Below are 72,089 nucleotides of genomic sequence, written 5' to 3' on the forward strand. Positions count from 1 at the left end.
TAACATATGGGTATATTAATGCACCCCTTGAAAAATTTGGGAGGGGTACCTTGGCCCACCCCTTAAATTTTGGAAATTGACCAATTTAAACATTGGGTATTATAGTACAGGACCCTAATATGTATCATGATAAATTTGGGCGGTCCACCTTGTTTCCTTCTAGGGGTAAAAAATTGCCAAAATATAAACGTAAGCAATACGTTGTACCACGTGTTTGGTTTTCGACCTAATTTATCTCCTTGGATGAGGTCCTATTACCTTATATGATTATATGGTCATGTATAGTGGTCCATTATCTATCATAAGACATGGGTACATTGGTGCACCTCTTTAAATTTTTGGGAAGGGTACCTTGGCCCACCCCTTAAATTTTGGAAATTGCCCAATTTAAACATTGGGTATTATAGTACAGGACCCTAATATGTATTATGATACATTTGGATGGTCCACCTCGTTCCCTTCTAAGGGTATCAAATTACCAAAATATAAACGTAAGCAATACGTAGTACCACGTGTTTGGTTTCGACATAAGTTATCCCCTTGGATGAGGTCCTATTACCTTATATAGTTATATGGTCATGTATAGTGGTCCATTATCTATCATAAGACATGGGTACATTGGTGCACCCTTTAAATTTTTGGGAAGGGTACCTTGGCCCACCCCTTAAATTTTGGAAATTGCCCAATTTAAACATTAGGTATTATACTACAGGACCCTAATATGTATCATGATAAATTTGGGTGGTCCACCTCGTTCCCTTCTAGGGGTTCAAAATTGCCAAAAATATAAACGTAAGCAATACGTAGTACCACGTGTTTGGTTTTTGGTCGATTTTATCGCCTTTGATGAGGTGTTATTATCCTATATAGTTATATGGTCATGTATAGGGGTCCATTACCTTTCATAAGATATGGGTATATTTGTGCACTCCTTTAAAAATTTGGGAGGGGTACCTTGGCCCACCCCTTAAATTTTGGAAATTGCACAATTTAAACATTTGGTATTATAGTACCGGACCCTAACATGTATTATGATAAATTTGGGTGGTCCACCTCGTTCCCTTTTAGGGGTACAAAATTGCCAAAATATAAACGTAAGCAATACGTTGTACCACGTGTTTGGTTTTGACCTAAGTTATCCCCTTGGATGAGATCCTATTACCTTATATGGTTATATGTATAGGGGTCTATTCCCTATCATAAGACATAGGTACATTTGTGCACTCCTTTAAAATTTTGGGAGGGGTACCTTGGCCCACCCCTTCAATTTGGAAATTGCTCATTTTATATATTTGGTATTATAGTACTGGACCCTAATATGTATCATGATAAATTTGGGTGGTCCACCTCGTTCCCTTTTAGGGGTACAAAATTGTCAAATTTTAGTACAACCACGTGTTTGTTTTGGCTCAATTTATCCCCTTGGATGAGGTCCTATTACCTTATGTGATTATATGGTTATGTATATTGGTCCTTTCCCTATTATAAGACATGGGTATATTGATGCACCCCGGGAGGGGTACTTTGGCCCACCTCTTTATTTTGGAAATTGCCCAATTTAAACATTTGGTATAATAGTATAAGACCCTAATATATATTATGATAAATTTGGGTGGTCCATCTCGTTCCCTTTCATGGGTACGAAATTGCCAAATTTTAGTACAACCACGTGTTTCGTTTTTCACCTAATTTATTCCCTTGGATGAGGTCCTATTACCTAATATGATTATATGGTCATGTATAGGGGTCCATTTTCTATCATAAGACATAGGTACATTGATGCACCCCGGGAGGGGTACCATAGCCAATCCCTTAAATTTTGGAATTTTTTTAATTTAAGCATTCGCTATCATAGTACATGACCTCAATATGTATCATGATAAATTTGGGTGGTCCACCTTGTTCCCTTTCATGAGTAAAAAAATGCCAAAATATAAACATAAGCAATATGTTGTATCACGTGTTTGGTTTTTGGCCCAATTTATCCCGTTTGATGCGGTTCTATTACCGTATATGGTCATATGGTCATGTATATAGGTTCATTTCCTATCATAAGACATGAGTATATTGATGCACCCTTTAAAAATTTGGGAGGGGTATCTTGACTCATCCACTCAGTTTTAGAAATTGTTTTAATATAAGCATTTGGTATCTTCGTACAGGTCTTCAATATGTACCACTATAAATTTGGATGGTCCACATCGTTCCCTTTCATGGGTAAAGAACTACCAAAAATCAAATTTTGGAGGTTATTGACCCCTATTTAGCACGTTATATGGTTTATTACCTTTATATGTTTATGTTCTCTTTTAAATTTGGGAACTATAAAATAACATAATTTGGTAAACGTTTTCTAGGACCCATTGTAGATGTTGATGTTCCTCTTATGGCCAAATATTCAAAATTTAAATGTTATTGACCGGCTTTATTATTGAATAACTACAGGATTTATTACTTTTTCATAAGACACAGGTGTATTTGTGTACCAATCTTAAATTTCGGGAGGGGTGCATTTCTTATTGTCATATCAATAATTGGTAATTGTTCTTAAAATTGGATAGTATTTCATTCATTGGGTAAATCATTATGATCACGTGATCAGTTATTGACCTATGATGGGATTAGGAGTCCAGGACATTGGTACATTTAAACTTTGTAGGATAATTTGAGAATGCGTCATTGGTATTGATTATTACAGCCAAATATAAACGTAAGCAATACGATGTACCACGTGATTGACCTTGATGAGGTAGTGTACAGGGATACATAGCTAACCTTATTGAATCTTATGACTCATAGTCTTAAGGGAATACATGCTACAACACTGGCAAAGTTATTGTTGATGCAATTTGATTGGTTGATCACTATCTTTCGTGCAATCTGATTGGCTGATCACTATCTTTCGTGCAATCTGATTGGCTGATCACTATTTTTCGTGCAATCTGATTGGTTGCTGATTTTCAAATCTTTGCTGCATTCAGTTTTAAGTTTTGTTTAACATTTAAAAATCTTGGTTTCGTTCAACATTTTGCAGTCACTGATAAATATGATCAAAACCGTTTATTTGTTAATCGAATAGTTAAAAACCGGATAAAGTTTGACGGTTAACCGTGAAACGTAAATTTTTTTAGTTTGAAAATTTTTTTGTTTGAAAGTTTTTGTTTGAAAACTCTTGTTTCAAATTTGTGTTTGAATTTTTTTTGTTTCAGAATTTTGTTTGAAATTTGTTTCAAAATTTTTTGTTTGAAAATTTTTTTGTTTGAAATTTTTTGTTGCAAAATTTTGTTTAAAAGTTTTTGTTCGAAATTTTTGTTTTGAAATTTTTCGTTTCCAAATTTTTTTGTTTAAATTTTTTTTGTTTCGAATTTTTTCGTTTCAAAATTTTGTTTGAATTTTTCGTTTCCAATTTTTTTCGTTTCAAAAATATTGTTTTGACATTTTTAAAAGTTTGTGCACTCATTCTGTCGCTTTTTGTGGACGTCTGTGTTCAATCGGTCCTCATACCGTGAGTTGAATGCGAATGGAGATAAGGCGAAGGTCAGTTGTTGGTGTGGGTATATCCAACATACTACCTGGCTGTGGCAGTTCACTTACACCGTCAACTTGCGTAAGGACACAGTGAACATAGGACCTCTACAGAGCGTCATAAGGGCGTGTATGCTGTACGAGTTCAAACTGGTCAAACGCCGCTGCAGCGGGGGAGATATGCCAGTCCTTTTGTAAGGGTGTCGTGACTACGCGGATAATGTAGCGGTTGTTTAACAAGTGTAAGGATGGGGTGACGAAACACTCAAAGACGCACCACGTGCCTTAAGACAAAAATGAAGATCTTCAGAAAGCAATTGAAGCGAACAGTGGCCAGACATGAGGAACTGGGACTACAATTCAGTTTGAGTGGAGAAACCACTCTGCAGCACCTCCATCAATATGGAAAGCAATACAGGTTGGATCGATGGTTCCACATGATTTGACTCCGGGCCAGAAGGCAACGTCAACAGACACTTACAATGGGCTCGCATGGTCGTTTTCTTATCTGGTGGAGTTTGAGTTACTTTAATAAATTTGCTCCAAATTATATCCTTTTTACCTTCCCGTAAAACTCATGTTAAACGATTTCAAGTCGTACGGAGACTGAGAACCAGCATGTACTGTATCAAAAGGAGAGAATTAGCTGTGTTGAACGGAAAACGAATGAGAAGATGTTAGAAATATTAGCAGTAGGAGTAAAAAAAGAAGATTTTAGATATTGTTAAGAGGAGGAAGGGGAACTGATTGGGATATTAGTTGAGGAGGAACTGTATTATGAGGGACGTGCTAGAGGGTATGGTGGAAGGAAAGAGAGGGAAGGAGCAAAGGAGACTGTAGTTGAGGAAAGGCATTAAAACAGAAAATTGTTCGTCGAAGCTTCTTAGTTGCAGCAAACTCCAAGTTATTTGAAGTGTTATTTAGAAAATTCTTTAAAAAAAAAAATGTTCTCGCATCGGGTCAGATGTGACCAGGAGACTGGGTTTACTTTCCAAAACTGTGTATAGATGTCAGGAACATCCCACATTAAAGTGTACATATTACATATTAAAAGAATGTTCACATTAAGAAAATGGTAACATGCATTTCTTGGGTTTTTGGGGAGAACCTGTGTGCCCCCAATGCATTGATTGGAATTTCGTTTCACAGCTCACGTGTTTCACCCATGTTTCGTCACCAGTAACGATGCGATCGAGTAAAGAGTCACCATCCTTATTGTAGGCGTCCAAAAAGTGCAACGCTGCAGCCATTCGCTGATTTTTGTGGTCCTCTGTCAAGATTTTTGGAATCCATCTTGCACAAAACTTGTGGTAACCAAGCTTTTCGCTGATGATTTCGTGCAACAAACTTCGCGAAATTTGTGGAAAACTCAAAGAAAGTTCCGTTATTGTGAACTTTCGATTTTCACGGACTTTAACATCGACTTTTTCGACAAGTTCGGCAGTCACTTTGCTGGGTCTCCCACTTCGATCTTCGTCGTGAACATTGGTTCGGCCATTTTTAAATCTTATGACCCACTGTCGCACTCCACCTTCAGTGATAATGTTGTCCCCATACACTTCACACAGCTGCCGATAGATTTCTATCGGTTTACAGTTTTTTGCTGTCAGAAACCTTATTACTGCACGCACCTCGCAGCTCGCGGGATTTTCAATTAACGCAGACATTTCAAACCGTCACAGTATCTTAACGGAGCACAGCACGAACCTCTCACTAGCACGGCTAGATGCCGACTGAGCTGCGCAACGCTCTGACCCCAAGATGGCCGCGCTAGCCCCGCCCCTAGCGGACACAGACGAAAACGTAATCTACTTTCTGGATAGCCCTCGTATATGTACCACACTTAGCTATTTTCTACTTTACAGCAACTGTCAAACGATGTTATTTTCGTCTCGTTAACTTACTTGTTTTCAAACGCTTCCTGATAAATTTGAAGGTCTGATAACATACGAAGAAGAGACTTCAAAAGCGTTCTATCTACAGTGTCTCCTTGTCTCTCCTTCTCAATTAACATTAGAAGACCTTCCACTGTCCGTGTCTGCACTAACTGATTTAGGATAATGTGATGTCTGAAAAGATCCAAACCCATGTCCCTGCAAAGAACAATGAAAAAATTACACTATGCTCAGAAGTTACCACAAGAAAATCGATTCATCAAAATAATCTCAAGCTGTCGTCCGGAATTATTCCTCTGGATCGTTTCGGCAAGGACAGCTGTTAACAGTAACAGAACCAAAAGCCGAAATTCGGCGTGTTTCTTGATGACAGTATCATTGGAATACATTTCGACACCATAACTTGCAAAGATCGTTACAAATTGCAAATGATGTTGAGCAACTGTCAAATAAAGAATCGTAGTAACTACACAGCAAAAAACTGAGGTGTTAAAACAACAAAAAATGACTGCCACTCCAGGGTGTTACTTGTGTGTTAATTTAACCAAAAACATCGCCTTCCGAGCATATCAGAAGTAAGTAGTAATTGTCAGTGAAAATTTGAATTGGACTTTATTGTTTGCAATGAGCAAAGCTTTACGCTGTACATTTCACATTTATGCCAAGTAATGAATAACATAATATATTTTGCTGTAATCAGTCACGAAAATAGTTTTGTAAGCCTATGAATTGTCTGACAACAGTTACATGAAGAGAGGTGCTGCCATTTCTAGCACATAAGTTTTTATATTCTAGCACATAAGAAAAACATATAAGAACAACCGATAGCAAAACATCTACTCATGTAACTATTGTCAGACAATTGATAGGCTTACAAAACTATTTTCGTGACCGATTACAGAAAACATAATGTTACTTGTTACTTGGCAAAAATGCCAAATATATTGCGTAAAGGTTTGTTTATAGCAAACAATAAAATCCAATGCAAATTCTCACTGACAATTACTTTGGTATTTCTGATATGCTCGGAAGGCGATGTTCTTGGTGTTAACACACAAGTAACACCCTAAAGTGGTAGTCATTCTGTGTTGTTTTAACACTTCATTCTTTGCTGTGTATGCATAGCAGTTTTGTTACAAAACCAACTTTTCCTTCCTCTCTAATTCTCTTTTCACTTCATTATCGGTTTCGGTTCTAGAACCAGGGGCGATTTTCTCAGAAAAAAAATGAATTTTGATTTCGGAGCCGGAAACCACTTTCTCGGAAAATCAGTTTCAGTACGGAGTCCAAAACAGTTTCTTTATCAGAAAGTCTCTTTATGTTCCGTCTATGTAATCGTCTTTTCGGGCAAATGGATTCGGGAACCTAAATCCAGGAGAACACATCGGTTCCGTTACCGCTAACAACCGTGAACAAAAATGAACAGAAATCTTGTACAACTCACTTATGCCTATCAGTTCTGTTACTGTTAGCCACTCGGCAAAAGAATCATATGTCAATACCAGTAACAAATCATGGACTTGGTGTACAACTGACCTGTGAAGAATGGCAAATATTATGTTCACGAATCGACCAAATGAACGATTATTTTCATGATGAGCTAAATGTGACCATAGTCAAATCATTAGGCTCAAATCATGAAGTGGTGCTGCGTACAGTCCTCGAAGAGAAGATGGTGCTGCTAAGTAAAAAGAGTACATTCCATGTCCCTCGCAACATGGTGTATCTAACACAAACTGAATGGAACAAATTTATCAACGTATTTCAGTGTGTGAAACATGCAGTGGAAGTGTGCAACAAAACAAGTATATTCCTGAAAAAGTACTATTTTGAAAAATGTGTTATGCATATTGTACAACATGTATCTAGATATTGTGATGGTTGTCAACATCGTTCGTTGGTGCATACCTGTATTGATAAACAGTTTATTTGTGATCAAATGGACATTGAGTTTCCATCAATTGATATTGCAATAGACCTTAAAAGACTTCAATTGGAATTAAAATTATATGCTAAAGAAAAACTAGTGCAAGAAGTTCAAAATACATTGTATCGACAATATCCAGAACCACTATCTGGTATGGATGTATGTGGAGTGTAATAAAATGATCCATTTTAATGAATTGTGTTTTTTCATTTCAAGTACAACCCCATGCTCTGACGTGTACTATTGCACCACAATGTTGCCAGAGGTTTTTGTTCTGAACAGTTCCGGTTCTTTACTAATGAGTACACAAACTTTTAAAAATGTCAAAACAAAATTTTTGAAACGAAAAAAATTGGAAACGAAAAATTCAAACAAAATTTTGAAACGAAAAAAATTCGAAACAAAAAAATTTTAAACAAAAAAATTTGGAAACGAAAAATTTCAAAACAAAAATTTCGAACAAAAACTTTTAAACAAAATTTTGCAACAAAAAATTTCAAACAAAAAATTTTCAAACAAAAAATTTTGAAACAAATTTCAAACAAAATTCTGAAACAAAAAAATTCAAACACAAATTTGAAACAAGAGTTTTCAAACAAAAACTTTCAAACAAAAAAATTTTCAAACTAAAAAAATTTACGTTTCACGGTTAACCGTCAAACTTTATCCGGTTTTTAACTATTCGATTAACAAATAAACGGTTTTGATCATATTTATCAGTGACTGCAAAATGTTGAACGAAACCAAGATTTTTAAATGTTAAACAAAACTTAAAACTGAATGCAGCAAAGATTTGAAAATCAGCAACCAAATCAGATTGAACGAAAAAATAGTGATCAGCCAATCAGATTGCACGAAAGATAGTGATCAGCCAATCAGATTGCACGAAAGATAGTGATCAACCAATCAAATTACATCAACAATAACTTTGCCAGTGTTGTAGCATGTATTCCCTTAAGACTATGAGTCATAAGATTCAATAAGGTTAGCTATGTATCCCTGTACACTACCTCATCAAGGTCAATCACGTGGTACATCGTATTGCTTACGTTTATATTTGGCTGTAATAATCAATACCAATGACGCATTCTCAAATTATCCTACAAAGTTTAAATGTACCAATGTCCTGGACTCCTAATCCCATCATAGGTCAATAACTGATCACGTGATCATAATGATTTACCCAATGAATGAAATACTATCCAATTTTAAGAACAATTACCAATTATTGATATGACAATAAGAAATGCACCCCTCCCGAAATTTAAGATTGGTACACAAATACACCTGTGTCTTATGAAAAAGTAATAAATCCTGTAGTTATTCAATAATAAAGCCGGTCAATAACATTTAAATTTTGAATATTTGGCCATAAGAGGAACATCAACATCTACAATGGGTCCTAGAAAACGTTTACCAAATTATGTTATTTTATAGTTCCCAAATTTAAAAGAGAACATAAACATATAAAGGTAATAAACCATATAACGTGCTAAATAGGGGTCAATAACCTCCAAAATTTGATTTTTGGTAGTTCTTTACCCATGAAAGGGAACGATGTGGACCATCCAAATTTATAGTGGTACATATTGAAGACCTGTACGAAGATACCAAATGCTTATATTAAAACAATTTCTAAAACTGAGTGGATGAGTCAAGATACCCCTCCCAAATTTTTAAAGGGTGCATCAATATACTCATGTCTTATGATAGGAAATGAACCTATATACATGACCATATGACCATATACGGTAATAGAACCGCATCAAACGGGATAAATTGGGCCAAAAACCAAACACGTGATACAACATATTGCTTATGTTTATATTTTGGCATTTTTTTACTCATGAAAGGGAACAAGGTGGACCACCCAAATTTATCATGATACATATTGAGGTCATGTACTATGATAGCGAATGCTTAAATTAAAAAAATTCCAAAATTTAAGGGATTGGCTATGGTACCCCTCCCGGGGTGCATCAATGTACCTATGTCTTATGATAGAAAATGGACCCCTATACATGACCATATAATCATATTAGGTAATAGGACCTCATCCAAGGGAATAAATTAGGTGAAAAACGAAACACGTGGTTGTACTAAAATTTGGCAATTTCGTACCCATGAAAGGGAACGAGATGGACCACCCAAATTTATCATAATATATATTAGGGTCTTATACTATTATACCAAATGTTTAAATTGGGCAATTTCCAAAATAAAGAGGTGGGCCAAAGTACCCCTCCCGGGGTGCATCAATATACCCATGTCTTATAATAGGGAATGGACCAATATACATAACCATATAATCACATAAGGTAATAGGACCTCATCCAAGGGGATAAATTGAGCCAAAACAAACACGTGGTTGTACTAAAATTTGACAATTTTGTACCCCTAAAAGGGAACGAGGTGGACCACCCAAATTTATCATGATACATATTAGGGTCCAGTACTATAATACCAAATATATAAAATGAGCAATTTCCAAATTGAAGGGGTGGGCCAAGGTACCCCTCCCAAAATTTTAAAGGAGTGCACAAATGTACCTATGTCTTATGATAGGGAATAGACCCCTATACATATAACCATATAAGGTAATAGGATCTCATCCAAGGGGATAACTTAGGTCAAAACCAAACACGTGGTACAACGTATTGCTTACGTTTATATTTTGGCAATTTTGTACCCCTAAAAGGGAACGAGGTGGACCACCCAAATTTATCATAATACATGTTAGGGTCCGGTACTATAATACCAAATGTTTAAATTGTGCAATTTCCAAAATTTAAGGGGTGGGCCAAGGTACCCCTCCCAAATTTTTAAAGGAGTGCACAAATATACCCATATCTTATGAAAGGTAATGGACCCCTATACATGACCATATAACTATATAGGATAATAACACCTCATCAAAGGCGATAAAATCGACCAAAAACCAAACACGTGGTACTACGTATTGCTTACGTTTATATTTTTGGCAATTTTGAACCCCTAGAAGGGAACGAGGTGGACCACCCAAATTTATCATGATACATATTAGGGTCCTGTAGTATAATACCTAATGTTTAAATTGGGCAATTTCCAAAATTTAAGGGGTGGGCCAAGGTACCCTTCCCAAAAATTTAAAGGGTGCACCAATGTACCCATGTCTTATGATAGATAATGGACCACTATACATGACCATATAACTATATAAGGTAATAGGACCTCATCCAAGGGGATAACTTATGTCGAAACCAAACACGTGGTACTACGTATTGCTTACGTTTATATTTTGGTAATTTGATACCCCTAGAAGGGAACGAGGTGGACCATCCAAATGTATCATAATACATATTAGGGTCCTGTACTATAATACCCAATGTTTAAATTGGGCAATTTCCAAAATTTAAGGGGTGGGCCAAGGTACCCTTCCCAAAAATTTAAAGAGGTGCACCAATGTACCCATGTCTTATGATAGATAATGGACCACTATACATGACCATATAATCATATAAGGTAATAGGACCTCATCCAAGGAGATAAATTAGGTCGAAAACCAAACACGTGGTACAACGTATTGCTTACGTTTATATTTTGGCAATTTTTTACCCCTAGAAGGAAACAAGGTGGACCGCCCAAATTTATCATGATACATATTAGGGTCCTGTACTATAATACCCAATGTTTAAATTGGTCAATTTCCAAAATTTAAGGGGTGGGCCAAGGTACCCCTCCCAAATTTTTCAAGGGGTGCATTAATATACCCATATGTTATGAAAGGTAATAGACCCCTGTATACGCCCATATAACTATATAGGGTAATAATACCTCATCAAAGGGGATAAATTAGGTCAAAAACCCCCGAAATTTGAATTTTTGGCAATTTTTTACCCATGAAAGGGAACGACATAGACACCCAATACTGATAGAGGTACATACTATGGTCCTAGTCTACCATACCCAATTTTTAGATTTGGCAATTTCCAAAATTTAAGGGGGGTGGTCCTAGGTACCCCTGCCAAAATTTAGGGGGTGGGCCAAGGTACCCCTGCCAAAATTTAGAGGGGGTGGTCCTAGGTACCCCTAGGTCATTGACCCCTGGCCAAGGTCATTGACCTTTGACCTATGACGTCACAAAAATTTTTGCTGACTCGGCGAGATATACGGGGGGCGTACTACTGCTTACCTACGGTTTCCTTTTTACTTATGGTTTTCTTCTTACTTATAATTTTCTTTTATTAAGCACGCTCATTTATATGTTCATTCTGATATGTTCTATCAGTGTTTACTTCGTTTACTTTTCTTTTATTATTATTTTTATGTAATGTTTTCTGACGTATGTCATTACAAAGTCGTAACCGATTTCTTTTGCCTTTCTGCTAATGATTATGTAGCAGGAGTTGACTTATTGCTTTTGTTGTAAGCGCCAAATGGTTACCTCAGCTTTAGCTATCTCTTATGTCAGCTATTATGAGTACTGTTGGAATTTCGGGTATTCTCATACCTCAATTATTCAAGCTATTAAATTTTAGTAAAGGTGTTTTAGCAACACAGAAGGAGAGAGAACCTGCCAACAGTAGTTCCTTAATTATTTTTTCTTTTTTCTTTCTTTTCTTTAACATGTAATTTTTAGTTTGTTTGTTGTGTTAGTGTGATTGCTTAATTCTTGATATAAAGTGAAAACCAACGTTCTTAGATCAATAAAATGTTAACTACATTTTTACTCTTTGATATTTAATAGCTCTAAATATATCCTAGGTCATATTAATCTAATAAGTTACATGAAGCTATACTGCTTATAGTAACAATTTAAGTTAACAGTGTGCGAGAAAAGGGCTTCCCCCATGCCTACTCGTATGATTAGGCGTGGTGCAGCCTCGCTTAGGTCAGGCGTTATTCGTTTGCTTTGTCATATGTTTCGCTTTGAGCATTTTCTCATTTTATATTTTTCCGAGTTCCTGTGTACGGTGGTCCTCATAAGATAGCGACTCCATTCTATCTCCATGCAAGGGTACTGAGAGGGGAAATTGTGGTGTCTTAGAGCGATCGGCAGCTCTGGAGCGCTACACTAATCCTCCCAAGAAGATGAAAGTGATCTCAGGTAATGAAGCAAATAATGCGAATTATTTAGTTGCCAATTGTACAACAAAGGACAATAAGCGAAAAGCAGGTAAAACTGGTCTATTTTCAAAAGCTGTGGCAAGTGGCATAACAAAAGGACAATAAAGTAATAAAGAGCAGGTTAAAAATGCAGGTCAATGCTTCCAGGCAGGAAAAATGCTTTCTTTGTCAAAAAGTGTAGCAGGTAGAAATCAAAGAAGAATAAAACAATAAACAAAGGAAAAAAGAGCAGATAAAAGGCCCTCCTGCGAAAGCTGTGCCTAGCGGCACAACAAAGAACACTAAGGCAACAAATTTAATCAATCTTTCTATTCTTCAGCGGTCAAGTCTATCTGGTGAAACGTAACTTAAAATCGTAAATTATTTTCTTCTAAACCCTCTCCACATTAAATTGACATGGTCTGATCTATTTCTGCTCCAGATGGGACATGTGTTACCCCATGCTTTGAATCCTTCAATAAAAGAAAAAAGTGAATCCAACTGTTTAATATTTCACGTACAAGCGGTTTAATATCGTAAGATATAATACCCATTCAATTAATCTAATTAAAGAGTTTGATTAAAGGATTTACATCAAGAGTATATGAACAAATGTTCCCTAACAATTTCCTTTACTTAGCAACACTGAAAATAACTATAAAACGGAACGAAATGTTAAGATAGTTACCATAAAATGTACGAAAACAATAGAAAATTAGCATAAAATAATATAAAATTGCCATAAATGGTATAAATTGCGCCCAAAAATATCGTAAAAGACTATAGTCCGAAAAACGGGATAAAATCCCTTAAAACAGATAATTAAATCATAGAATGTTAGCAACATTTTGGTGACCTTAGACAGCTACACTACTATTTGGTTCAAAAATCATTATGACACTGCGTGAAGTAGCCGTTAAATAATACATTTGATGCAGAACGGGCTATGTCCACTGTGTTGTCCGGAGCAGAACTAGTCGTTTGACAATACAGGAAAGTGTAGTCACATGGTCTCACAAGTTGTTTTGCGTGCTATTGGTGTGAATGATTGTACTGTAGTTACGAACGTTGTTCACATCACTTGGCGTCTGTACGACGATAGCTTGACGCTTGTACGAAGTCGATTGAATTTTTGCCGATGGATGCGGTGGTCCAAATAAAAACTCACACGCTGTCCATGCCTTAATCATATGATTGCTGTGAAGATCTCCTTCTTTTCTCAAGAATATTACTGCTGACCGATTATTTGGAGTCTTGGAAAAGTCTTTTCGAAAACATTCCGAAATTTTAACCCTGATTTTTATAGTGCAATGTACTGAGAAATTGGGACTGAGAAGCATCTAGGCGTGGACTGGCATTCGAGAGAAGTAAAAGCGTTAGGTAATTCCCTACAAAAAAGTACACTTATCAGTGACATGAAACAGGTATTTCTGAAGAAAATTTTGCACCAACGACGTCTCGGGGTTGTTTTCAAAATGGAATCAACGCACAATTTTCACGATCTTTCTAAACAGCATGTCATCACTGAAACGAGGGATGAAGGTTGCCAGCGTACCAGTTGACCCAGCACTAGCGAAGAAAAGTCGAATCATCGCATACAGAGAGAAAGAGAGAGAGAGAGAATTATATTTCTACATGCCTCTTGCATTGTTGTGTGTACCATTGTGAATAAAATATGCTCAAATTTACTTTTGTATTTAATTTATGGAGTTTCAGATACATCACTTGGGTGTGCTCGCATCAAAATGCACTTTGTCCAAAATGTTTTTAACAATAACTCGAATATTACTGAAAAACTGATTTTTGTAATCATGCCATCTCAACTTGTAGTACTTTAATCAACATATAACATTAATAACAGTTTACTGAAGTCTGTGACAGTTTCGGAGGTATTAGTTTTTCTGATTTCCTGATTTTTTTTTTTATTATAGACTTACCACTTTTTGCTTTGGAACTCCTCATGTCTTCATAGTATATAGGTCTGTATATTCTGGGTAAACGATACGTGTCCCCTAGATCGATGCTATTCAACTTTTTTTTTTTTTTTGAGTACCCCTAGACACAGTTCCCTATCCAATAGTGTACTCCTGAAGCTGTTTAAAAGAAATTAAATCTAAATGAACATACTAAACTTAATACACATATTGTGTTAATTAAAACGGAGGACAAATAGAGACCCAACAAAAGGGCAATCAGTGTGCCAATCTAAAGACTATTTACATGGGGATAAAGTGCACACCCGAAAAAATTAACATAGGAAATTTCAAAGCATATTGATGACATTCACTTCTACTGAGAAGGATTTTCCCCTCATTCTCCCTGATAATTCACACACTGAGGACAATATTAAAAGTTCAAAAACTAAAAGTAACTTTAGAACTACCCTGTTAATGAGGTGACTGAGCTCGTTTGCGGGATGCCAACCCCTCCATTCTTGGTCGAATCTTCGATAGTGCGAGAATCAGAACTGATTCTGGATTCAAGGGATTTCTGTGCTTCGTTTTTATTGATGCTGATGCAGAGAAATCCTGCTTAAAGGGACTCAGTGGCAGAGCGTTCACCTCCGGTGCTTGGGGTCGCTGGTTCGATGCCAGCTCGTGCCCTGTGGGCTTTGTGGTGGACAAACACCGTGCTCGTGGGTTTACTCGCGGTCCTACCGTTTCCTCTCACTTTCTTCATTCTACCATTGAAAATATAGATCCCCTTTTTACCGATTGGATTGCTCAGTGGTCGTGTTCCTGGAGCATCAAAACATTGAGAGAGAGAGAGAGAGATAACCCTACAAATGTGTTGATGGAAATGGAGGAAGTTGTGAAAATTCACTGTTACTAATTTCGTTGTAATCTTATCGAGCATAAATCGAAAAGTCACAAATTGAGAAGCTCTCGAATTTCATTTACAGTGAACTGTCATTAGCACTTACCTTTCTTACTACACCCCATGTTCAAGGCGTCGTTGCTGGAAGATAGAAGGGGGAGCGTCTCCTCCCCCAGAAGTGGAAGTGGAAGTGGAACTGTCATTAGACATTTCCCGTAGATTTTCTTTTGGTAATAGTATACATGAGACCGCACCTGTTTTCGTTGCTCCAGGATACTTCTTACCCTTGCATTACGTAGGAAAATGATGGTATTTCGTGTAAAAGTGGTAACAAAACACAGAGGAAACGCAGATCATGTTGTATTCACACTCCAATATGAAGTGTGAATACACCCTGATCTGCGTTTTTTCTGTGTTCTATTAGCACTTCTACACGAAAAACATCAATTTTCTACGTAATGCAAGAGTAAGAAGTATCCATGTGCAGAAGACATACGAAGAAATCTCCCCCCCCCCAGCACATACAGTCATACATGAAGTACAAGGGCCCTATAAGTACAAGGGCCCTATAAGTACAAGGGCAATAAAAGAAGAGAATAAAGAGCAAAAAGCATTAATTTTGACTCACCATCAAATAGTTGGGGGGTATATTCGGGCGACTTCCAGTAGAAAATTGTGAAACCGCGTTTCTAGGGGATACTTTTTCCGGAAAAGAAAGGAGGCCAGATGTCCTATGAAATGGTGTTTTTTATTTCCATATCTAGGAATGCTGTCCTTCGCGTCTCGCCACAACCGCTCGATATTTTGCGTATGAGCGCCAGTAACGGGATATACGAAATTCAGGGAATGATTCACAGTGAAGTGCTGAAATCCCACCTCAGCCAACCTATCATATGACTTCCAGCAGTCGCTATGAATGATTGTACCAGGTTTCACCCACTGCTGAAGAACGTTCAACAGCTCTTCAGCACTTCTGTCCTTCACGACACACATGAATACATTCCCTGAACCAACCTCATAACCTCCAAAAACCCAGGTGCCATCGATCACACGACCGCAGTGATTTTTACGTCTCCCGAACTTGGATTCATCTATCTGAACTGTTATTCCTGGTCCACCAAGTTTAGTAGAGTAATCCATAGCCCAGCACACGCAAACCTCACGGCAGAAATTAAACCAATCGACACATGTTTTTCTGCAGATCTTCAGATTCGTAATAGCATTCCTGATGTTTGGACGACTGTTCAAACACCAGTAACCCATAAGGCGCATCACCGTTAAAAAATCGAGTTTAGCTCTAGAAAAGAACGTTCCATTGAAAAGCGAGGAGGAAAAACTGCACCTCGTCTTCCTCCTCGAATTCCCAATGAAACGTGTTTTCCGACAGCTAAACACGTTCCTCTCCCTACTGAATAAAGCATCCCTACCACAACTAGGGCACAATTTACTTACCGGAAGAACGCCATGTTCTTGCAAAACGCCGATGCTGTCAGTCGCTTTATCTTTCACTGTCATTTCCACAATAGAATATTCGCTTAACTCACATGAAACGCAGCAGGGAGTAACCATGACTATCCCCGCCATTTTTCCTTCTTTCTCGTAGTACTGCACCACCCTGCCATCTACCGGAAGAACAACTACAGCTCCGTCAATGTGTGCAAACCCTTCAGTACACAATGGCATCTCGGCGGAGAACACACCTGTGGTTAGAGTTACAAGATATAATTGGACCTGCAAGGACTTATCCGCAATTTATAAGAACAGCTTTTTGGAGAAGTAATCTAAAATACCATGACAGAATGGTGCTTGCAACCTTCGGTTACGTCAACGGGGTACACCCTGACCTACTCATAGATGTACTGCGGGAACTGGGACCGCTAAGGAGAAACCCAGGGGCTGAAAGAAAGATAAGAGCCCTATATGACTATTGGGACGACGAAACCGAAGGCCAAAGCAGAAGATCAAGGTACTTCTCTTTCGACCTAACCATCGGGTGTGTGACCGACCTGAATGGCGTTCCGAAAAGAAGACCTCAGAACTCCTAATTCAACAAGTAAGTACAAAGAAATATTTTTCTCTTACGTAATTCTAAGCAAAAAACGAAACTTCGCGTTGCATTCAGCTCACAAAAACCTTTACACAATGACGCAAACCTGTACGGAAAAACCCCCAAAACCGCAAAGCAATCACGCTAGACCTGCTACTACTGCATACATCTCTCAAACATTTGCACATCACGAAACGCCTACTGTCAACACACGCAGAAGAACAACAAACAGGTAAGTTCTTTTTGATTTTCGTATCACTCGCGAAGTCAGTCAAAGTGGGTTTGTTACCCCCTTTTTAAGTTCGTAGATACTCAATGAATAATCCCTAAAAGTATGAGCGTCCAGCTCCTTCTGGAACTGATGCGGTCTCACGTATACTATATCCTTTCTTTTAACTTCAAAGGAAGACTGGAGAAAGAAAAAAATCTCCAACTATGACCATTCAATAAATATTGGAAATTTGCTTATTTTAGGATTACGTTTCCCGGAAACATCTTTGCGTACCCCCAGGGGTACGCGTATCCCAGGTTGAATAGCACTGCGCCTAGATTACTGTTTAGATTGCTCATCCGATATCTGCTTGGAGCATCAAAACGTTGAGAGAGAAAGATAATTGTGGAGTGTTTACAAATAATTCTAGGCAGGGGTAAACGTATATTATAGTGTCATTTTATTTATTTTTGGTAAAAGGAAAGAAAATTAATGCGAAATATTACATGTAAGTAACAAGCCCTAACGTATGTCCAGGTAATAGATTACAGTAAGTATATTCCTAGGAATATGTTTACAGTAATAGAAATTCTATTTGTTCAGGTTAAGTAAAAATTGCTAGAAATAATTGTTCAAAAGGTGCTGGCCAAGTTTTGACACATCACATTTTGGAAACTGTTCAGGTTAAATTTAATACTTTGCATAAAAAGACGTGTTTATAAAGAACGTTTGGTGCTTGTTTAGTTTTGGCACACCACATTTTGGAAAAATTTACAGGTGAAATTTAATACTTTGCATGTAAAGACATGTTTATAAGGAATACATTTCTACAGGCGACAGAAATAAATAGAAAATAATACAGCTATATCTTAGGATTAAAAGTGTCAAATCATTACAAATGCTTTGCTATGGATAAAGTAAATGAGTGCTTATGAAAGATGGCTGTGTTAGATCCTATTTTAAACCGGTAAGGTCTTTCTGGAGGGCATGCAGTTTTACTATACGGATCTATAGAATAAGTAGTAGTAGGAGGAGGAATAGAAATAGGTTAGAGGTAGTGCTGTCGAAATCGGTTTTTGGAAAAACCGGTTTTGTAAAAAAGTGAAATTTCATAAAACCGAAATTTCGGTTTCCAAAACAGCATTTTCGGTTTTCAGAAAACCGGTTTTCTCAAAAACCGCAAATTTCACATTTCGACAGCACTAATATCAAGTAATGACGAGAAAACAGCAAAGAATCTTTTCCTACTTCGGCTCACAGTTTTCAGATGGAGAGAAATTTCCCTCGGCGTAGGGATGCTCAAAATTTGCTGAGGGGAAGAGGGTATTTTTTCTTAAAATGTCTTAAAGTGTAGGGAAATTCTTGTTGAGTACACTTTTACAATTGGCAGAATAAAAAATTAAGTTGCAATTTCTCACAAAGAGGCACTGCTATCGTCATTGGGAAATACAAAGATACAGAATAAAACGTGATCGGTGTTTCCTTCACGTATAAACTATTGCAGGTGTCTGGGACTTGCGATAAGAAACCAGTCAGCACATGCAAAATCACAATATTCACATTTATCGGTAAGTGGCAACAAATCAACAATAAAATTGTATAGTGCGATCTAGATTTTCTTTCTTTCTTTTCTTTTTTTTGTTTTTAAAGAAAGGGAAATGGTGCTTTTTTGATAACAAAAGAAAGAGTGGCAGTACTATTTTTAAAAACAAGGGGAAAGAGTAATAATAATATAAAAGATCTCAGTATAAGTGGATGAGATTTCAATTTGAATTTCATGAGTTGTATGTGTTTTGATTTTAAAATAGGGATATACCTTATTTTCTATTTAGCTTAGTGTTGCCATACTACCCGATTTTAGCTGGTACCACCTGATTTTCAGGTTCTATATTCGTCCCCTGCTTAAACATATCTTAATCACGAAAAACGACCCGCTTTTTGGGGTTGGAGAAAAATCTAAGACGACTTAGTTGATAAAGTGTTGGTATATTCAACGTAAACCGCTACACCTCTGACAATCTCAATCGCGATTGAGTTAAATTTGGACTCGCGCTCAGGCTCGGGCTGTTGGCTATTTGAGCAGTGCGCGTGTGCAGGATCATTTGCTAATAAGAGATCTGCTCTAATGCACAATGGTTTTCTTTGTGTAGTTCATGTGTTTTTAAAGTAATGTATTGGAGGTTCTATACGAATGAATATTCGTTTGTAGATGTGACAAACATACTTGAATTATTCGTGCCTTCATAAGCTACAAGAACGCCGAACGACAAGTTCAAGTGTAACTTAAGATTATTATAGAAGCAAATTTACGGCTGCAGGGAAGCAAACTGGACCCCACCTGATTTTTATATACTTTGTAAATTACACCACGAGGAACACGAATCTGAAGGAATTTTGACATTCCGAATTTCAGAACTCGAGATATTCGAACATAAAGTGACGACGGAAGCAAACTGGACCACACCTTATTTTTATATACTTTGTAAATTAGACCACGAGGAACACGAATCTCAAGGAATTTTGACATTCCGAATTTCAGAACTCGAAATATTCGAACATAAAGTGACGATGAAAGCAAACTGGACCACACCTTATTTTTATATATTTTGTAAATTACACCACGAGAAACACGAACCTGAAGGAATTTTGACATTTCGAATGTCGCAACTCGAGATATTGAAACTTAAATTTTAATATAGACGCTATGTATCTATATGAAAAAAAAAAAACAATATTTTCTATATGAAACATATTATGTCCTGTGAGATATATAAAAGTAACCAAGAAAGTTCTGTCGCTTTTTGTGGAGGTGTGTGTTCAATTTGCCCTCACACCGTGAGTTGAATGCGAGTGGAGATAAGGCGAAGGTCAGTTGTTGGTGTGGGTATATTCAACATTCTACATGGTTGTGGCAGTTCAGTTACAATGTGAACTTGTGTAAGGACAGAGTGAATATGGAACCTCCACAAAGCGTCATAAGGGCGTGTATGCTGTACGACTTCAAACATGGGTCAAACGCCACTGCAGCGGGGCGGAAGATAACTCAGGCCTTTCGTGAGGGTCGTGATTACGCAGACAGTGCAAGGGTGGTTTAGCAAGTTTAAGGACGGTGACGAAACACTCACGAAAGACACACCACGTGCCGGAAGACCAACACATGTACAAAATGAAGATCTTCAGGTAACAATTGAGGCGAACAGTGGACAGACATGTGGGGAAACATTCAATGTGAGGGGAGAAACCATTCGGCAGCACCTTCATCAACTTGTGAAGCACTACAAGTTGGGTCTATGGGTCCCACATGATTTGACTCCGGGCCAGAAGGCTACAGGAGCAGACACCTGTGTTTCTTTGCTGTCTCGTCTGAGGAAGGAGACATTTCTAGACAGGATGTTGACATGTAATGAGAAGTGGGTCCTGTACGAAACCCCACGACGTCATCATCATTGGTTAAAATCCCATGAACCGGTTCCAAAACAGCTGAAACCAGCATTGAAGCAGAAAGTCCTCCTGTGTGTTTGGTGGACTGATCGCGACATCGTGCATCGGGAACTGCTACCGACTGGTCAGAGCAGAACATCAATGCAACTGTCTACTGTCAACAGTTGAGCCGTGTTCAAGAAAAACTCAAAACCCTGGATCCAGCACTTCTCAATCGCTAAGGGGTTGAACCGTTACGGGACAACGCTAAGCCCCACATGGCTGGAATGGCCCAGGACACCACCCTACGCCTTGGATAGGAAACACTATTACATCTGCCATATTCCCCGGACATTGCACCGTCGCATTATCACTTGTTCCATTCCTTGGACACTCTCCTTAGAGGACTCCAGTTCAACTCCGTAGTAGAGGTGCAAAATGCACTTGAAACTTCTCCGCTTCAGGGCAAACCAAGTTCTAACGCGAAGGAATCCATTCCCATCCCGAACGTTGGCAGAAGGACGTTGATACTGATTGGTATTATTTTTTATCTTCCAGGTACGTCTTAGGTGACATATTGATGCTCTAAGGTAATAGGTTAAAAAGCGACAGAACTTTCTTCGTTACTTTTATACATACTATATAAAACTACTGTATAAGTTCTAGTATCTCGAGTTCGGGAATTAGGAATGTCAAAATCCCTTCAGATTCGTGTCCCTCGCGGTCTACTTTACAAAATATATAAAAATCAGCAGGGGTGCAGTTTGCTTCCACGGTCCCATTATATTCGAATATCTCGATTTCCGACATTCGAAATGTCAAAATTCCTTCGGATTCGTATTCCTCGTAGTCTAATTTACAAAATGTGTGAAAATCAGATGGGGTCCAGTTTGCTTCCCTGCAGCCGAAAAGTACTAAAAGAGCATGCATTTTATGGGATATAAAGTGTTTTTCCACTATCCTCGTTTATGCGTATACCCACCGCTGCTGACGCGCCTGCTCAAAACAAACGCACACCCTCGCAGCTGCTCGCCCCCTTCGCGGATTCATAGAAACGCTAGCTTCCCTGTCGCCCTTCTGCTCTGACTCTGTTGAATAGCATTCGTGCTTTTTTTAATGGCCACCTAGCACAAGTTGATTCTTGTTTTGTCACTAGATTTTATGCCATATGTCCACACTATATTTCGAAAAATAATCACTGCCTAGTGTCACAACCTAGTACTTGGGGAGAGAAGCTGAATATTATTCTCTCTCTCTTTTTTTTTTTTTTTTTTTTTTCGATTTTTGTGTTGTCCGGCGATACAGCATTAATCCCATGACAAGTGCTAATGAATCTCGTATCATTGTCAAAACCCATTCACCATCCTCGCTTACGCATATACTCGCCATCGCATTTGTGCCTGCTATCTTCGGACGCACCCTGCTTAACCCTACCCGAACTTGATTAGATAGCATTCGCACTATTTTGTGGCCGCCTACCGCAGGTTGGTTTGTGTGTTTTGCACTATAGTTTTTATATAATACATCCGGGCACCGTATTTATACTCAAATCGTAAAAGAATAGTAATTAAAAAAAAACAACACTTCTGATGGCCCTCTTGAATTATATCTAGGCTAAGCGGTTTAATTTTATGTCGCCCAGTACAAATATTTTGAATTACAACAAGAAGGAAATTAGTGAAAGAAATATAACTTTTCAACAGTTATTTTAAGAATATGTTTAGTGACCACCTAGAGCAGGTTGCTTTGTGTTTTTTGTATTGTAGTTTTTATGTCATACATCCGGATGCCATATTTATACCCTAGTAGTAAAGAATTGCACTTTTTCAACAATCATTTGAGGTGTCCTCTTGAATTTTATCTATGGTAAATGGGGTTATATCCTGTCTAACGCAAATCTTTTGGAGAACAATAAGAACGAAACTCGTGAAAAAGTTCAATTTTCCAACAATGATATCAAGGTGTGTGCCAGAACTTCACGTGCACGGTCCAAACGTTATTTGGTTAACTTCTCTCTCGTCATTTTATGTGGGCATACTTACATTATTGAAAATTGACTTCTCTCAGCAGAAAATACATTCTTACTGCTTTAGAAAGTGTTCCTTAAGGGGCGGAGGTTGAGATTTACTTTAGGAGGGCTAAGTATACAGCGTGTGGATATATGGTATAAGAGCTACAGTGCATGAAACACACTGACTTGCCCACTAAAGAAGCGAATGCTTTCTAACCGAGATAGAGAAGATGGTGCGTCCGAAGGAAGCAGTCGCGTTAGCAACGGTGGGTATATATATATATATATATATATAAACGAGGATACTGGAAGAACATTTCATACGGCATAAAAATACATGCCTTGCATGTGCAGCTTTTATGGTTTGAAAAATTCCTTGAAATGCTAATGTTTAATCCTTTACAATGTCCTGTAATTAAAACTTGTGTTTCAATTTTCTCTGACATTTGCATTCCAAATTGCTCAGTTCGTCTGTTCCGGTATCCTGTTTTCGAACTCTGTCATTATTGATACTACGTTACTTCAGACCGCTAACTGGAAGAAGTCGGACTTTTTTCGAATACTACGAACATTGCTAGGTCACAACGTACAACAGTGCTTACTATTGTTCGTGTTTAGCAATACGTACTTATGTGCTTAGAAGTGTAGACTTTATATTACATATTCTTGCTCTTTACGCGTATTTCAGGTAAGATCCTCATATATTCCGATTTCTCATATGTTTCTTTTTCGAAATTATAATTCATATTTCTTCCGCACAATTTACGAAATTGTGTCCACATAAAACGGGATAGCACCTATTCGTTTTTAAATGTCGCTCTCTTCTGTCAGATTTCTTTCTTTAAATGAATCTCTGCAGTAAGATTAGAGGCACTATTCTGTTGTGGTGCATTGCTAAATAATTGCATACAGATTGGTGATATGCGTGCAAAATGAGGTGGCATGAAAAAGTTTATTGGAGCGAGAAAAACGCGCTATCGTTTTCTACGGTACAGAAGGTGGTGCAAATGAAGAATAGTCTTGTCTTTTTCTCTCTTCTTGTCTTAAATGATTTTGAGTTATCGACTTCCGGTATTTTTTTGAGTACCAAAAAATATCAAAATACCGAATGATACTAAAAACCTACTGAACTAGACCAAAATATATAGAAGTACTGATCAACTTTTGAATGATAGTTTTCATGATTTTTTCTTTGTTTATTTTCTCTCTTGTTTAACCGGAATTTTATAATTTATCTTTCTTTTCTACTTTATAAATAAGATAAAGTATATTACCTTGCATGAATAAATACATTTAATCAGAGTACGACTCGTGTTTTTTTTTTTTTTTTTTATGTTATGTATTCTCAACGTACGCTTGGTGTTGCATAAGGACACTAAACACCAAAACTCAAATTTTCTCTGTTGTATTACTGGTTTATACATGTAGACTGTGAAAACCGATTAACCGATTTCATACAAATTTTTCCACATTAAATGGATAAAAATTCTCAAGACATACCGTAATATTTCAGACTGATTTAATTTTTCTTTCCACACATTTTTGTCTTTACTTAAACACACATAACACTGACAGTTTCTTTTTACTGTTATTTTGCTTTCATTCTTGCCTATTTTCAGTTCCTGGTCATGTCTCCTTTCGGCATTAGCGGTTTTCAGTATTTTATGATATTGCTGTTTTTGTTGATTTTCTGGTAGCTTATGGTAATTCTTGGTTGTTTGTGTATTTGTATTGGTGTCCAGCGTCTCTTTTAGCAGCAAGGTCATATGAAATGTGGATCAGCAATCTAAAGTGGGATCCAAACCACATGAGAGAGCTCCCTTGTGGCTAAGCGGTTGGCGTACGCGCTTTTGGCGTGGGGGATCTGGGTTTGATCCCCGGCGGGAGCTCATGTGGTTCGGATTTCACGTTAAGCTGTAGGTTCACGCCTCATATATCCTTGCTGCTCAAAGGAACGCTACACTAGAAAATTCAAATCAAATCAACCAAATTAGTGTTTTCCTTCACGGGTTTTGATCGTAGTGAAAATTTTACTCTTCCTTAGAATTTTATGTGTATTCAGATGTAGTTGAAGTGAAAAGATTGCATTATGACTTCTCTTTCTTTTAAATTAGGTGAACAATGAGGCGAAGAGCAGGAGTTGCAGCGATACAAAAACATAAGTTGACACAAGAAAAGTACAAGGACAAGGGATCCGAGCTGCAGGAGAATCAAATAGAGCAGGTATAACTTAAGAATTAAAATAGTGTCATCACTGGGGCTCGAATTTTTGGTGTTCTACCAAGTCAGAATTTGGTGGAGGGTTGCTCAAACAATGCTTCGAAAACCACTGGATTTTGGGGGTTTCTTTCTCGAAATTTATGTCCACCATAAAGCCCCAAATTTCAAGTTTTCATTTGTTATCAGTTCATATTATACCGATGCAAGTCTCAGTTCTTTCTCGTTCCCAGTCACTATCAACGTTGATTTATTGCGCTTTTACATAAACTATAACAACGCTCACAATCTTGTTTAAGATATATCGCAACACAGTAGAATAATACGCGAACAGAAGCTCAGGAGTGCATAAGGTGGAAAAAATTAAAGTTCCCAGTCTCTCTTAGATTGTGGAAAATGTAAGTACTAACGCGACAATGTAAAACTTGCTGAAATCATGAAATTTTGCTACTCCCGACTAAAGCAAGTAAAATCACAAATTATCTTTGGTAAAATAGAAAAGAATGAGTTAAATGTTAGAAAAATCTCCTTCATACCAAATGTAACAATGGGGAGCAAATAACTTTATAGCTGGTGGAAACTATTTTATTTTGTATTTTTTAAACCTATAAGTTATCCGCACACATTATGCTCTTTAATGTCCCGTACATTCTCCACCCACAGTTCTAGATACTGTATAATAAAATCTATTCACATAAAAAGCAATATGAACATTTCAGAAAACATAGATACACAAAGCTTCATGTTACGTGTATAGTGCATGCGTTGCACCATGTATGTGAATTTGTGCGATGGAAATATTGTAAAGTTAATCATCTGCTGAAATTTAAAATAAATAAATAAATAAAAAAAAACAGTTCCAATTTAGTCCTCTTACTATATTCAAGTGTATTAAGGGGACAACGGGACTACAGCTTCTTCAAGATACAATTATCACAAGGTGGGGCAATTGAATATGTCATAGTCAATTTCCCCACCTATTGTGAAAATTTTGACAAAAATGATGACTTTCTCACAATGATCAGTCAGAGGCATACTCTGTGAACGATGCTGAGAAATTTGTTGCTGAAGAAGACGCTATTAAGGAATTGCATGAAATTCATGGTTACAAAATGTTTGTCGACTGCTTAACAAAGTTGAAGGTATAGTGCATTTCCAAGCAGTTGGTATAGTAGAACATACTACAAGCTGGAAAAGATGATCTGAAGGGATCAACAAAACTCAAACTGGAAAGTAGTTTGCCGAAAAATCCGTGACCTCTTAGAAGTTGGATCCTCGTAGAAGATCGATCTGGAGTTTTCCGTGAAAACAAAGTATGCTCTCTGGGTGACTGTAGATGTTGAACTCTCCTTCTCGCAGTATAAAGTACTCCTGGCAAACCGAGAAAGTCTGACATTTTCCAACATTGAGATTATGAAGTTGTAAAATTCAATTAACTTCTATTTCACTCTCCCAAGCGTTGAAATGTCAACCAATCGAAGGTGAAATTATGGTATTCATTTACATTTTTCGATATTTAATTAAAGACATATTGTTCAAATTACCAGCTATCTAGACGCGTAGAATTTGATACAGAAATATTAAAATTATGCTTAGGATGTAGTATAATTATTCATTAAGATAGTTTTCATTCCACTAAATTTGTACCAAAAACTGTGTTTTAGTCACCGTTTCATCCACTAGTTTCAGTACTTTTTCCCACCAAAAATTCTAGTCCTAGTCTTCACTTCGTACTCGTTTCCGTGATTATTGCCAATTTTGTATTATTATTATTATTATTTTTCGGATTATAAATAGGTAGGGTGATAGATGTACTGTAGATATTCTAAATTTCCAAGATGAAAGTAGAACAGCATGAAAGATAATTGGAGTACTAATTTTCGCCACTAAAAGTAACAATGCCAAAGGAAAGATAGAAAGCGGGAAATGCAACGATTACTATAGTAAAGACAGGAAAAGCAGTATTATTAAAGTCTACTAGCTGAATCTGCGCTCTCTACACAGCGCACCATTCGCATATGAGCATAAATCTCCTTCTCATTCCTCATGATAAAAAATCGGCAAGGGGTATCATAAAGGGGAGATTTTTTTCGATTATTTTTTCTCAATATGTCGCACCGTTTGCAAGATTTGAGCCTACTTCCGGTTGGAGTTTCTAATTCATATATGACCAGTGTTTTCTTTCATCTTGCATGCAGTATGTAACAAGCAAATACATTACATATAGAATTAATTATAATGTCAGTTATATATGGTGTTCATTGGGCAAAACACTCCAAAAATAAAGATTTATCTTAGACTCGAGAAATGGTCATCCTTCCTTTTTCATTATTATTTGACCATGAAACGAACACCTGAGACATATACAACCTCAACATACAACAATCTGCTGTTGGAATGTATAACGCATAGGATATGATGCCTTATTTTTTTTTTTTTTTTTTTTTAATTTCAACGCTTTCAGTGTACCCTAAAAAATGTAATAAAGAAATAATGGCCATGTTTTTTTTAAACATTCAATTAGAACTGGACAATCTACGCAAAAATTTCCAATCGATCAGTGAAAACGTCATATTTTTAGAGCCTGTAGTTTCCGAGATCTCATTGTCGAAAGGATTGACCACAAACATATAAACATAGTTTAAAAGAACTCGGAAGATGGAAGCACAATTTACATGCATTGATTTTAGAGAAAGCTTATTACAATACAAAGGCTTTGAACAATAATTTTATATCATAAACTTTATGAAAAAGTTATAGTTAACTAATTTAGACTATTTAAAGTACAAATACTTAAAATGTTTGTCTCTGTTAAACGTGAAATCACACATAGCCGTAAATGAAAGATTTGAAAGCTAAAGTTATAGGTTGGAACTCAGGCGCTTTTAATTGCTTTTGTAGCATTTTAATAGATAAATTCTTGTATAGATGTTTTGGAGATCTTTTTACATCCAATACGAACGACATGACGTTTTAAAAACTATTGTATAAAGTAATTACATTTAGAAATTGCAGTTTTTTTAAACTTTTTTATAGTACTTACTGTGACGTAAAATACACTGTTGTACGACACTTTGTCACCAAGCCGTAAAACATGACAGAACTATACCATCCAGAAACTAATTCTAACTAATAAAATTTGTAGTGAATATGAATTATATTAAGCACAAATCAAAGTAGAACCATACCTGTTGTAACTTGTTATGCAACATACAGCACGCTACAAAATATACAGTGCTGTCATGTGCAACGTATACCTCTTAATGCGACCATTAGTTGATAGATAATCCGCTTACTGGGACCAAAATATGTGACCTTACAAATCGAAATGCAATGTGTAATATATATTACATTACATACTCTCCGATAAACGCACTTTTACGTAGACATTTCTATTGTCAGGTCAGGAGGATTGTTTCCTACATCGAATCAAGCTAAGTCGAAGGTAGTTATTATAAGGTTCACCCATGTAGAATTGATGAAATGGACTCGCCAAACGAAGATAATTCTGAAAGAAGGCTGCAATTCTTCCAGTAGTCAAGTTGATGAAAGTCGAACAAGTTCTGCAATATATGTCATAAAATATTATGAAGTAGAAAGGCTAGAGTAATAGTAAAACTCATTTGCAAATGCTGTTACTTCGAGTGTTGTAGTAATAGTTTTGCGAAACTAGCCCTGATGGTAAAAACAAGTTCCTATCATTTCCCCTAGAGTTCTGTGTAACATGGAAGAACTATCTTTAGATTTTAAAGTGATATTCAAGTATAGATGTGATAGTTTTTGCAAAATAAATGTTTTTGCATGTGGATAAAACAGAATTTGCTGATATTGTTTCAAAGTAAGCCTAGAACAGTTCATCATTTATTATTATTATTATTATTATTATTATTATTGTTATTATTATTATTATTTATATTCAAGTGTGCAGGCGGGACATAGAGCCCGGTTCCTCTATTTACACCTAGCATTCTTTTCCTTTGCTTCAAGAGAGCTTGGTTTCTCCTTTATACCAGCGTTTGTGTGCAAAGATTTATATATACATATATTTGTCAGAGATGTGTATAAAATCAGAGAAGGCTTTAGTTTTCCCAAGTATATCGTCCTTTTTCTTTCACTTTTTCCTTCAGTTTTTCGTTATTATTGGTATTATTATTGGTATTACTGTTATTATTATTATTATTATTATTATTATTATTATTATTATTATTATTATTATTATTATTATACGTTAAATAGTTTGGTTTATGCCGATGTGGCCACACGTGTGGTTGTTTCACTATAAATGTGGTTATTGTTTCTGTTGTTTCGTTATTTTGTTGTTGTTCTTTCCGTTTCTTTATTATGTTAGTCCAGAGAGCTAAAAAAGTGGCTCTGGATTTCTTCAAGAGGAAGATACAACCTCAAAAGAACGAAGATCATACAAACGAACAACAGAAGAGAACCAAAACCACACCCCACAAAGGAAACCAAGAAGATACTCAATAGAAGAACTAATGGAGTTCTTAAAGAACTTCCAAAAGTGAAGAAACGCAAAACCCCCCCCAAAAAAACAAAGGTCCTTCTTAGGACCACCAAAACTTCAGAAAAGAGTTAAATTGAATATGCCAACCCCAAACAAAAACCATCGGTCCTTCTTAGGACCACCAAAATCTCAGGAAAGAGAAAAACTGAATATGCTAGACCCAAACCAAAACCAAGGGTCCTTCTCAGGACCACAAAAATCCCAGAAAAGAGTCAAACCAAACGTACCAAACCCTAACACATCTGTGAGACCCACAGAAAAACCCAACAATCAAATGAGAAAAAAGAAAAAAAAGCAGACCTAGAGACAAATACATGAAAAAGAAAGAATCACTCATACACAACCTCTCAAATAAAACTCTGGACCCAGACCAACTGGAAGTGCTGGAAAAAGAACTATCCTTCTGCCCAACTTATAAAACAAACACAATTGTCCTGAGAAAGGACTTGAAAAAATTCACACAAAAACTAAACAAACTCTACCAGACATCAATAAGAAAAGAAAGAGCCAGAACAGAACTTAAACAACAAACCCCGTTGTTAAAAAAGAAAGAGAACAAAGACCCAGACCTGACCATACACTGCATTCAGGAACACATAAGTCAGCTACAAGGAAAAATCCTCAAACTACTTCAAAACAGAAACAAATCAAACCTATCCCGACGCCACAGATACGCACTGTACCAACTTAAATCAAAAAAAGGGTATAATTATAAAACCCACTGATAAATCAGGAGGACTAGTAATAATGAACACAAAGGACTATGTAAAAGAAGCACTCCTACAATTGGAGAACAAAACCACGTTCAGAGAAATAAAACAATCAAAACAAGCAATCATCAAAATGATAGAAAACAGAGGGTCAAACCTACCGAGCTTCTACCTACTACCAAAAATACATAAACAACCAAGACCAGAAACGAATCTCCCCCCAGGGAGACCAATAGTATCAGCCTGCAACAGCCCCACCAAAAGCCTAGACAAATACTTAACACATTTTCTTATGGAACTCCTATCAACACTGCCGGAATGGCTAAAAGACACCACAGATTTTCTCCAGAGAATCAGAAAAATAAAGAAAACGAATCCCAAGAACCTCCTATACACCACAGTCATAAAAAAACTATACCCGAGCATAGAAAGCAAAAGAGGCATAGAACTTGTATCACACTATTACACTTCAAGATATGACTGACTAAGAAAAGAATGCGAAGGAGAAACCCTGGAGCCACCAGCCCCTGCTCTAGTAAAGAAGAGGACTGGAAATTCGGATGTACAACAACTACATCAGATTTGGTGACAAAATATTTCTCCAACGCAAAGGCACAGCCACGGGAGCCTCGGTGTCGGTGGCCTATGCGAACATCTATGTTCACATGGAGCTAACCCAGACAGAAACGGACCCCATAAAACCTTTACACGAATATAGATTTGTAGATGATATCATGGGAATATTCCCAGGCACCAAACAACAACTAGAAACATATATTGAAAACCTACAAAGAGACAAAGGAGGACTAGAATTCACCATGGAAACAGACCAAACTCGAATAAACTTCCTGGATGTAACAATAGTGAAAAGGCTATGCGGCCGTCTAGAGACAGACATCTACTACAAACCCACAAACAAACAAGAATTCTTGAGAGCAAACTCAGCACACCCCACAACACTGAAAAACTCACTAATAACAAGCCAAGGACTAAGACTAACAAGAATCATTAAAACAAACAAAAACTGAAAAACAGACTAAAACTACTAGGCAGAACTTTTATAACAAGAGGCTACAAAAAAGCGCTTATCAAAACTGAAATAGAGAACCTGCTAACAAAACAAAAAAATGAAAAGAAAAAACAGAGGACAGACAGACTAATATTCCCACTACTCTACTACCCGAACTATGAGAAAAAACTGAAAACAATTATCAAAGAATTCTGGGAAAGAGTAAAAACGGAATACAAAACAGAAGACTGGTGGCAAAACATGCCCCAAGGAACCCCAATGAAAGCATACAGAAGACCCAAGAGCCTAAAACAATACCTCACAAAAGCAACATATGACAAACCAATTTTTTAAAAAAAAGGAAACACTAAGAAACAAATAATCACACCGGAAAAACACAAAAAAAAAGAACAGAGACTAACACACAGAAAACAAGAAAACGCAGAACGAATGAAAGAAAAAAATAGAAACGAAAGAGAAAAGAAAACAGAACAAAATGAAAACGAAAAAGAAAAGAAGGGCAATAAAAAGGAAAGAGAAAGCAAAAGGGAAAGAAACAGAAAGTGGAAAAGGAAAAACGAAAAGAGGATCCCAGAAAACAAAAAAATCAGGAAAACAGAGAACGAAAATACTGGAAAAACCATGGAAAAAAGAAAAAAAGGAAAACCAAACAGAACCACAGGCCCCTAAACCAAACTGAAAACCACAAATTGAGACAAACCACAAACCAACCAAAGGAAGATCCCAACAAAAAAGAAGGGAAAACCAAAACCAAAAGAAATAGAAATAAATATCATAAGAAAAAGGGAAAAGAAAAAACGAAAACGGAACAAAAAGAAACCAGACGACTAGGATGTAAACACAAGAACGAAGGAAAACGAAAAACAAAACAACCAAAAAAGAAACAAGGGAAGGAACACAGTCTATGAGAAACTAGAAACTGTGGTACCAACTTAAAAACAAATCGAAGAATAAAAATACTATAACAATAACAATAATAACAACTAAAAAATAGAAACAAAAACAACAATAAAAAGAAACTAGTGAAAGAAACGAAGGAAGCTCAGGGGGAACAAACCCCCTCTCAATTTGATTTTATTGGCACACATCATACACGAACGCTGGAAAAATGGAGAAACTAAGCTCCACTGACCAAGGAAAATGAAGCTAGGTGAACACTGAGGAACCGGGCTCGATGCTCCACCTGCACACTTGTATATACAGAGAACTGGGGCAATGCACACCAAGCAGTCATCAAGAACAGAAATTAAAAATCGGAACTGTACTGGTCAGTACGAAAGCACAATCTCGACACGAAAACTCCTATACCTCGTAAAAACCTGTGTGAAAACGTACTTTCTAATACGAACCCTTCAAGACTGTGAAACTCCGAGAAACCCAAAACAGGATACCCTTTAACACAATGGAGAAGCCAAAGACCGGAGAAAGTGAACCAAGGCCAAATAAGAAGAGAAGAGAAGAGTAAAGGAGCAATACTCCAAAACCAGCAAACAACGCGGAACCCCTTGACCCAACTAAAGGCTGAGCGGGGGAAGGAAGAGAACCTTAAAAACACTACGCAAGCTAGTCTACTAGGACACCTTGCGTAACACTACGAAGCCAAACAAAAAATAGGGGGTCCAACTTGGAAAACCCCGAATACGGCTTCAAAAATGATATATGAACTTGATTGAATACGCCAAACTACCAACCAATTTCGAAACTAAACACACAAAATATACTAAAAAAAAACTAAAATTGAAATAAACAGACGAGTCATTGAACACCACAGACAACTAGAACGAACAGGGGAAAAAGGAGGGTGAACTTGCCCTAGAGAAGCGCAAGTCTCGCTTTAGCCCACATGATACAGAAAGAGGCAGTCCAGAGAAAAACAAGTAGCTCTGGACTTCCCAAAAAGAAATATTCCAACCAAAACAACAACAAAATCGAACCACAACAGAAAAGAAACAAACGACACAAAGACGGAAACAAAAACACCCCACAAAGAAAACCAAGAAGGGAATCGATGGAAGAACTCATGAGTTTCTGAAGTACTTACAAAAAAAAAGAAAATCCTCTCAGGACCACCAAAACTTCAAAACAGAGTTAAAATTTTACATACTCTACCCAAGGAATACTGAAAAACTACCATCAACAAACCCAACGAAATAACGACGAAAAAAAGTAAAAAGAAAAGGAAAAAAAAACAAGCAGAACCAGAAGACAAACAAAAATGAAAAGAATCATTAACACGCAATCTCTCAAACAAAATTCAAACCCGTAACCAACTGAAAGTACTGGGAAAAGACTTTCCACTTTTTAACACACGAAACAATTCAGATTGTTCTGAAAAGGAATCCTAGAAACTCACACAGAAACTGACATATAATTTTACGAAATAACAATAAAAGATACAGCAAACACTCCTCAAAGAATACTGACAGCTCAGAGAAATAAATCCCACAGACCTCCTATAACCACAGCCACCAAAATTCTACAACCAAGCATGAAAAGCAAAAAAGAATAACACTCGCACCAAACCATCACAATTCGAGACATGCTGGTCAAAAAAAAAAAAAAAATGCCAGGGAGAAATTCTATAACCACCAGCCTCATCACTAGACAGGAGAGGGCTGGATAGTCTTATGTATATTATTACATTAGACTTGGTGACAAAACATTTCTCCTGTGCAAACATACAACCTCAGGGGGACCGGTTGTCGGTTACCCATGCGAACGACTACGTTCACATGGACCTATCTCAGACAGAAACAGGCCCTAAGGAACCTTTATACGAAAACAGAACTGAAACCCATCGTGAAAATAATCCTAGGCACAAAACATAAAACTGAAACAGAAAAACCTGTCAAAAACATAGGTGTGTGGGAACTCACCATGGAAACAAACCAAACTCGATCAAAGTACCTGGATGTAGCAAGATAAAATACAATGCTGTCTTCTAGACAAAAATACACAACAAACAAACAAGAAACTCTGGGAGATGAATCAGAAAAAAGGAAAAAATGAAAAAGGAAAAATAATAAAGAAAAGAAGGAAAATCAGGAGAAGTAAATAGAAAAAGGAAAATGCCAAACGAATTGATAAACAGAAACCTATCCAACCAAGGAAACTGGAAACACAGAAAATAAAAAATAAAAAATTGAAGCTAAAATCCATGAGGAAAGAAAAAACACAACCAAAACAAACATCCTAACCAGAAACCACAAAAGAGAGATCGAAAACAAAACACACACCCAGAGGCTTTAATGCAAACCGAAAGATCGGACCAAGAGATAAAAGAAACAATTAAAAGCAAGTGAAACAACAATAACAACAGAAAAAAATACCGAGACAGGAAAGACGAAACATAATAAAGAAAACGGAAAGAACAACAACAAAATAACGAAAAAACAGAAACAATAACCACATTTATAATGAAACAACCACACGTGTGGCCACATCGGCATAGACCAAACTATTCAATGAATAACAATAATAATAATAATAATAATAATAATAACAGTAATAATAACGAAAAACAGAAGGAAAAAGTGAAAGAAAAAAAGACGATATACAGGGGAAAACTAAAGCACCCCTCTGATTTTATATACATCACACACACACACACACACACACACACACACACACACACACACACACACACACACACACACACACACACACACACACACACACACACACACACACACATAGTTGTTGTTGTTGTTGTTGTTGTTTATTGGGAAGAAAACTGTACATACTGTGAACAGTAATTAATGAAGGAGCTCAAATAACATACTCAGTCAAAATATCTTAGGACGTATTAAGAAGTTGTCATATTCAACAACATAATTGATTGGGGTAGCGGACAAAGTTGATTTTGAATGAGAAATAATGTGATCACTTCCTCTTTCTCCATACCCCCAGTTCCCATAATTGTCACTGTCCATTTCTAGTTAATATCTAACTTCTTGATATTAATTACTTTTTGATGAGATAGATGTTGATTGTAACAGAAATTAGCATTTTAATGAGAAAAATACACCGTGTTCATAATGATACACAATTTCAAAGTTGGTTTGTAGAAGCACTATTTATGGTTGGAATCTGTTTCTTTTTCTTCTTTTCCTTTTTTTCTTTTTTTAATGTTCAATAAACATTACATTTATTTTCTCCATTGTAGGTGCATATAAGCCAGTGTCGACATGTAATGCGACAGTGATAATATTTCAGAGGAAAGATTCGTTCGTGTTATACTTTGCAAAGTCAAAAACAATGATTCATGTCCACTAACATTTTTGAAGAGGATACCCTAACATCGATGAACATCGATCAGTGTGTTAAAATGCTCAAAACTACTGAATTGTCTTGAAAGAAAATAGTAGCGGTAGAATATCTGCTTTGGAAGAAAATGTGGAAAGTACATCAGGTATATTTGTAGAGCTCCTTAAAGCAAATTCATTTAGCTAGTCGCGAACTTCTAATACCGCCAACAACAGTTTTGCGTCTATACACCTACGAATTACATCTGGCACCAGAGTTACTTTAGAATGGCAGACCACGGTTTGTTGCAGAAATGCTTGATCACATATCACTAATTCTACATTCCTCTCATGAATCTGTTTCAGTGATAAATCTATATACCGTACTTTCGCCAAAGTCAATAAGCATAACTAATGAATTTGGGGTTCGAATAATCCACATACTGTCGAGGAGCACAAGAGAGAGAGAGAGAGAGAGAGAGACAACTCAAATTTAATGTATAATGTGGGATACTGAAAGACATTCTAATTGCCTCTTTTTTTGAATCAACTATAGCTAACGTTGCATACCTGGACATGTTAAGAACTCTTCGTTTTTCAAACTCAAATTGATTCCATACGTTACATACAAACGCAATAAGGCGTCCACTTATTTCTGCTGATATTTTTGCATATTCGAACGAGTATTCACCTGATCGATTAGTATCCCTCTTTAAAGGTATAGTGCTAAATTGTCCTCATGGCATGGAAAAGTCTCTAAACATTCTCTTTTACGAAATTTGTGGCAAACTGTCCGAGTCTTAAGAAGATACATCTGTTGTTAAAATGTTAAAGAAGTCACCAAATACTGATAGCGGAATTAAAGTAATAATAATAATAGTCTTGACTAAGGTTGACATGAATCTTCATTTATTTATTTATTTTTAATATCTATAGTTATTCAAACAGCTGGAAGTTTTTAGAGGAAACCTTGAAGAATTTACAGCCAAACACAAGCAAGAAATAAAGAAGAACCATGTCTTCCGAAAACAGTTCCAAGATATGTGTGCCTCGATTGGAGTTGATCCATTAGCTTCAGGCAAAGGTAGCTATTATAGTAGTTTTTTTTTTTTTTTTTTTTAATTACTTTGATGTTATGTAAAATAAACCTATAAAAATGAAAGTACTCTTGGTGAGCAGCAACTAACAGAATTGAATGTCCATCCATCGCTGAGTTATTTCACTTGTTGAGAACAAAAGAGTAGCCAGCTCCTGGTCGTCTAAGGTAGTTCAATATTAAGAAAAAAACGTAATTATTTACTTTATTGATAGTAGTTATCCAATTTAGAGAGAAACAAATGACTAATTTTCTTTCCGTTGATATCAATTTGTGATCATTTCTTGCACACACAAATTGGAGGATGTTCAAAGTTAGTTTCCAGTATAGGAGTATTGTAGACTATTTATTTACGTATTTTTGAACTGCAGGATAAGGGGTGTTAGTATGTCATAAGCAGCCAATAATAAAGAAAGTGTACAAGGTAAATTTCTGTTGAATATTTATTTCGTGTTGAATATTGCGAATACCAGTGCTCTTTTTCTCTGGTACCGTCTGAAGTTTTTAAAAATTACTATTTCTGTAGCCATTTTTTAATTCTTTATTTATGAAATATATGTTTAATTTAACTTGATTTGAAGACAAACAAGAATATATTCATTTAAGAAGTATTACGATCAGTAGATGTCAACATCCACTAATATTCCTTCCACTTGTGTAGAGATTTTGTTCCTTTCTTCTGGGCCAATCAGAGTACGTAGAATAACAGTGATATTGAGTACAGGCATCATGTTCCCCATACACACGAAAAGAAAAAAAATAGGCAAATATTCTAGTAAGCAAACCATTCGAAACCATAAAGAACAGTTTTTGAGTTCGTAAATAATATATATTTATGTTAATAGTAATGTATTTTGTACTAATCAGGCCTGGCTGAATGCTGAAACTAAGTAGCCGTCTTTAAGTGAGACTGATTAGAACTCACATCTTGTAATCACCTAACTCTACAGCTTCTTATTTAAAAAACAAGACGTTTACTGCATAAATTACACGATGATTGAGATAGTGTTGCTTTATTTCATTCGATCCTGATAATATGAAAAGACGAGAGATTTTACAAATAGATTTGGCCAAAGGAGTAGAGTCTGCGGAATAGTGCTAAATGTGAACACTGTTTAATCTCAGTGCAGTTATTTCTCTTGCCCATCAAGTAAATATAACTGATTGAAAAGTGCTGAGAATTCTTTAATCGTATGTACAAAATTGCAATTTCTCGTAAATTCATAGAGCACGAGCTCGTTTCAAAAGACATACCACTACTTTTTCCTTGCAGTTTCTAAACCACAGACTCATAAATAAGAACGTTAGGCAATTTGACGATACCATTTGATTTCTGTTACTCTTTCTTAAGTGCACACTAGATTATAAGTTTCTTCCATTTTGTGAATTGATTTTTTTTTTTTTTTTTTTTTTTTTTTTTAAACTAGCACAATGTTTTTGAGAGTTAGTTTTGTTTCACATTTATTTATAATGTATCTTCCAGGTTTTTGGTCTGTATTGGGAATCGGAGATTTCTATTTTGAACTCGGAGTTCAAATTGTAGAGGTTTGCATGGCTACAAATCACAAGAACGGAGGACTAATTAGTTTGGATGAACTTAGAGAAAAGCTTATTAGAGCTAGAGGCCGGAGCAGATTGCATCAAGAAATTTCAAAGTAAGAATTTCTCACCTGTTTTCAAAAAATTTACTTGTTTTTCAGGTTCATTTAGCTAATATCTAGTATTTTCTAGCTACATTATTCTCAAGTTTATTATTATTATTTCTTTATTTGTTGATTAAAGCGACGATCTGTGTTTCATCTGCACTAGCTTATCTGTAAGAATATAGTAATGTATTAGTTTGGCGCGTGATAGGATCGAATAGAAACCTTTTATTTGTATAGTGATGAACGTACAAATTTCTTAAGTTTTAGTTGTACGTAGCATATTTCACTGTTTCTCGTATCTACACTATCTAACAGTGTACTTTACTACTAGTGCTCGTGCGAATATGCACTAAGAAAATTGCGAAATAGATAGTTTAATAGACAAAGTATAGATCGAAATAGGAATAGAAAAAAGAAAATAGGCATTGTAATGGCACTGAACATAGAATTCTGTTTAAAGAATATCTGTATAAATATATTGCTATTATTTTCTCTGTGTCATACGTTTAGTTTTATATATATATATATATTTCTCCCGTGAGAACTAAATCTTTCTTTTTATTTTCTTTTGTTTTTCATTCCTTAGAAAAGCTTTTACAGGAAGAATCTTTCATAGAAAAGTTTCTTTAAACTTCAGATAATTCCATATTCTGTAAAGCAAATAACATAAAAAATCAGACAAGTAGATTGCTTACTAGTACACTCGTATCATTGCAAGTAAGAGACTGAGCCCCCGAAATTTTCAAAGCTAATTCGAATTGCAATATGCTAAAATTATAACCTCTCTCTCTCGTTTTTTTTCTTTCTTTCTTTTCTGTCCAACAGCCTCCCCTGTACTTCCAAGCTGACTGCAGAGTTGCATACTAAATCTTGCTTACGCATCATTTTGACTGAATTTTCTAATCACTTTCTTCAGTTTCACTATGGAATGTCGAGATGGTACTTTGAATGCAAATTACGGTAGCACCTTTCGATATTTGTCATTCTATGAACTTCACCCATCATTTGATGCGGATGCTTCGATGTGATAGACTTCCATAAAATGAATAGTATATTAATAATACTTGACATAGAGAAACCTTCCGTTGATATGCTAACTTTGACCACTCACAATCTTACGATAGCTAGGAATGACATTGAGTTTATTTTAGTTTTATATTTTCACTCTTTAAGCTGACATTTTTGAAACAATGTTGATATTTTGGACCATGGTGTTTTCATTTATACGAATGTAATTTTAGACCATGACTATTTTGACTTTTTTTTTAAGATATCGTACTGTAATATATACAGTGTATTTAAATGTCTTGTTGCAGTGATGATCTGCTGCGAGCGGCTCGAAAACTTCGTGTGTTTGGTCACGGTTTTTCTGTAGTTCCTGTGGGAAATGGTCGTTATTTTGTTCAGTCTGTGCCTGGAGAATTGAGTATGGATCATACTGCACTTCTCCGTCAAGTTGCAATCTCGAATAAAGCTTACACGTCTGTTTCTCAGCTACGAGAGGAGCTCAGTAAGTACCACTCAAGAGTTAAGTTTTGTTTTTTAAACATGAGTTACATTTTTGGTCTTCGGTATTGCTGTTTGGTTTAATAGATGTGTATGTACACTCATGTCCAAAATTATTGTCGCATGTCTATAAATATGTTGTTATAGGAATATAATTTGATAACGAGTTTGCCCGGTATTTCTTATAATGTTAGTATGTATATAATCGGCAAATACATATATGTGGCAAATTTCATGTCAAAAGAGCTGTAAATAAGAACAACAAAACGAAAATAAAACTTTCTTGTCCATTTAGCAAAATTTTGTTTCAGTCATTCTAATTTTCGTATTTGTAATTCTTTTCCTTAGAAATGTACCAGAAATGTACCATTTCTCGATTATACACATAGAACCAGTATTAAAAGTACCCTGCAACACCACTACCAAGTTATATTCTTACAAGAAGACAATTATAGATATGCGACAATCATTTTGGACATGAGTGTACATATAAGTGTGAAATAATATGCAATTATAATTTGTGGGAATTAATGTACAAGTAGAATTGAGATAAATTTCTAAACAAAACATCCTCAGGACATCAGCAACAGTCGGTTTGAAATGCCATAATCTTGACAACTCTGTTAGGTTGGAAAAATTATTTTTCCGAGATTATCAAATCGAGATTTCTGAGAACCTTTCGATTTGCTTTCAACCATATTCCCTTTGATCTTCCTTTAGGTCATTTTCCTTTAGCTTCGATATACCTTGATCTCTTAAGCAAGTCGTAATATTTCTTAGTTCATATTTTGTACTATAATAATAATAATAATAATAATAATAATAATAATAATAATAATAATAATAATAATAATAATAATAATAATATCGCAATAGCCTTGATGCTGCTACGCAACACCGAAGTTAGAAAGCTCTGATTTAGACCAGGACATCTAATATGTATAATGTTACTCCCAAGTTTGCCTGTATATTTGCATTGAATGTGTTGAATGTGTAGTCCGACCACGGTGATTTGATCGTTGGCAGCAGGAGTCAGCAGTTGTTTTCTAAATATATGCCTGTACTGGAAAATCGGGCAAGATTGTGGGTGCATGTGTTAATTTTTGTTAGGCCAAAAATAAGTAGCAGCATGTGGCGTAAATTGTGCACTGGTGCCCTCTACTTAATATTTGCATAAATCAGACAACCAATCAAGGAGTCTTAAATCGCGCATCGACGTACGTACAATATCTGATCAAGGTAAATTAAGAGAAAAAAGAAAGAAACCAAATCTGTCGGTGCATGGAAAGATATCGCAATTCATCTATCGTGTCAAAAAAAAAAAAAAATGCTCTAGGAGACGATGATTATTTTCGGATTTTGAGACCTGAAGACAAATAAAAAAGAAAGCTATATGGTCATTCATATTCTGTTGATTCATTATCAGTGATGTGCCTTTTTTAGCCAAGTGGCAAACATGCATGCTTTGTGTACGCATGGTGGTACGAAGGCACACAGCGTCGCATACAAGTCCTGAGTAATGATTCAGATCTTACTTTAAAGGGCAGGTTCCTTTCAACAACCGTTATCCTCAAAAAGGATGATAGAACTCCAATCAGTATTAGATAAATGGTGTCGTTCAGAATATTTAGCAATCAGTTCCGTAATTTTTATTTACCTATACTAATTAAAGCAATAACGTAGGTTGGTCCTTGGTGCAGGCGGCCGCATAGTAAGTCGCTGTATTTACCCTGAGAAGGTAATAAAATGTCCCAGAGTAAAAGCTTCTCAAGTTTTAGGGAGAGTATAAATATGCAAGTAAAAGCCTAGGCCGTGTAAGCTCTGGTGGACAAAATCGTGTCCTGGGATTTTCTCGGGGTTCTTCTCTGTTTCTTACCACATATTGATTCTACTAATTGCGTCTGTCACCCGTCTCCTTTAATTTGAACGAAATGAGCATGAAACCTTAAACTAAAAAGAAAACTTAACTCAGTACCATGAATGACCGAAGAACTTATGTTGAACCCAAGATTTAAATTTGAGAATGTGTAATCAACACATTACAGATCTCATTGTCTTTGTTGTTGGTTTTCTTGAGCAGAGTTTGCTATATCTTAATGCAAGCGGCTCTCCAACTACTTCATGACCCAGAGTCAGCACCGAAAACTATGTGCTTCGATAAAGGATAGAACCTAGTACCTAATACGCGTGCTTTGGCCATCGTCCAAAACGATATTTTCCAAATATTGATACTTTGAGAAATCTCAATAACTGGGGAGATAAAGTAACAAAGAAACATAACATTTATAAATATTTTGCATGACTATTATACAAGAAACAAATATATGAATAGTTTATAGGGATTTTTATCAGCCTTTATTCTTCGCTGTATTTTTATTTTTATTTATTTATTTATTTATTTATTTATTTTTGTTTAACATCCCACGGTTATGTCCTTTAGACTAAAGAAGACATACAATTAATGAAAATGAATGAGTGTGAAATTATTTTTTCGTGCTCTCCCACCAGGAGATATTCACATATTATTTATCAACATACCAGGAGAAGCGCTTGTTTTCCGCACGGAAGAAATAAGATTTATGGATATTATTTAAAAGACTATAGAAACTTTCTGTTTTCAAGAAACCTAAACTTTGATTTCACTGGAGTTATAAGAACCCTTACACAAACGTTTTCTAGAACGCATGACCGAGTCCAGTCATTTTCTAGTACCTGAAAGCAGTAGATTCACCCCAATTCATGCAAATTGATAATCAAAATCTTTAGTCAATCATCGTTAGTCTGAAATCTTATTTCTGAAGCTTCAATAAAGTTGAGACCAAATTAAATTTCTTTCTCACTCAGATCAGAAGATTGTCCCCGTTTTGTAGAAATCCTTACTCAAAATTCTTATCTCCAAAATGAATTTTCTAAAAGTCATCTCTGAATGTTCCCTATCTCGATAATTAGCCAAATCGACTTATTGTATGGATTATTCATATTCAGTACGTCAATATATATATCGGGTGTTGCAAAATAAGTGTTACAACTCTTGGGAGGTGAATCCTGCCACTGAGACAAGAAAAAAAGTTCTCTTGAACTTTCGGCTATCGGACATAGTTTCAGATCTACAAGTTGCCGAAAGCCTGGGAAAATGACTTTCGGACGCCAATATTTCGGAAACTATCAAACGTAAAGAGGGCGGGTAAAAAATTCACTGAAGAAATCATACCTGCTGTATTGAATTTTGCATTTTTCACAATCCTACCATGCACGCGCAAGGGATTCCCCAAAGGAACGTAGGGAGTTCCGGATAATCTGCTAAATGAAAGTTGGTCTAAATGGATATGAATTGATGGGGTTTCTACCAGGTAACAATAATTCGTTTGTATTAAGTCGATATCTGGAACAATTACAAAATGGCGGACACTTTCATGCTCGTTGTGTGTGGTTGCATAATCGCCAGGCACGCATGCTGGCCAACAGTGAAGTTCTGAGTATTAAGTGTAGCGAATTTGTACTCAAATGCTCTAGAAAGACATCTGGAGCGCCGGTGAAGCACAACAGATGGAGCAGGGTGATTCACATGTGTGGAAACACGTAACGAAAAATGGCCAGAAATGCACTCATACTCAGTAAACGTGAGTACAAAGCGTCGGAAATGTAAGGATTAGCGTCAAGAACATGAAAGTCAATTCAGCAATAATATTCCCTCAATCAGACGCAATATGATGTTGCACGGTTGCATATCAATAAGGATGCAACAACTGAGGCCAAGTTGAAATTGTGCACGGGGACTCACTAAGAAACTGGGTAAACTAAATGAATGTCTCTAGTGGGATAACCCAATCGATATTGAAATGCGGACAATTTGTGTGTTGATATCGATAGTGGAGATATGTCAACATGTGCCACTATTGCTGGGACACCGTCCCACGTGGGAAAAATAGGAAAATACTACTCGGGTCTTGAATCTGAGGCCGCGGACTCTCAGTAGGATTGGAAACTGCGATCACGCGAGCGAAAGCGAGCGCTCTAGCCCTAAGACTCGAGGGAGCCTGACTTTCTCTGTATACATTTCTTTGAGGAGTATCCACTTTGTTTGGTAAGGCTCTTGTACAGCCTCCCGACATGCTTGTGTGTTACATTTTGTTACTCCTACTGCACGGTTGTAAACAATCAGAGTTTTATGACGTTTCTTCCTATTTCTCATGTCGTTTTTTATTTTCCATATGTATTATGTTCCAGCTGTAGTGTTATATGTGCCAAATTGGTTCATTTTCCTCGTTGTCTTGGCATGTGTACTGTGTGTAAGTTACATATTTCTGGAGGTATTTTGATATCGAGTACGTCAAATGTCCCCTCTATCAAAATTTGAATCATGGATTAAGATATTTCTTTTCATATGTGTCGACTGTGGGACAATGTCCCAAACAAGGTGGGATATTGATACAATCTTGTTCTAGTTACGTTCTACCAAAAAGTGCACCAGATGTAATAGCAGAATGTACAACGTTATTTTCCTAGTTTTCGCATGTGAGACGGTGTCCCAGCAGCAGTGGGACATGTTGACATTTGTCCATTAGCTACATGTCGATATCAACACACACATTGACCACATTTCAATATCGATCATGGGATCCCACTAGAGACATTCATTTAGTTTACCCAGTTTCTTAGTGAGTCCCTTTGCAGAATTTCAGCTTGGTCTCAGTTGTTGCATCCTTATTGGTATGCAACCGTGCACATCATATTGCGTCGGTTTGAGGGAATATTATTCCTGAATTGACTTTCATGTTCTTGACGCTAATCCTTACATTTCCGACGCTTTGAACTCACGTTTACTGAGTATGAGTGCATTTCTGGCTATTTTTCGTTACGTGTTCCACACATATGAATCACCCTGTTCCATCTGTTGTGCTTTACCGGCACTCCAGATATCTTTCTAGAGCATTTGAGTACAAATTCGCTACACTTAATACCCAGAACTTCACTGTTGGCTAGCATGCGTGCCATCGGGTGTTGCAAAATAAGTGTTACAACTCTTGGGAGGTTACTCCTGCCAGTGAGACGAGGAAAAAGGTTCTCTTGAACTTTCGGCTATCGGACATAGTTTCAGATCTACAAGGTGCCGAAAGCGTGGGAAAATGACTTTCGGACGCCAATAGTTCGGAAACTATCCAACGTAAAGTGGGCGGGTAAAAAAATCACTGAAGAAGTCATACCTGCTCTATTGAATTTTGCATGTTTCACAAAGCTACCATGCAATCGCAAGGGATTCCCCAAAGGAACGTAGGGAGTCCCGGATAATCTACCAAATGAAAATTGGTTTAAATGGATATGAATTGATAGGGTTTCTACCAGGTATCAATAATTCGTTTGTATTAAGTAGATATTTGGAATAAATACAAAATGGCGGACACCTTCATGCCCGTTGTGTGTGGTTGCATAATCGCCAGGTACGGATGCTGGCCAACAGTGACATTCTGAGTATTAAGTGTAGCGAATTTGTACTCAAATGATCTACAGAGACATCTGGAGGGTCGGTACAAAAAACACATGAAGTAGGGTGATTCACATGTGTGAAAATACGTAACGAAAAATGCCCAGAAATGCACTCATACTAAGTAAACGTGAGTTCAAAGCGTCCGAAATGTAAGGAATAGCATCAAGAACATGAAAGCCATTGCCAATTCACCAATAATATTGCATCAATCCGATACAATATGGTGTACACGGTTGCATACCAATAAGGATGGAACAACTAAGTCCAAGTTGAAATTGTGCAAGGGGACTCATTAAGAAACTGGGTAAACTAAATGAATGTCACTAGTGGGATCACATGATCGATATTGAAATGTGGCCAATGTGTGTATTGATATCAACATGTAGGTAATGGACAAATGTCAACATGTCCCACTGCTGCTGGGTCACCGTCCCATGTGCGAAAACTAGGGAAATAACGTTCTACATTCTGCTATTGCATCTGGTGCACTTTTTGGTGGAACGTAACTAGAATACGATGTATAAAATGTCCCTCTTTGTTTGGGACATTGTCCCGCAGTCGACACATATCAAAAGAAATTTTAATCCATAGCTCAAATTCTGATAGAGCGTGAAAATAACAAACTTGTATCATGTTCCACGTCTTCTGGGACATATGACCTACTCGAAATATAGGAAAATACCTCCAAAAATTCGCATCTTACACACAGTGCACATGCCGAGGCAAAGACGAAAATGAACCATTTTGTCACATGTAACACTACTGCTGGAACAACACATATATGGAAAATAAAACGACATGAGAAATAGGAAGAAACGTCTTAAACCTCTGATTGTTTACAACTGTGCACTAGGAGTAACAAAATGAAACACATAAGCATGTCGGGAGGCTGTACAAGAGCGCTTGCTAAACAAAGTGGGTACTCCTCAAAGAAATGAATACAGAGAAAGTGAGGCTCCCTCGAAGCCTCAGGGTTAGAGCGCTCGCTTTCGCTAGCGTGGTAGCAGTTTGCAATCCTACTGGGAGCCCATGGCCTCAGATTCAAGACCCGAGTAGTTATTTTCCTATTTTTCGCACGTGGGACGGTGACCCAGCAGTAGTGGGACATGTTGACATTTGTCCATTACCTACATGTTGATATCAATACACACATTGGCCACATTTCAATATCGATCATGTGATCCCACTAGTGACATTCATTTAGTTTACCCAGTTTCTTAATGAGTCCCCTTGCACAATTTCAACTTGGACTCAGTTGTTCCATCCTTATTGGTATGCAACCGTGCACATCATATTGTATCGGATTGATGGAATATTATTGGTGAATTAGCAATGGCTTTCATGTTCCTGATGCTATTCCTTACATTTCGGACGCTTTGAACTCACGTTTACTTAGTATGAGTGCATTTCTGGGCATTTTCGTTACGTATTTCCACACATGTGAATCACCCTGCTTCATGTGTTGTTTTGTACCGACACTCCAGATGTCTCTGTAGATCATTTGAGTACAAATTCGCTACACTTAATACTCAGAATGTCACTGTTGGCCAGCATCCGTACCTGGCGATTATGCAACCACACACAACGGGCATGAAGGTGTCCGCCATTTTGTATTTATTCCAAATATCTACTTAATACAAACGAATTATTGATACCTGGTAGAAACCCTATCAATTCATATCCATTTAAACCAATTTTCATTTGGTAGATTATCCGGGACTCCCTACGTTCCTTTGGGGAATCCCTTGCGATTGCATGGTAGCTTTGTGAAACATGCAAAATTCAATAGAGCAGGTATGACTTCTTCAGTGATTTTTTTACCCGCCCACTTTACGTTGGATAGTTTCCGAACTATTGGCGTCCGAAAGTCATTTTCCCACGCTTTCGGCACCTTGTAGATCTGAAACTATGTCCGATAGCCGAAAGTTCAAGAGAACGTTTTTCCTTGTCTCACTGGCAGGAGTCACCTCCCAAGAGTTGTAACACTTATTTTGCAACACCCGATATATATATATATAAAATAGTATGCAGACTCTGTAGCTGTATGCTCAGCGTTTCAAAACAAATTTGTAACAATGATGGAAAACCTTTTAAACTCCTACGTACTCTTTGGAGTAGAATTTCTTAAAGTTCCAGCTTACCCATAGTTTAGGACAGGGGTGGGTACCTGCGGTCTTCAGAGTCATAAAGTGTGGCCTTCTGAACGTGTTGTGAAAAATCCTGTTATATGAGAAATATGTAATATACGTGAAATATAATTCTGAAGTTACATATATCAAATAATTCAGTTTTATATACATAGATTGGGTAAAAATACTGCCAATATTGTTCTTAAATCAGAGGGCTATATCTCAGTAATACATGAGTTCCGTAGTTGATAAAGGAATGTGAGGACATGAATTGTAGGGAGTACTAACGACTGTGTATTATTCAGTCGGAACTAACAATGCCGTAAAATAGAGGAGGAAAGTACAAGGGCCATAACAATATGTTTCAAAAAGATGAACAATGTGTGTGAATCCAAGATTGAAATGACACGTGGGCTCAGTGCACTAGAATGTTTTCAGAAACTTCGTGACGACCTTTTCGCCAAAATGAAGGAACCAGATTGCAGGAAGAACTATGACACAAGAGAAGTCATTCTGTGCCATATAACGGTCTCCCCGGGTCATCGACAAATGTTGACGCGCTGACGGTGTACGGCGCCTTCCACACACGTACGAATTATAACAATGTTGTCATTACTTTCTATCAAGCCCTTGTAATATTTGATACATTTTCTGTATGTGTAATTAGTAACTGAAAAAAACACACAAAATTGGTCTATTCAAAACTATCATATGTGGCCTTCTTTGGAAATGGGCATTGTCAATGCAGCCTTTAAAACAAAATAGCTCCCTACCCCTGGGTTAGGATATACAGAATATTTGTGCAAAACTTCAACTTCCTATAGCAAGAAAACTCTCAACTTTCCTTAGGATTCGCATTGCGGAAAACTTCATCTTATCGACAGCTTAGGTTTCAAGGAACACATTTACGAAAAGATACCTTTTTAATCTTTTTGAAATATTTTCGTGAACACTTCTACCAGGATTCATTTTTTCAGAAACACCTGAACAATACATTTAGATTATATATATATATGTATATAATATACAAAAAGCAGTGATACCTGTATATGTATCGTGTGGCTTTGTATTGTAAATTTGGTTACTCTTGCTGTGATAACCAGAACTAGGTCTGAAATTTTATTTGGCTTACTAATGGTTATTTCAGTAATTTTTGCAACGTTTGAAAACACTTAATGACAACAAATTGAACTTTTTTCTGTGAAATACTAATACTTCGTCTCACAGTTTGAAGCCGAATATATTCGTAGCAATGTGCCAGTCGAATAAAGAAGCTGAGCTAAAAATATACTGCTGTAGGTACACTATTATCCTGTATTAATTTTTAATGAAATGAATTGCGTTCATTCTCAGCGATAGCATTAGCGAAGGACTATATCATCCAGATAAGTAACCTTTGTAACTGCGTCAACAGTCAAATCACAATAAGGAACATCATACTTAGTAAGCTGTACTTCGATAGTTACAGCTATTGTAAACGAAATCTGTAATCCTTAATTTACCCTTTAGCCCATATGTTTAATTACATTTGTGTATATGTAATGCAGATATTTTAAAATATAAAATTACACTTTAAAAAGTTGAACCTCTGATAGTCCAAGGGATTTGTAATCCTTAATTTACCCTTTAGCTCATATGTTTTACTTACTTTTCTATGTATGTATAATGCAGATATTGTAAAATGTAAAAGTAAAAAATCAAGTCCTGATAGTTCAAGGGACTCTCCCAAGGCATCACTATTTACTCTTTGCGTCGTTTATTTACTTGTGTAGTTATGTGACTTCTTTTGAATTACCCTGCTCCTCACGATTCACACCGATTATTTATTCTTAGTACTTTTTCTTTCTGAAAAGAAAAAGTAATTGTCAGTATTAATGAAAAAGAGCAAAGATTGCCTGTGAGGTTCGTATTAAATAATGCAATTCGTGGATCCTTATCCTATTCTAACACACGCCCTCTGTAGTACTACTTCACATTCTTTTTCGTAACATTCTTCCATTATATTGTTATTCTTTTATTAGACCTGTTATGTTTGTGATAAGGAAATTTTGGATATCTTTTGCTCCTACATTTCTACATTTCTTTGGTTCCGGTGTAACAATAGAAGATGTATCATGTGATTGCATATAACAATAATAATAATAATTAAAAACCTAATACTTCCATTGACACATTTACTTTCGTTCAACACCAGAGTATGTGTTCAAATATTCAATCTATGGGATACCTTATAGGTACCCTTTGGCCCAGTTAAATGGTGCATTCGTTTTCTTATTCCCTTGAGAAAATGAGGTCAGGATTCACATGGGTAATTGCCTTTAAAATTGGCTTCAGTAATTTTCATGATTGTTTGTCCATATTTCAATTATCTGTCTAGTTGGTCCACACGTCTAGAGTGTGGTGGGTGCGTACATTCTCACATCACATTATATATGGGACCAAGTTGGAGAAATGTCATGTGTGTGTATTTTTTTTTAATAATATCATTGTATGTCTTTTTTTTCATAGTCTCCGTTAGTCTATAGAGTACTTATAACTTACTATTATATTTGTTTTTAGATTGGGAAGAAGAGAGGTGTTTGAGAGCTCTTGACCATATGGTGAAAGAAGGTCTAGTATGGATTGATGCACAGCCGACAGAAAAACTCTATTGGTTTCCTAGTTTGTTTACTCCATGCATTCAGTCTTCAGGAGAGACTGAAGAATCAGTAAATGAACAAAGCATAGAAAGCTGAAAATGGACTATTACATACACAGTGCGAATATTAATGCAAAGGAAATATACAGTATCTATGTCTGATTCACTATGAAATTGCTATACTCAGGCCTAAAATATTTGTCATATAATTTTCAAGTAGATATTCTAGTCGCAATCAACAAGTGGTTGGATTGATTGTCCTTCTTCACTTGATTTTCCCTGAAAAATCAAGCACATTATATTATCGTATGAGTTCAACCGAACTCATCTGGTCAGGATCAAACTTGGTATCGTAGGAATCCTTGATCCTGAATATGTGTGAAATAGTATGTTGTGTAGGCTTTTGGTTCCCGAGTTATGAGCGGTCAAATTTTTGAGTCATTTTCGAAAACAAAACGAAATAAAACATACACTATACTCATCTGATCGGGATCAAACTTGGTATAGTAGTAACCTTGATCTGTCATACAGATACAAACTTGTGAAATATTGTGGTGTGTAGGCTTCTGGTTCCTAAATTATGCACTATCAAACTTCAAAATCAATTCATTGACCATAATAGAAACATAAATACTGTTAAAATAGGAATTAAAGGCAGTGACGAGGCCCCCGATTATGAGGAGATGCGTTGAAGACAAAGCAAGGTACAATAATAAAAAATACTATACTTTGAAGATCAATCTGAATGTACATAAGAACTGAAAATTCAATAAGAATGCAAGCATACACGTACGAAATTAACAAAAAGAGAGCAAGAAACAGCTAGCAATAGCAGCTAGGAACAGCAAGGAGTTCGCCGACATCTGGCAATCGAATGAGAACCAATTATCTACCCCGTATATTGTCTCACTCGTTGCGTTTCGTACCGCTGTCTTGTCGTTTGATCATTGTTGACGATAGGATGATTTGTGTACTTGAATGTCTTAAATGTTGCTAAGAGTAATAAATATAATTACTATGGGGAAGCCGAAACAAGATAGTTCAATTTAAACAGAGACCTTCAGGTTCACTTATGTTTGAAGAGAAGCTTATAACAGTTCAGACTGGCCAGATGCTTCATTATGTATGGATTTGCATTATTGCGACACACAATTTTTATTTGGGTTTGCGATAATCGACATAGTAATTATTAATTATATTTGCTTTTTTTCTCGTTGCGTTGCAATCGCAGATTTGTGTAAAGTTGTCATTTAATTAGACTCTAATCCTGCCTTCTGCCACGAAATATCAGAGCTAAAGTTGCCGAAAGAAATAGTTTTGATACTAGGCATTTTACCCTTTCTACGAAAGCCATTTGTAATTACGAATTTTACAAATGACTTTCTGAAAATAAGCGTTTATCGAAACCGTTTATCAAGACTTGTTTTCAAAGTCACCTTTTATTATTATTATTATTATTATTATTATTATTATTATTATTATTATTATTTAAATGGGACACCGTAGTCTAGTGGTTAGAGCGTTCGACCCCCGGCCGGTGCTTCCCCAATTTTCGGCGTCCATCCAACGTCGTGAGACAAACTGGGGAGTCACGTGAATAAAAGTCGTGACGGCCACTAGGTCCAGACAGATCCCGATACGCCGGGTAGCGGAAGGGTGACGCGACGCGCTGACCACGCGTTCGTTGCTAGGCTGGACGTAGTTTCACCAATCGCTAACAGATGGCGTGGAACGGTTCAGGCCCAGAAATCGGACCGTTACGACATGTGGTTTGGTTTTTAAATGTATTCTATGTGTGTAATTTGAACTTGATTTATAAAATCAAAGCTCATGAAATATCAGATAGTCATATTTAATCCATTATAGACCGTACAATTTTAGAAAATAAAGAGTGAAACATTAGAAAATTAACAACACTTCGCACAGTCAAAAAATAATGAATAGGTAAATAGAAAGAGAGAAGCCTAAAAACGTTTAATTGATGTAACATGCTTTCTTGGTAACCAAGAGTTTTCCCTTCATACCTATGATGAAAGAAATCATTCTTTAAACAAAGAGAATTACATAGAGACAATATTTTTAAAAGATAGGATTCTGTATTAGAAGAACATTTGAAATTGCAACTGTACTTAAAGGAGCATCCAGTAACATACAAAATAGTCAAGTCCATGTAATTAGCGATGTGAGTGAAACATTTTTTTAAAATCCTTTTCCTACTGAATTATATTTTAACTATAATATGATATGATAGTAAATTATAGTAAATTGAGGGTACATTAGACTATATAAAAATAATTTTTGCTTCTATTGTTGCTTAACAATGCTGAGGAGAAAGGGGACTCAGGAGTCCCGTCAGGTGGGTGGGCTTCGACATTATAACGCACACAGGAGAAATAATGTATGACCAAAGAAGATGGGACTTAAAAGTCCCGAGAGTCGGAAAAGGGTTAAAGCAATTGAATAACCAGATCTTGTTTCAGTTATGTTAGACGAAACATTCTATGTCAGAAGTAGGCGGCAATTATCAGCCATCTTATGGCAAGTGCATGAGAAGGAGGGTTGGGTCAAGGAGTGAAGGCTTTAAAATTCATTAATTAGACCTATTTTTCATTGTAATTTCCGTAAGCCGATTTGTTGTATGTAGCTGCAGAATGAAGCCAAATTAATCAGATTTATTAATTCTCTTAATATTAGATAATAGCTACAGTGCTGACGTCCATATTAACCCTCCACCAATCAATCGATTTGTCTTGGTGTCTTAGGGTTTACTGAAACGAGCGTAACAAGCTTCTGCCACTCGATTTAACGCATTTGTGTGTCTGTCTGTCTGTTGTACGATAACTCTCGCAAAAGTGTCCGATTTTAATGAAACTTCTATGTACCTTCGCCCAATCTTTTGAAATAACCCTATTGTTTGTTGAAACTCGTAAAGAATAAGGGGGAAAAGGGAGTAAAATCCACTCCATGTTGCAAATTTGCGCATATCTACAGAAAAGTTTGCTGTAAACAATAAAAATTATTCTATTTTCATAAAACATGGTGTGTGTATAGAGCATCCCAATTGAGTGCAGTGAAAATCAGTGAAGGATAAGCGTGTAAAAGGAGTGTTTCCCAAACTTTGATGTTTCCTATGTTGACTAAATGACTGTTGTCCTTAACTTTCACCAAAATTATTCGATCTTGATGCAGTATAGTTTTTTTGAGGCTTCCCAATCATCCCTACTGCTTGGGTTAAAGTCTGTCAAGACTGAAAGGATGAATTTATACCTTCACCATTTAAAAATTACATTCTACGATAATGTTCGTTTTTTAAAAAGTGGTTAAATGGAATATATTTTTTTAAACTTTCCAACCATCCTTGGTGATTGGGTTTCAAGTCAATTGAAAATGGAGTTAATTTAACTCTCCTCGTCCTTCCAGACTTCCGTGATTTAAGAGATATTTCACGATAGCTTTCGTAAAGCTCATTCGATTTCGATAGAATATAGTGTATATGTTCTATGAGGCTTTGCCAGAACCTCTACTGCTTGGGGTTGAAATCAGTCAATAATCAGGAAGTGAATTATCTCTTTACCCATTTAAAAAATATATTCTGCGAAATCGTAAAAATTCTTCGATTATAAAATTTAGTGACCTTAAAAAAGGGTAAGGCGATGGAAATTTCGATTAAAAAAAAAAAAAAAAAACTTCCTTCTACAATGTACAGCATCATTAATTGTGGTGTACTTTGCTTTTAAAATTAAAATAGCAGTAAAATCGCCATCTACCGTGGAGAAGATTACGACATTACATTCCCCTAACAATCCTAACATTTTGCAAACCTTGCGATGACTAGACAAAAATTTCACGCCCCACCACTGATTAAAAGCCAGTCCTAGAAAAAAAAATATAATCGAAGGACGATTTCCTACGACTATGTGTATCTTACTTGTATGTCTATATTAATCGTATCAGTTTCTCACAACTGTGGAACTTAACATTTGTATTTCCTTTAAGGTTTGAGAAAAATACTCAGATTCATGTTGTAACTGATTCATGTATAAAGTCATGTTCTGCAGCATTTCAGTTATCAATATTTAAACTGTAAACATTTAAACTGTATCAACTTCTTGGAACTATCTGATCAGATATTATACAAGTACTTGTAAATACTTAATGATTATATTTTTCAATATGAAATAAAATTCAGATTCTTTCTTTGTATTAGAAAATTACCTTTACCGAACTTTAAAATAATTGGATATGTATTCAGAAATTATCAAAATCATGTAAACCGTTCCATATCAATGTAAACAAGTGCGTAATCTGTAAACTGTATATTGTTTATATAAAATATATACAATAAAACCTTTTTCGATGTTTTCATTGGAATTTGAAGATTGTTATATACATTTAATACATCACGCTCAGTTTACAAAGAACCAACCAATAACGGAAAGGTGCAGCAAAGTGTATGAAAAAGTTATTGTTCCCATGTACGTAAAGAAACAGCAGGTATGCGTAGGTAGGTACCCTCATGCGAAAAAAAAAAAAAATGCGCGTATACTGTAACTCACGATTTTTCGCAATTATTCCATTTCCCTTACGTCTATGGGTAAAATTCAGTTATTAGTAAGTGGAGATAATAGAAAGCAATCCATCTAAGGGAATATTTCCAAAAAATATAATAAAATAATAAAAATATAAGCAAAAAACAAAATTATGTTCGGTTTTGTGTATACTGGCAATAATATTTTCGAGGGATTTTTTTCAGTAGCAGAGCACGATTGCAGAGGGAATAACAGGATTGGTAGGGGGAGAGTTGAATCAAGGAACTGAAAAGTGGAGTAAAATATTGCATTTATTGGCTTAAATCTAGGGTGTAAATTGTCTGCCAAATATAAATTAGTTTCTGTAACCAAGATGCTGTACGGAAATATAGAAACAAAGAAAAAAAGTGTTGTCTTAAGTTTGGAAGTGACATACTCTATAGCCATGAGCATTTATTTGTTAAGAGAAAGAAAGGAAACAAAAGGTAGTCTGTGTGGTCAAGTGTTTATAGTGGCGGACTGCTAATCTTATACTATTTTGACACCAGATCGAATCCCATTCGATCCCGTCCATTTTTTTTTTTTTTTTACAAAACATTATAGAAAGTATATAATTTTTATGTTAATAAGAACCGAAACAATATAATAAGGAAATAACTTTTTGTTTTTTTTCTGATGACGTATTTATTCAGAATTAGTGTACTATTAGTAATAGTGACTCCGTTTTTACACAGCAGAAGTAACTTCAACTCACTTCGAGTGTGTCTGTGAGTCAGGAACAGAAAAAAACAAAACATGCGCGACTTGCAGCCTTACACACAGCGTGACGAACACAGTCACAGCGAATGAAGTGAAATAGCTCTTTGTCATGAAGAAAAAGAAAAAAGTTGATGTTAAATTACTGTTCTAGTGTTTGTGTGTGTGTTTCTTTTTAGAGTATTCTCTCTCTCTCTCTCTCTCTCTCTCTCTCTCTCTCTCCTTTTTTTCATATCCACAAGTGCAAGAAATGCAATCATAAATTTGTGTAAGGAATAAAGAATGCTTTCTTTAAACAAAACTATATTTTACAGCTCTATTTGCGAGGAACACGAATGCTTCCAAAAGATGTCATGGATATTAACTATAATCATACCGTTCTTCCGAATTATACAGTAGCGTGAAAAACTGACAATAAAATGATGTAACATGCATAAGTTTTTTTTCTAGCGTGACAACACATTAAACATAACAAATATTTTTGGATTAGAAATTATCAATTTACGTGTCGGTGTAGGCCTATTCGTTTTCACATTCGAGCGACGAAAGAAGAAAGTGTGGTGATACTTATAAAAATCGAATACCAGATTTCAATGAATTCAAGTTACATTCCTCCTACATATCGAAAAAATGATTTTTCGATGTCTGTCCATCTGTTCGTCTCTCGGTTTGTCACGCTTTTACATGCACTCAAATAGAGACCAAACTGTTCAACGTATCTGGACCGAATTCTAGACACAACGTTTTAATAACATACTATCGTTTCGAATTTTATATCCTTCGACACCTAAAAGTATGGGTAGTTTACTGAAGGATTAAAATGTAAAATAATTCATTTTTCTCAAAAAAAAAAAAAAAAAAAAAAAAAAAGCTGAGACGATTTTATTTACTTTTTATAAATATATATTTTATTAACAAATCTCCACCGTATATGAATATTTTTTCTGAAAAAATATATATGGTGTAATTTACTGTATAGTATGCGTTCTTTTTGCACAATTTTCTCAACGACATTTCATAAATAAACGTATCATTAATAACCTAACAATATGATAACTCGTTCGAAGGAGTAGTCTACTCTTAGAATGAGCTTTTTTCCCGATGGTTTTCCTATTAAGGCCGCTGGCAATTTTTGTTTATATTTCATAAAGAAATGTTTCATTAATAAACTAACATAAGCATAAATCATTTATCCCGATAACATACAGAGGAAGTGGTTTTCTCAAGGGTTGATTTTTTTGACAATTTTCTCAGTAATAATTGAGACAAATTTGTTCTAATTTCAGTAAAAATATTTTCTGTAGTAATCTTACAGCACCGTGTAACTCGTTTGTTCCGAAAAGAAAAATCCAAAAGAGAGAGTTCACATTGACAGTGAAATTTTTCCCGACGATTTGTTTAAAAATTACTCGATATACTGTCAAAATTACAGATTGAATAGTTTACCTTTGGGGGTAAGCTTTTCCTGATGACCTTCCCAAAAACAACTCAGGAGATGTTTGTTGTTTATATTTCATAAATACATGTTACATACCATGCTAGCTATATGGTATACTTCCCTCATCCGGAAAATCTAGAAATGGTATATTAATTTGACAGTAAGTTTTACCCTGCGATTTCCTCAAGAACGACTCAGGCGATTGTGTTCGTATTTCATAAATACGTGCTTTATGAAAATACTAACAATAGCATTCCTGAAAAGATCCACAAGTGATAATTTATTCTTGGGGGTGGCTTTTTTCATGATTTTCTCGGAAATTACTCAGACGCTTTTGCTTATAGTTCACATACAATTATATCCTTAATAACTTTAGTGTATGGCTTAAGTTATTTCTAACGGAAATATGACCAATGGGTACTTTAATTTTTCGCCTAAAGTTTCTTCTAGCAAAATTTTCCAAAACATTATTTGATTCGCAATTTCCCAAATAAATGTTTCAATAATAGCTGCAGCCTAACATGAGTCAGTGTAGGAAATTCGAGCGAGAAAGTACAGTGCGTTTGCCCCGTACCCTTTCTTAAATATATTTTTAAATGTTACACCTAATCACAATTTTCCGGACAAAATCGAAACTTCTTTTTAAATGTGCCTTGTTCTGGTCATATGGTTCAAGTGCATTGATTCTGGATTTGATTTCTAGTGTATTTTCGTCCAAGAGATGTGACACGTCGGTGCAAAGAAAAAAGGGTTTAAATAAGCCTAACCAAGCTAATCAATATTACAAAGAAATAATACAATGTTACGAAATTATCAAAGAAACGTTGTTAATATTAGGTAGGTGCGACTGAAATGTCCAAACGATGATTGTCAATTCCAAAGGTAAGAAAGTGAAACATACATTGCCAGGTTAATCATTGGCCTCTAGATAAAGCTATCCTACTAAGAAGTAATTGAGATACACATCACATCACACATCTTTGTTTTCGCCTTTGTTTTAGCCCAAAAATGTCTCTGTTCATGAGCTCCTTCGTGGCTAAGCGGTTAGCGTACGCGCCTTTGGCGTGGAAAACCCGATGAGAGTTCACGTGATTCGGAGTCCATGTTAATCAGTAGGCCAACGTCTCATATAGCTTCGTTGCTGAACGAGACGTTAAACTCAATGTCTTTGTTCATAAATTTCTGTGTGTATAGTTTTGCATATACGTGGATTGGACATTACATTTTGATTTCTACGCCATATGTATCTAATTACATACACACCTATAGAACGAACACAACAAACTTGGAATATCTTTCTACATTGTTTGCGTATGGAAAATAATCACGCTGTGCTGCACAGGAGAGCCGTGTGTATGGAATTCCATACACATGGCAATCAACGTATTAAGAAATGTATAATAATAATAATAAACAGAAAACGATTGAATCACTTACATAATATATAAACATAAGTTAACATTTAATAAGCATATAACTGCAATGGAATTAACTTGTTTCTCTCTCTCCCTGAACGCAACAGCCCTTATTGTGCCAAGACGTAGAAGAGAACTTGTGGCACTCACGAGTTCGGGGTGGTGTGTGGTCAGAACATCGATCCATTTGTTGTTAGTCCTAGCTTTCTAGACAGATGCAGTTATTCCCGGTAGAATATACAAGCAAATAGACTTTTGTATTACTATTAAAGAAAATAATTATACTCATTCCCCAGGGGCGTAAATAAGGGCCCCGCAAATCCCGCATTGCGGGAGGGCTCCAAGCCGTCAGAGGGCCCAAATCGTGAAGTGGGACATAGAGAAGGGGCCCTACTTCACGCTGTCTGCGAGAGGGCGCCCAAGCCTTTAGTTACGCCACTGTCATTCCCTCAATGTGATACTTGTGGTTGCTTAACCGTATACAGACAGCTGATCCATGGAAGAATCGTTGATAATAATAATAATAAATACCAGAAACTCGACAAATATTCTTGCAAATAATAGGTAAAAGTTTGCGTCACACTCTTCACTTTGCTGGACACACCAGTGTGCCGCGTTGTGGCACACTGGAATATAGGGTACGGCTTTTTAATTTTTTCAAACTATTCCAATTGCTTCAATTGAAATGGATCTATAATAATAAGAGTGAATTTAGTCTTCTTACCCTTCGATTTAGAAATAAGGTTCGCGAGAATTTCGTAAAAGAAATAATATACTCAGAATTTTATATAGTAGTTTGTTTTATTCGAAATTACATACTTCCTGCAGCTGTTTTTTTATTGAAATTATTTGAAATGAAATCTTTAAGTTTTACGTCACACGTTTATGCCGGCTAGGCTAAAGGAGATAGTGATGATGAGAAATGAATGAAATGGTCGAATGAAGAAAGTGGGATAAAACGAGAGAACCCCGAGAAAACCCACGCACACGGTGTTTGTCCAGCACAAGGCTCACTTGGCGCGAGCATAGATCGAACCAAGGACTCCATGCAACAGAGGTGAACGCTCTACCACTGAAACACCGCGGCCTCTGAAATTATTTAAAGGAGAAAGGGACTACTTTATAAAAACTTGATGACGAACACATTTGTTAAAAAATACCAGCTTTTTGTGAAATATTGCTTATAGACAGGGGCGTATTAAGGCTTTTGGGAACCTAGAACCGACTGTTTTAAGGGTGCCCTATGTTAAGAATAGTTCCAGCGCATAAATTTTCTTTGCTGCCTTCCACAGCCTCATAGGCTTATGGAACCACCGAGAACTAGCTGTAATATTTTAATGTGCTCCAAGTTTAAAATTAGTTTAGTTACATTCATTATTAACAGTTAAATAATTATATTCATTATTAACAGTTAGATGCTGCTCATGGAAAGACTTAAATCTAGCGATACCGCGAGCGTAACGAGCGGGAAAAAATTTAGCATCGGTCTGAAGCCTATAAGATAATTAGTTGATTGCTATATTTTAGTATTAAACAGAGGGATTTTAAAGGGCCCCCTGAGCTTGGGGCCCTGGAAGTACAGTAGAGTTTCGCTTATCCGACATAAAATAGGCAAGTAGAACGCCGGATAATATGGATGTGTTAAGAAAAGACCTATTAAAAGTCAAACTATGATATAATTTTACATATTACGCATCTAACAATCATGTTTTGCAAGAAATAAATAGAAGACATTGAATCAGAGACGTATCCAGCGTGAGGTCCTGAAAGCTGTCCCTTTCCAAAACTCAAGCACTTTTTAATAAACCTGCTTTTTCCATTTTGAGGTTCTTTTATATCAGATTACTTTGAGTCAGTATCCAAACTGTGGGCAATGCATTGTTGTTATAATTCTAACAAGTAACATTTCCCAAGTAACAAGTAACACTCCGATTTTGATAAAATTTGGCAGGTAAATACTACACATAAAATAAACAAATAAGTGCTTTTTTTATTTTTTTGCGGATAAACGGTTTTAGAGGGCAAAAGCCCCCACCCAAGATTTTAAAAGTTGACGCCCGAAAGACAAAAACAAGTGGACCAAAGTGAACGAAATTGTGCACAGATATTGCAGACGTAAAATGATGGAATACGTGTTTTGTATTTTCCTGGAAGAAACGGCTAAGTGGGGCACAGAGCCCTCCAAACTTTTAATCATGAAATATCAAAAGTGCTAGTAACAATATGTCAGATTGTGTAAACGACATGAAGAATTGTAACGAAACTTTGTGTATGAACAATACACAAAAAATAAACTAATACGTTTTTTCTGCGGAAAAACGGTTCTAGGGGGAAACACCCCAACCCAAAATTTTGAAAGTTGACGCTCGAAAGGCAAGAAGAAGTGTACCGAAGTGAATGAAATTGTGCACAGATATTGTAGACTTAAAATTAGGGAATATAGGTTTCGTATTTTCCTGGAAAAAACGGTTAGGTGAGGCACGGACCCCTCCAAACCTTTGGTTACAAAATATCAAAAGTGCAAGTAACAGTATGTCAAATGTGTGTAAAGAACATGAAGAATTTCAACGAAACTTTGTGTATGGACAATACGCAAAATATAAACGAATACGTGTTTTTTTATTTTCTGCGGAAAAATGCTTTTAGGGGGCAAAAGCCCCAACACTAGATTTTGAAAGTTAACGCTCGAAAGGCAAGAAGAAGAAAACCCAAGTGAATGAAATTGTGCATAGATATTGTAGACAAAAAATGAGGGAATACGGGTTTCGTATTTTCCGGGAAAAACGGTTAGGTGAGGCACGGACCTGCGAAAAACGGTTTTAGGGGGCAAAGGATCCCACCCAGAATTTTGGAATTTGACGCCCGAAAGGCAAGAAGAAATGGACCGAACTGAACGAAATTGTTCACAAATATTGTAGAGGTAAGATGATGGAATATGTGTTGCGTATTTTCCTAAAAAGAAAACAAAACTTGAGTGGACCGAGGCGTTCAGTGGCGGAAAGAGTGGACCGAAGCGAATGAAATTGTCTCTAGATATTGGATATGAAAAATAAGGCCTTTCGTGTTTCACAAGTGTCTCCATCCGATTTCTTCAAATTTGGCATATCAACTACAAGCACAAACAGTATAGCGTATTTTATAGTATTTCACGAGGCACCTTTAACCCTTACAATGTTTTTCCGCATAAACAAAAACACGTGCCGATTAATTTCCTGTTTGCTGTTGATGTGCCAAAATGTATAGAGACATCTTAAAAACACGAAAGTCCTTCTTTTACATAGAGTCTATACAATATCTACACACAATTTCATTTGCTTCGGTCCACTCCTTCCTGCACTTTTACGGTAATATTTACTTTTTTTTCGGAGGGGCCCTAGGTTTCAACACTGTTTTTCCGCACAAATTAAAACACGTTTCATTTATTGTTTTGCAAATTGTCCCTATACGAAGTTTCGTTGCAATTCTCTATACTCTTTAGGAACTTCTGACGTATACATATTTGCACTTTTGATATTTCGTAATCACCAGCTTAGAAGGTCCGTGCACCGCTCAACCGCCTTTTTCCAGGAAAATACAAAACCCAATTACCTCAATTTACGTCTACAATATCTGTGCACGATTGAATTCAATTCGGTTCACTTCTTCTTGCCTTTTTGGCCTCAAATTTCAAAATTTTGGGTGGGGGATTCTGCCGCCTAAAACTATTTTTCCGTAGAAAATAAACCCGTATTCGTTTGTTTTTTGCGTATTGTTCATACACAAAGTTTCGTTGCAATTCTTCGTCCTTTACACACATCTGACACACTGTTAATAGCACTTTTGATATTTCGTGATCAAAGGTTTGGAGGGGTCCGTGCCCCACCTAACCGTTTTTTCCAGGAAAATACGAAACCCGTATTCTCTCATTTTATGTCTACAACAATTTCATTCACTTCGGTTCACTTCTTCTTGCCTTTCGGGCGTCAAATTTCAAAATTTTGGGTTGGGGTGTTGCCTCCTAGAACCGTTTTTCCGCAGAAAAAACGTATTAGTTTAATTTTTGCGTATTGTTCATACACAAATTGTCGTTGCAATTCTTCACGTCCTTTACACACATCTGACATATTGTTACTAGCATTTTTGATATTTCATGATCAAAGGTTTGGAGGGGTATGTGCCCCACCTAACCTTTTTTCCATGAAAATACAAAACACGTATTCCCTCATTTTACGTCTGCAATATCTGTGCACTATTTCGTTCACTTTGGTCCACTTGTTTTTGCCTTTCGGGCATCAACTTTCAAAATTTTGGGTGGGGGCTTTTGCCCCCTAAAATCGTTTTTCCGCAGGAAATAAAAAAAACACTTATTCGTTTATTTTATGTGTAGTATCTACCTGCCAAATTTTATCAAAATCGGAGTGTTACACTTGGGAAATGTTGCTTGTAAGAATATACCGTAATGCCATTGATACCAGGTGGAATTAAAGAACACTTTTAAATGGGATTACAATTTCGATTCCTTTTTGTTTATAGCGTTAATGTATTAGAACGATACTCTCATTGCCATTTGCTATTTTTGTTATGTGATATACGTAACAGACAATTTTTCCTACATATTTCTAGAAAATATTTTTTTTTATTTCGTTTGTGTTACAGTACAGTTTGTTTAAAGTAAACCGGTTCATAAATGAAAAGTAAGAAAAGTTGAAGAGAAATACAGAACTGTTGCATTATTATTATTATTATTATTATTATTATTATTATTATTATTATTATTATTATTATTATTACTGATAATTTTGAAACATTAGAATTACGTGCTTACGAGGATTTGTATTGGGCCCCCTATGAAAAGAAAAGCTGGATACGTGCCTGCACTGAATGATAGATGTATGAGTCATGGTGTAGACGGGCATGCTAGGCGATAGAGTCCGGAGCATCAAAAACAGACTAAGACCACAACTTGCAGTTCTTCTTGCCGATTGATGCTACTTGTTACCTGCTATGATATGTCGGATAATACTGTATGTGAAATAAACGAAGATCGGAAAAGCAAGACCATGGCGTATTTGTGTTTCATGCACCTAGAGCTGTAAAATATTTGTGCAAAAAACATCTTTCACTCACTAGCTAAATTTGTGGGTATGATCGCACATCTTTCCTTATGAGGTATAGTCTTAAACGAATATATATATATAGAAGGGCGGATCCAAGGGGGGATAAGGGACTATAGCCCCCCTTGACGCTCAAGTTTACACTGGATAAAATGGGCTTCAATTTTGCTTTACACTGGATAAAACGGCAAATTATGGTTTAGCCCCTCCCTTGAAAACCTAAAGAAGACTAAATTCAATAATTTTCTATAGTTTTCTTTTTTAATAGCGGAAACTTGTTCATTTTATCACGATAAATCACGTTTGATACTGAGATGTCTGTTTCTGCCTATATATATCTTTTATACTTTATTGGAGACAATTTTTTTTTTCAAGAAAAGAGGATGAGAAAAGAAGCTACACAGCAGCATAAACTGAAAACAATAGCTATTATTAATAGTACACTAATTCTAAATAAATACGTCATCAGAGGGAAAAAAAGTTATTTCCTTATTATATTGTTTCGGTTCTTATTAACATAGGACGTGAAACATAGGACGTCTTATTAACACGTGAAAACGAATAGGCCTACACCGACACGTAAATTGATAATTTCTAATCCAAAAAATTTAATTTGTTATGTTTATTGTGTTGTCACGCTAGAAAAAAAAACATGCATGTTACATCATTTTATTGTCAGTTTTTTACGCTACTGCATAATTCGGAAGAACGGTATGATTATAGTTAATATCCATGACATCTTTTGGAAGCATTCGTGTTCCTCGCAAATAGAGCTGTAAAATATAGTTTTGTTTAAAGAAAGCATTCTTTATTCCTTACACAAACTTATGATTGCATTTCTTGCACTTGTGGATATGAAAAAGAGAGAGAGAGACAATACTCTAAAAAGAAACACACATTCAAACACTAGAACAGTAATTTAACATAAGCTTTTTTTTCTTTTTCTTCATGACAAAGAGCTATTTCACTTCAATCGATGTGACTGTGTTCGTCACGCTGTGTGTAAGGATGCATGTCGCGCATTTTTTTTTTTTTTTTTTTTTTTTTTTTTTGCGCATGAGGGTACAAGGAAATTCCAAAAAGTGTAACTATGCGATTGGTTTAGGGATCGAATCCGAGTGTCCAGTTTGTCGTATATTCATTATTCACTACACTATCCTCCAAACTAACCACACATTTCATTCTCTGAGATTACTGTTCAGCCACTGTAGACTGCTGAGACTTATACTTGGACAACCCAGTAACAGTACATATTAATGAACCATATGTTAGTTGATATATCTACGTATATACTAAGTTGACATATAGGCTGGGCCAAGATAATCCGAACCCAAACCAAGTGATGGATTAAAGAATTGCAAGGTATTATTTTACAAGTAGATAAAAGAAAAAAAGGCCTACTTACACACATTCCTACCCCTCTACAGCTTCTGTTGGAAATGTTGACCGCTATGCTTCAGGCGAATATTGGCCCGATGGATGACGTTCAGTGCGATATGCTTTAACTCACACCTAATGTTGGCGATGTGTTGCAGGGAGAAAGGCTCGTGGATTATTGTGGTACACTGGGCTCTTTAAATCGCTCCACAAATAGAAATCACGAATGGATAGATTAGGAGACATTGAAGTCCATAGGTCTTTCGAGACAGTTCTGTCAAATGTGAAAACAGATTGCACTGCTTTCAAGGAGGCGTGTGCTGTTCACTGGCCTCCTGGCAGTACACGAAACGTCGTTGATGCAACCACGAAGGGTTCGAAGACGATAATGCAACGCACTGACTTCATTGCAGCTCCGAAGGAAATAGGTCCAATGATTTTCAACCCAAGCACAGCGTACCACACTCCAATCTTCACATCTTGCAGCGGCAGCTCGAATATTGTCGTGGAATTTCGACAGATGAATATCGCAAACTTTTCAGATTAGCATAACTACTGAAATGAAACCATCGCTCACCGTCATGCGTAGAGGTTCGGATCGAGAAAACCACTTTCGATTTCCATGTAGTCATGTGCAGTACTGTACGTTGAGCGTGGTCTGTGGGTTTGAACTCTTGTGAAGCCATGACCGTATGGCTTCAGATTAAGGTCCTTCAGGATGAGCTGGCATGTTGTTCACGTTATTCCCTGGCGAATATCTTCCTTCTGCACCTCGATCCTTTTCCAACGCGGGTAATTTTGCTCCTTGCTTCTGTTCGCTCACATTTCTTCATGTATTCGTGTATGATGACTTGGCTAGTGGATCACTGTTGAACTCGGCAAGGAATTTTTCTTGTACTCCTTCCCGTGATCTGCCCTATGTGTAATATTCCTTTACGATGAATATCGTGACCTTCTTCATCAGCAGCGTTTTCGTGGCTTTATCTTGACTTTTTCCATCACAGTTGCGTTTCTCCGTGCGCCTTGCCCCTCTCTCTGTTCAAGGTCAGTGTGTTTCGTTCACAGTTCATTATGTGAAATACGAAATATGATGTGTTGCTACGTGGAATATACTAGCGCTTTTTGGTTTTTCGTCTTTCATGTTCTGTTGGGTTCATCTTGGCCCACATTGTGGGTGAATCTGTAACTTCGTCCAGTGCATACAAATCAAAAAAACGATTGGAGATAGAAGGGTGAAACAAAACTGAGATAGGAAACTGTTAGGGGATGAATTGAGGAGAGCCCCATTTTGCTTTACCGTTATTACCCTCTAATAGGGGGCCGTAGAGGCTTACTCGAAAATTTTAAATCGGAGGGTTTGTCATTTAACACACCATTGAAAAGATAATAATAATAAAAAACTTGTAGAAAAAAAATGTTGTCTCTGGTACCGTTAACATATTAACCAGCATTTAGAGTTTTTGCACAATTAGATAAAACATCCAGTGCTTATAAATTACACTATGAACAGCTGAAGATAAAAAGATAGAACAAAAACTGAGATAAGGAAATATCATAAACTGCATTGAGTGGAAGGTGCTGTTTGTCCCATAGGGCCTCCTACCATGGGGTACTCGGGCAGTGATTCCTAACCGATACCGTAACTGGTGCCCCACACGAAAAGAAAAAATCATACAAGTTTTTTGTTTTTTCATTATCTTTCCAATGATCTATCAAATGACATACCTTCTCATTTAAAATTTTCAAGTGACCCCGAGGGACCCTGTAGAATACCCTGAGGGTAAAGCAAAATACTTACTCGATGCAACCCGTGACACTTCCCTACCTCAGTTTTTTTTTCGTTCTTTTATCGCCAATCGTTTCTGATTTATAAGCATTGAACAAAGTTAAAGACTGACTCTGTATACATCAACTCAACACTAAAAAATACTGATCTGCATGCCATTTACAGCCATTGATGTTCTTGTCAAACATTAGTTTGGTTTAAAGTTTGATAATATAAGCTTTTGTCCAGTGCATAGAGTGACGCCTTGATACAATTATGCCCCAAAATAGCTCTAGCTCTCCTGGGTTAAAAATATGAAGGCTTCCTTTTCGTGGTCTAAGAAGGGAACAAACTTTAAGTGGAGATTTAATTATCTTGGAGTCATAGTTTGCTTCAGTAACTACTTTTTAAAGTTGTCCTTCTAGTCTCTGTACACATCTAATATGTAGGTGTGTATGTTCTGTTCCATATCGTCAAGTAGGTTCAGTGCTGCACAAATCCCATGTGTTTACAGGGTGGACCACGTATCTTGTAAAAGCCCTTGTAACTTCTAAACTAATAGATAAAGACATTGAAATTTTGTATGTATCACAGTGTTGACAACTCAGTGTAAAGTTTTTTCAGATGGTTGCCAGATTATTACATATTCCACTTAAAATACTACCAGGGTCACAAACTAAGGACGCTACAGTATCACAAACATCCAAATTTTGGAGGCCTCTACGACAGTAACAACGCAACTGAGACGGACAGGATAATATGTAGATGGTTACGAGAGTAATGGATTCACCTGCAAAACGTGCAACTTGCCAGTTAATGTGGTGTTGGATTACCTTTCGCCATCGGAACAGCTCTGACGCGACGTAGAATGGACTCTAGAGGTCGTATACGGTAGCAAGTGGAAATTGCACTATTCCGCGTGCAGTGCATCATTCAGTTCCGTGAGCGACTATGGAGATGGAAATCTGAGACAGATTTGTGTTCAAAACGGTTCATCTACACCATTAAATTGCACTTTGTAAAATTATGAGAAAAATAGTTTATTAATATTGTAAGATTAGTAATGAAATTTGAACAAAATTACTTCAGCGTAATTTGAAGAATGTCGTTCTAACAAACTTCACCCCCATTACCATTTTTGAATATTTTCAACAAAAAATGATCATGTTATATTGTATGCTTAATTAATAAATATGTGCTAACAACCTCCTTACGTCGTGCCTATTAAGCTTGGGGATAATTACGTGTTGACGTAAAGAAGCTGCTGCTACTCATTATCTGAAATGAGGAGGTACCGAGCAAGTAGTTGTTTAAGCGAGAGGATTATTCTAGTCTAGCACAGAAACACTTTAATTCATTTAAAACTTCATGTATTTGAATAGTGAATGTCAAAGTGTAAGTGTGTGGAATAAATGGATATAACCTAATTGTTCAGATCACAGTATGTCAAATGTCTGGAGTTTCGATCACGATTAACACACACAGCTGAGGTACACATACCTTGGTAAATAAGCTTCAGACTGGAACGACGAATATCCAATGCTGCTGGGCTCTGTCTCTCTATCAGGACGATGTTGGTATCTGCGATTCGGCTTCCACAGTTAGCCAACTAATGACCAACCATTAGTAAATGGTAATGCGTAGTACTTGGAACTAAACGTAGATCAACTTCCGATCTACTCCTGAGCTGCAACTGTTCTATCGCTCATCCGCGACTCTGCGACTCATCTCCGACTGCTCCTGATTCCATCCAAATCTGGATTTTTTTTCTTCTTGCAGATGATGGAATTCGTCATTTCGTGATTCGACTTTGTTTACTTCAGCTATTGGTCAAACATTCGTTTCAGACCGTATTACATCGAGACCGAATTCCCAGACTATCAATCTCTGCGAATCTGAATATTATGCCATATCCGAATTGTGTCAATGTTAACAAAATGATGTTATTACACATTTCAAGCTGACATTAATTTTCTTAAATTCTATTTACATAATCCTGCGAGTTAGCGTCTCGCCAGGATTTCACGAATAACAAAACATAAACATAACCATGTGCAACTTCCTACATAAACTGACAGACAATAACAAACAACAACACGTGCCATACATGTCACAATTTAACATCGTTGTAATATTCTGAGCTTTAAGTTTGATTTTAAATTATAATTATCCCAATCACCAAATAAAATATTATAATCTTCTAATATATCTCTACAATGCTTACAAAATATACAAGGATTTTCAAAAATCCTCGCCAAAAAGATTCACACTACTAATGAACTACATTATCTGGAACATTTCTAGATCCATCATTTTATAGTTGGTAATGAAATATGAATAAAATTGTGTACTTTTCCATAAAATCGTCGTCTGAACGAAACTCACTCCGTTAGTAAAATCGACCCTTCCTAAAATTCGTGTGAAAGTTGACTTATTACATATTTTTGGATTGTTAATTAAATATGAACAAAATCGCCAGCCGTTTTCAAGTAAATTGTCCTGACAGAACTCACCAATAAACTACACTTGCTGAATTTTTGTGATAAAAGTGAATATCGCCGTTAGGCTTATTATTGACATTTAAATCTGAAATATGAAATTGCCATTTTTGAGAGAATCTCCAGAGTCCCGTCAGGAAACCACCCTTTCTGAAATTTAGTAGAGAAAAATTTCCGTAATGAAGAACTTTGTATGAAACACAAATTGCCTGAACAGTTTGATAAAATAGTCGAAAATAAATAAACATCCCTTCCGGATTTTCCAGAGAAATGGCATTGTTCATTAAATAGTATTGATTTAACATGAAGATAAAACAGTCCTGGAAAACTCATTTCACTCATACTAAGTTTTTCTCTCCAGAACTAATGATCATATTGTAAAATTACTAATGATATATTTATGATTACTAGAGTTAGGATTTCGATGAGTTTGCATCTCTGATAAATAGAAACGTTGCTTATTACGATATAATTTTGTTTCGTTAAAATTGAGTGATTTTAAATACATTTCTTTTGCATTTGTTAAAACAATTTATGTATATAAGTGCTTCTTTTTACATATTTATATACAATTTTAGCATTTGTTCATTATTTTAACTGCATATCTTTTAAAAAGTTCACGAAAAAGTTGTAAAATGAAGCAAAATGCAGTACAGTATTTTCTAAGTTCACTTCACCTATAGAAAAAAAAACATCGAAATTTTCTCTCTTCGAATTCTGCATCGTCGAGAGTTACAATTGCATGACTCATCTCTCTTCCGTCCCCTTCGCCTTGAACTGTGTAGATATTTTTAGATCAGTTGACAGTGACAAAGTTGACGCAGACAGTTTTGTACAGCGTGTACTTTTGCTTTGCAAAATGCCTGAAGTTCGGGATGTACATCTTCAAAACTAAATAGTTTTGTATCTGAATTTGGTTGTGGATTTAAAAAAAAAAGAAAAAAACCTCGGATAGCTGTGGGAAAAGGCAGCAGTCCCCCAGTAGCCAAGTTGGCGGAAATCATAGTGACTGGTGCAACAACTTGGACATTAGTTCCAGGCGTTGCCAGAATGACTAACGGCTGGGATGCTGCGAGGTGGAAAGCAACGAAAAACGACCACTGTATGTTTCCCTAGTTTGAGATAACAGAAAGAGAACACATAGTCAGAAACAATATTTAGTATAGGTTAAAGGTATAAGAAATGATAGCTCCAACCTATACTTAATATTGTTTCTGATTGTACAATGATCTTCGGATAGCTCTATTCTCTACTCTAAGGTATGTGGTACGGCAGTTGCAACTGAATGAAAATTTACTGTGAACAGCAAATGCACTTGTAGGGGAAGCAATATGAAGGTGGACTTAAGCGACGTGGGAACGAAAAAGCAGTGACGTCACTCGGGCAGTATCGTACATCAAACGATTGTGTTCTCCGGAAGATTTATGTGGGGCATTTGTCTGTGCTGACATTCCTTTGAGTAAAATAGACAATGTAAAATTGCGTGCATTCATAGAAAAAATACTCTTCTCAATCCTTTCCTGATTCTTCGACATTAAGGATGAACTTGTTTGTTTTGAATCAAGCTTCCATTGTAAACTGCTGAGTGTGTATTTCAAAGACAGTTTATGTAGTGCACTGGGTAACCTTGAACATGTGTCGACAGCGTCTCTGGGAAGATGGAAAGTAAGAAAAAGAAAAATAAACATTAGTACTTGCATATTATTATTGTGAGTGACATGTTTTTAAAGTGTTAGTGTGCATTACCATTAGTGCTCAGGGATGGGAAATGAAAGGTAGGAATAATAATAAATTCAATTATCACTAATACACATGATCAGAAACTTAGATACGTATAATAAAAAAAATCAAATAAATAAATCTCATAAATGTTCTAAAATCTAGTATAGACCTCTCTCTCTCTCTCTCTCTCTCTATATATATATATATATATATATATATATATATATATATATATATGTTCCTCCAATCCAAAAAATAATTTCAATATCAAACGTGACTAATACGCGAGAAGAAAAAAGTTGTAATACTATCTATCTAATCAAAAATAGTAAAGTTAGACTGTACAAAAAGGGTACTGCTTTCAGTTTGAGAAATATGAGCTTTAAGTTATTTAGGCTTAAAGCGACCGTAGAATGGAAAAGAATTCCAAGATATGGTTATAGCCACTTATACTGGGTGTAATCAAACTATATGAAATCAGCACGATAGAACTATTCGCCACATATAACCTACAACCCTAACTAACATATAAATTCTTCTTATCTTCATCATCTTTTTTAAGTCTTGTCCTCTTCGGGGATCGAATCCTGGACATCTAAAAGGATGGAGCATGGTTCTTGCAATCTTGACATCAATCTTCTTACATCTTAATGTAGTAATCAAAACATCTATTCATATGCGAGTCGTTAATTTTCTTCATTATTCACATACTCACATTTCAAAAAAATAAAATTAAGAAACTTCTGTAGTTATACGTTGTCCAAGCGAATAGAATGTTACAAGTCTTGAAGATACCAACGCGTTCCAAGTTTTCGAAGTGTTCCACCAGTGGATTTGGATGCACAATTCGAAACCAAGATAAACTAACTTCTAAGCGTGGCCAGTGCTAAAAGAAAGTTCATCATCCATCCACAAGGCGTTCCTATCCACAATACAATCTTCAAGAAAAGTAATCCACATAGATGTTACGTGTGGACAGACAGGTTCTTCATCAATGGGAAAATATATGGGGAGTAATCGCTGATAAATATCCTAATTTTTTCTATCATAAACACAAAATACGACACAGTCTACGTCATCTAGATGTTCCTCAAAAAGTATTATTGTAGCCAAAGCAATTTTGGCAGCTTCTAACTTCGGAAATTTAAACGCTCCAGTAGAAATGTTAGGTAGTACAATTGTAGAAAGATCATTCTTCAACATAACTTTAAAACAATTTTTGTACGTCTCTCGTAAAATCTTCTTGTCTGAATTCCGTGGTCCACATGCCATAATTACATAATTAGCTGGTAAACGATAACCATTGGCAATCTTCGCTTCTCCTGGCTTCAATGA

The 72,089-nt window shown here is 36.2% G+C and overlaps 1 protein-coding gene across 3 annotated transcripts; it reads left to right on the forward strand.

The window, feature by feature from the left end:
* Window positions 1-17,466: 17,466 nt before the first annotated feature.
* On the forward strand, window positions 17,467-54,512 carry lsn (vacuolar-sorting protein SNF8). 3 transcript variants are annotated; one of them, XM_081762131.1, is made up of 6 exons: window positions 17,467-17,528; window positions 25,053-25,161; window positions 36,598-36,745; window positions 38,241-38,412; window positions 39,720-39,913; window positions 50,083-54,512. In XM_081762131.1, the coding sequence occupies exons 2-6, from the start codon at window positions 25,060-25,062 to the stop codon at window positions 50,256-50,258; spliced, it is 792 nt and encodes a 263-aa protein (XP_081618257.1). In that variant the 5' UTR covers window positions 17,467-17,528; window positions 25,053-25,059; the 3' UTR covers window positions 50,259-54,512. The 3 variants fall into 3 exon arrangements, with proteins under 3 accessions (XP_081618257.1, XP_081618256.1, XP_081618258.1); XM_081762130.1 differs by lacking the exon at window positions 17,467-17,528 and adding an exon at window positions 17,848-18,015; XM_081762132.1 differs by lacking the exon at window positions 17,467-17,528 and adding an exon at window positions 18,036-18,057.
* The last annotated feature ends 17,577 nt before the right edge of the window (window positions 54,513-72,089 follow it).

Source organism: Thermobia domestica, chromosome 6 (genome assembly GCF_964235325.1).
Source record: "Thermobia domestica chromosome 6, izTheDome1.hap1.1, whole genome shotgun sequence".
In the NCBI taxonomy this organism is placed as follows: Eukaryota; Metazoa; Arthropoda; class Insecta; order Zygentoma; family Lepismatidae; genus Thermobia; species Thermobia domestica.

Coding starts and splice junctions, on each gene's coding strand:
- lsn (XM_081762131.1), top strand. CDS start 25,060: ATGAGGCGAAGAGCAGGAGTTGCAGCGATACAAAAACATAAGTTGACA. Junction 36,746..38,240: donor TCCATTAGCTTCAGGCAAAG/GTAGCTATTATA, acceptor TGTATCTTCCAG/GTTTTTGGTCTGTATTGGGA. Junction 38,413..39,719: donor TTGCATCAAGAAATTTCAAA/GTAAGAATTTCT, acceptor GTCTTGTTGCAG/TGATGATCTGCTGCGAGCGG.